This window comes from Dermacentor andersoni, chromosome 8, assembly GCF_023375885.2.
Source record: "Dermacentor andersoni chromosome 8, qqDerAnde1_hic_scaffold, whole genome shotgun sequence".
In the NCBI taxonomy this organism is placed as follows: domain Eukaryota; kingdom Metazoa; phylum Arthropoda; class Arachnida; order Ixodida; family Ixodidae; genus Dermacentor; species Dermacentor andersoni.
In genome coordinates, this window is record NC_092821.1 from 88,844,192 (window position 1) to 88,916,280 (window position 72,089).

General features: G+C 48.1%; 1 protein-coding gene across 1 annotated transcript; it reads right to left on the minus strand.

The window, feature by feature from the left end:
* Positions 1-13,272: 13,272 nt before the first annotated feature.
* On the minus strand, positions 13,273-14,784 carry LOC126528905 (tigger transposable element-derived protein 4-like). The gene has a single exon (XM_050176491.1). It carries the CDS (start codon positions 14,782-14,784, stop codon positions 13,273-13,275), a length of 1,512 nt encoding a protein of 503 aa, XP_050032448.1.
* Positions 14,785-72,089: the final 57,305 nt, after the last annotated feature.

A 72,089-nucleotide genomic window follows, 5' to 3' on the forward strand; every position in this document is an offset into this window, starting at 1 on the left:
ATGGCAACAGTTGTGGAGAAAAAAAATTTTACTTCACAATATTATATGGCACCTTCCCGGTATTTCTGAGAAATAAACAGCGCAAGTTTGTACATGCGGGCAATTGACGCAACGCGTAAGGACACAAAGACTCACTAAAGCACCGCAGCGTCAAGGCGACAACACGCAAGTGACTTAGCTGCAAAACAGTTCTTCAGCCACGATGCGATGCACAGTATGATAGAATGACATTGCTATCCCGCACGCTATGAACAATGGCGTCTAAAATGGCCTCTGTGTACTATGTAGACAAACATAAGTGATTCCCGCAAGGTGCCATGTAATATCACATCGCGGCTGTCGTAGGTCGTCAACATCACGGCCAATTATCGTCAATGAACGCAAACAGCAAAGAAAGCTTCGCTAACATTGATTCCGACAGTGCGTGGTATCTGCATAAAATTGTATTGCTGGCGTTGCGAACTTGGGGCCCTATGACGTAAAACTATTCCAATATGTTTTTATTGCAATCTCCGGACGTCAAATTTTTGTAACCGCCGTAGCAAACATCGAGCGGTGACCCGCGTGGTTGTCTGAAGAGAGCATCAAACGCTCTCCTCGTTCATAGGAGGTTACTTTTGTTTCCTTGAAAAACGAATAACATTGCCAACGCCGATCGGCGTGTCTTATCTAATTGGCTCACAAAAGGCGAGGAGCAAGCTCAAGTGGAGAGGGATTTGATGGGGCCGAGCCACTGCAATAAAAAGCGATAACCGGTCAAGAGAGTAGCGTTGGCGTGTGCGCTTGGTCCGCTTCCCTTACTTGAGGTGGCTGGTCGAAAATCGCGGCGGCATGCCACAGAAGCTTAGGAATGACGCTGAAATGGATCCTGAGCAAAAGACAGCAGAACGAGGTCGTAAACGTGCCGAAAGTGCTCGAAAAAAAGGTTACACAACCACGCACAAAGTTTTATTATACGCAATTAAACCCATGCTTTACGGCAGGTGCGAGTCGCCAGTGCCTAAGAAATCGGCGGCAGCCATCTTATGTTCCTTTCAGGACGGAAAAGCATGCGGCTATTCAGAAGTTCAGTTTGGTCAGCATATTATTGCATCATGAACGCGTACACGTCGCTTTGACGTGGTGAGCTTTTGCGGTTTTGTGACGTCGCGTGACAGGCAGGTGAAGTGGCTGTAGCCGGAAAACTTTTGACCAAAAGCCGAGGGCTAATGGCGAAAAGGGGTCGAATGATAGATAGATAGTACTTTTATTCGTATCAATTCTCATACACAAAAATCAGGCCTACCAAAGCCTCACCAAGGGCTTGAGTGGCAGCGCCTGGCAGACAGCGAACAATAGCAAAACAAAGGAAGAATAGAGATATTGCAACAAACTCGACAAGCAAAAAAAAAAAAAATTTAACAACTCAGAGAGACAGATATGGAGACATAACTATTACAACATCAAAAGGGATGACAGCAATATGAAATTAAGATAGTAACACTCGATTAAATAATTATGGGGTAGGAAGCAACGCAGAGACATACCGCAAAATTTTTTTCAGGGTGTATTTTGTTCTCATGCGGAATACACTAGGTGGCATACTATTGAAACAGGCAGGTACATAGTATTGACGTGTGCGCTTTCCGTACCGGGTTGAGGAGCGAGGAATGCAGTTACGATATTTTGGTCTTAAATCACGTGCAGGAACATATGGAATGGTGAACTGACTGCACCAAAAATGTTTAAGCACAATAGTTTCTGTTAATAAAGCGTTAAAATTTGGAAACTTTAAGCTTCTGAAAATATCAATGTTATTACCGATGGGCAGGTCGTAGGCAATATTCTTTAAAAGTAAACGCAGAATGAGAAATAACTATTTTTCTTTTGTTCGGTGAAGTCATGCATAATCAGTGTGTACACGTCATATCAGATGGCGAGCTATCCCGGTTTTCGTGACGTCGCGTGACGGACAGGCGAAGTGGAGGTGGTCCAAAAAAGTTTTTGACCAATCGCGGAGGGCTGATTGCAGAATTGGAATAGAAAAGTTTGGAATCATTTTACGTTATATCCCTCTTCGTCTCCACTATTGAATAGAAATGCAGAATGTTCAATTTACCCAACGCTTAATGTTCGCTGTCTATTGATTGCAACCACGGCACAGGAATGGCAAAAAATAAGTCGCGTCTACAAACGTGTACTCCGTGACTGAAGTGGTTATTGTAAATCCGGCAAAATTTAGTGACCCGGGCTGAGGTCTCACATGAGGGGCCTTCGAGGCGTTGCCTCGTCGCTGCCTCTCGGGCTCGCTGGACTGCCGGTAGAAATGCGCCTGGATTGTCCAAATAATTTCTGCCGCAATAAAAAAGGCAAGGTGCGTCCGGCAGCGAAGTTATAGACAGATCAACACAAGGCCATAAGAGCTAGTTGGCATTGCCACGATATGTACCACCACCGTTAATTTCAAACAAGGGTGCGTGCGTCTCAGATTTCGTTCTATAATATCTCAGTTCCTTGCGGCCATAGCAACGACTGTATCAACGTGAGCATTCTATGAACAATCTGCTGCGAATGTCGCACCTAAGAATTTATACTGGGATATTTTCTTCGCTGTATTATGGCTGATGACCTACTCAGAGTATAACTTGGGCTTTTTACGTGTAAAAGTAATATGAAGGCCTCTTTTAGTATTGGAGTTCATTCTCCATCTTGAACACAATTCAAGAACACCTGCTAAGTCGCTTCGTAACAAGGCAATGTCCTCTTCTTTTATAATTTTCCTATACAAAACCCCATCATGGGTAAGTACACGTGTAACAGTCGTCTAATTGGAAATCCCTAAGGCTCTGCTGCGGAAAAGTTAACATTTTGAAGGTGCCATTTAACATTGAACGTATTTTAAGTGCTCCCGATAAAACAATCTCTGATGCAATAGCTTAATTGCTCTTTCTGGTTGCCCTCTATCGTTCACTTTAAGGTGAATGTCGTTATGAGGATATTTTTTCAGTGCGAGGACACCAAACTCTAAGGGGACAATTTTTCATGTTTCAGTATTATAAAAATCATGTAGGGAATGATAACAACGGCCAGCGTGTGCTCGATTGTGTCCAAATTAATATATTATACAAAAATTTTTATCGCGCAATTGCGGATTTGAAGATGTCCACCAAGAGCGGCAGGTAACCTCTGAGTGACGCAAATTGTGGGCACCGTACATCAGGCAGTTCAAGCAAAACAACAAAGCGCTGAATTCCAGATACGAACTCGCAGGTCATTGGCTCGGATTCCCAGACGCGCCCAAGTTCATCGACGCCGGGGCTTCGTGGAAAACGCGCATTCGCGTCTCTCCGACGTCTTTCGGCAGACGCCAGTGCAGCTGCTGTGAGAGCGAGTCGCCACCCGGGTCTTTCACCTCACACTTTTTGCTCGTAGACATGGCGTTTTCATGGTGCCTAGCGGGAGGAGTTGCGAGAAGGCCGCTACGTTGCGTTTATAGATTTTAATATTGAAATAAATAACTTTTTCGTCCTCTGCTGTCTGTAATATTTCGGGAAAGTGTTCCTCGTAAGCACGCAAGGCCTATGCTGTAGTCAATTCAGCATCTGAATTTGGTATCAGCCCTACCTTAAGTGATTCCGACGATTGTGAATTCATTCTAGGACTGAAACGTTCTTTAACCTACATTCAGCAACAGTTCCAGTTAAAGTGTGGTTACAAGAGAAGATGTCGCAATTTCGCCTGAAAGGCGAAGCACCGATTGCGATAGAAAATTAATGGATAGCTGTACGAAATAAGAGTAGTAGCTTTAGCGTCCGCATAAACATGTAAAACATTCGATTACCAACTAAATTAACAATGATAGAATGTGTGAGCATGAATGAATGACGGCGTAGGTAGATATAGACACACAAAGATAGCGCTGTGTTTGTGTGTCTGCTTCTTTCTACGTCCTTCTTCAGTAGCGCTTACACATTCTATCATGGATTAAAACCACCAAGCTCGTCAACGTGTTTTTAACTAAATTAGCAAGCATGGTGTCACGTGTGCACAGGTTAACATCAACACATCTCACTCGATGAGCGCGGAAATTCAATGTGAAAATGCTGGAGTGAGGAATCGTGGCAGCAGCAAACAAATTGACCTTCGCGCATCTTCTTTTTCTTCTTTATTGATACTTCTAGCAGTATAGGGCCATAATAGGAGGGGAAAAAGAATTAAATAAGACAAGCAATGCCAACATATCTGATTTATGCAGAGCGAGGAGTACGTATGACAAACATCTGAGTATAAAGTACAAAAAGATTGGAACCTATACACATGGAAATAAGTAAAGCACGAACATCAATAATGTCCCTTGAGGCATGTAATGATAAGAACAACATACACAGATAATAATAAGAAAATCATAAATATGTCAGATGATTAACGCACCACCCTCTAAGTATAAATAAAAACATCTAAATTACTCAGAAAATTATTAAAAGAAGCAGACTGAACTTCTTTTATCGTTCTAGGAAAGTAGCTATATTTAAATGTATCATTGCGGGTTAGTGGAGGGGGAATATACGCGTCGTGACGGTGTCGAGAAGATATAGATGTCATTCGGACTGTGCTCGGGGCCCACAACGGTCCAACGCGTAATGGACACGGTGTTAGCAGAGTTAAAGTCGCTGACCTGCCTCGTCTACTTGCATGACGTCGCCGTTCTTCCTGAGAGTTTCGACTAGCACTTGACAATCAAGGAAATCAAGAGAATCAAGTCAATCAAGACAATGAAGTCTTCCCGAATCACTTTGAAACCGAAAAAGTGCCACTTTGTTTAGGAAGAGCTGCTGTTTCTGGCACACGTCATGAGCAAGTGTGGAGTACGCCCCGTCCTGCAGAAGGCAGCCGCCATCGTAAAGTTCCCACAGCCCGTCGCCAAGAAGGCAGTGCGTAGATTCCTTGGCATGTGCGCTTACCACATTAACATTGTCAAGGACATTTCACGCATCGCCGCGCCGCTTACACATCTGGCAAAACGTAACGTCGAGTTCAAGTGGGAAACGCCGCAGGCCGATACATTTCAAAAATTCAAACGGCGCATGCAGTGGCCGCCCATACTTGCGCACTTCGAAGAAGACGCCGATACGGAAATCCACATTGACGCCAGTAGCCTAGGCCTCGGCGTCATCCTAGTCTAGAGGAATGATGGACTTGAATGGGTGATAGCTTGCGCTAGCCGGTCAGTGTCAAAAGGCGAAGGCAGTTATTCTAGAACTGAAAAGAAATGCCTTACCATCATATCAGCTACTGCAACAAAATTTCGCGCTTATCTAAATGGCCGACCGTTGAAAGTGTTATATCATCACGCTTTGTGTTGGCTAGTGACCTTAAAGGATGCTTCTGGACGCCTAGCACGGTGGAGCGTCAGACTGCAAGAATATGACATTTACTAGTCCTGACGAAAAAAGTCTGATGCCCACTGTCTGTCTCGTGCTCCAGTGGACCCGCCGCCAAAAGATGCCTAAGACGACGAAACCTTTTTAGTAACAATATAAGTACAGACGACATTGTACCAAAGATATTTAGGTGCCTATTGTCTTCCTTCTTGTGAATTGACGTCCTGGTAAAAAAGAACTTTTCCCTAGCCCGTGCATACTACCTCCTAATTTTGCCTGCAGCACTCCGGTCCGAAGTCCTGCACGCCCTGGAAGACGATGAGACTACCGAGCACCTCTGGTTTTCCCGTGCGCTTGCAATATTAGAAGAGAGGTATTACTGGCCCCGCCTGACCGCCGGGGTAGCTCGGTACGTGAAGACGTCCCGTGACTGCCAACCACGCAAGACGCTGCAACGAGGCTAGCGGGACTACTACAGCCGATCGAGCCACCTCGCCCACCGTTTAAGCAGATCAGGAGGGACTTGTTGGGACCATTTCCAATGTCAAAATCTGGAAACAAGTGGATCGCGGTGGCAACGGACTACCTCACCGCTTCGCTGAAACGAAAGCTCTGCCGTGATGTAGCGCACCCAAAGTGGCGAAATTCTTCGTTGAGAACATCCTGCTGTGACATGGTGCCGCAGAAGTCCTCATCACAGACAGAGGAACGACCTTTACAGTAAAGCAACCTGACGACGACTCGCGTCGACGCCTATCTCCAGCGCGTCGAAGAAGCCCGAGAGCTGGCCGGCCTGTGCATCAAGAACCAGCAGAGGTCCGACAACCGATACTACAATCTTCGACGATACTACGTGGCATACCAGCTCGGCGACTATGTTTGGGTTTGGACCCCGGTACGCCGACGAGGAGTCAGTGAGAAACTATGGCGGTGCTGGTTCTGGCCCTACAAGATCATCCGACGTATTGCTGAACTGGATTTTGAGGTCGTGCCAGACAGCATTTAGCCATCACAGCGGCGCAGCACACGATCTAAAGTGACCACGAGGTGCGTCTTAAGCCCTTTTAGGCACGGTAACAAACTTCGTTACTTTGTTGTTTCTTTGCTACGGGTGTTTTTGTTTTCGCTTTCGTTTGCTTGCTGCATCGGGGCGATGCTTTTTACGAAGGAGGTATTGACACGTGCACTTATTTGTCTTGCCGGGTGACCCCGTTTCATCGCCTGACGAATGTTATCGCACGGCACAGTACGCACCTGCATGTATTGGAAATTTCTAGAATGTTATCGATGGTTCTATTCACCGTCTGTTGTCCCCGAACCTTGTGTAACCTAATTTCATGTATGCGCATCGCGAATGGCGTAGAACTTTCTGGAACACGCGCGGGCTCCATCAATTGCTCTGGAACGTTCGATTACTGATGAATAAAAGCTGACGCGTTTGACAAGCAGATTAGATTTTCGAGGATCGCCGACTGCGTCCGTTGCTATCGCCATTTCTTGAGTTCAGCCTGTATGTGAGGGCACAGGTTCGCCCAACAAAACGCTAGTATCGTCATTCCCAGTTATGCTGCTTTCTTCACCGTCACTACCACGTGACAGTATCATGCAACTGGCCCTGGTTGGATGGACGGATGTATGGATGGATGTTATGAGCGCCCCCTTTGGAACGGGGTGGTGGGCTGCACCACCAAGCTCTTGCTATTATACTGCCTAATGTCCTACCTAGCGTAAACAATAAAAAAAAAAAACCAACTCCCACAAACAAATTTTCTGATCCGCTGATGCGAACTGTGCTTTTGTACCTCTCCGTTTTTTGCCGTTTCCCAACTTTTCCTCCACTAATCCTTCAATCGCCTCTTACTAATCCCTATTGCGGACATGCTTACTTTTCCACTGCTCTCGCTGAACAAAAGGGCTTCAAGGAGGCCAGTGGTGCCTAAATCGACTGCTGGGTAGACGTCTTCACATTTTAATAAAACATGCTCCATAGTTACTCTAGCTTTACCGCAGCAAGCACATGCTTCTTCTTCCTTCTTATATATCGCTTTATAGGTGCCTGTTCTAAGGCATCCCGATCTCGCTTCGAAAAGTAATGCGCTTTCCTTTGAGTTATCATAAACAATTTTTTTCCTGATTTCGCTTTTTTTCTCGTAAGTGGTTACTCATGACCGGTTTCTTTTCCATTGGCGCCACCCATGAAATTATTTGAGCCTCTCTAACTTTCCGTTTGGCGTTGTTTGTTGCTGTGTTGCCCACTCTACAGGTCGCATACTTGCTGGTAAGGTTCCTAGTTCTCTTCCTCCACTGTGAATCAATGTTTTTCCTGTACAGATCCCTCAACACTCTACAAGCCCATTCACTTTCTTCCATATTCCTCAGTCGTTCTTCATACTCAATTTTACTGCGAGCTTCCCTCACTTGAAAACTAGTCCAGCCCATATCACCCTGCACAGCTTCATTTATAGCGTACCCGTGAGCGCCCGATGCGAGGCGACTCACTGACCTATGGTTCCCATCGAGTCCTGATTGTACCCCTGATTTAAAGCAAACAACCGCATTTCCAAAAGAAAGTCCTGAAACCATTACACCTTTCCAAATACCTCGGAGCACCTCGTACCTATTGTATCCCATAGCACTCTGTGCTTCGCTATGGCTGCATGTCTCTTCGCCTTCACTGTTATTGTTTTTTCCTGTGTTTCCATATATCTATTGCCTTCGTTTATCCATATACCAAGGTATTTATATTCTGTTACCCGAGGTATTTCCTGGCCCTGTATCGCCACTGTCTGTTGACTGTTTTCAATGAATACCATAACCCCTGATTTTCTAACACTAAATTTCAAGCCGGAACTGTTGTCTTCCTGTCCACAGGTCCTGGCCAGACGTTGCAAATCACTTTGCTTGTTAGCAAGCAACACAATGTCGCCCGCGTAAAATAAACCTGGAAGCTGCTCCTCTACTACTGTATCCGCCTGTTTGTATGAGATAAAAGCCGATATTACTTCCTTCTGGCACCCTCTCCATCCTCACCATGTACATCATAAACAGCAGTGGGGATAAAGTCCAGGATAAAGTCCCATTTTGATATGAACTTTCTCCTCGCTCTTCATCGCTTGCCATTCAACGCAAACGGTATTTTCTAGGTAAATCTCTTTGAAAAGCTGTAGGCAATCGTCACCTAAGCATTCCCCTTCCAGAATATCCCCCAAAATGTAGCGGTCTACGTTGTCATAGGCTCCTGTAATGTCTAAAAAGGTCACAAATAACGGTCTGTTTTCTACTTTTGATATTTCAATACACTGAGTATCTCGCCTTGCAATGCGAGATTCGCGCCCACTAGCGTCTATACTTGCGCCCTCTGCTTTGCACTTGCATATTGCTGCACTTGGTGGGACGCCATGTGCAGTAATAGGCACATGACGGTGAATATCACTTCTCGGGTTGCGATGCTGCTTTGAATTACGTTGGCAACACCACTTGAGGCCAGGTTAGCCGGGTCACGTTCGCGTGGTATATCTGTGTAGCCTTTCGAAAATTTGGTTTGTTTTTTGGACCTAGATTGCTTAAGTGCAGGTAACCGGGAAAAAGATTGTCGAACTCTCCTTTTGTCGTCTAAGTTGCGTGTCAGGCCACTGAGTTTCCTGTTGAAGATATACGCTATTGTCACGTAGCAGTGAGGGTGAATAATACAGGTGCAAATTTGCGAATTACGAATCTAACTGTTATTACACGAACTTGTGCCCTCAAAAGCAAGTTATACTCAAAGCGCAGTGATATGGGCGAATGCTGTCAGGGATCGTCAAACCCTGATCAGCGGGTCGATGATGATGATGATAGCAACTTTATTGTACCGCCGGATAAGGAGGCCCCTACTCCCCGTCCCCGGCACACAGGCCTTGGGGACGGGGGCCGGAACCTCCGCGATTAGAAGCAAGCAAAGAGGTCTTGACTCTTCGCGGCTTCTTCCGCCAGGCGGATGGCGTGTTGCTGTGGAGTAGGGTCCTCGCTCCGCAGCAGGGCTTCCCAGGCCTCTCTACAATTTATATTTGCTTTAGCCCCTGGTGAGCTAGCGCATTCCCAGATTATGTGATCGAGGGTCCCTGCACCTCGGCTTTCATACATGTTCCATCGAGGGTTCCAGAGTAAGAGCTGGTACCCCCGTGCCTAGCAGGAAGCATTATACAATTCGCGTGAAGCATACATGCAATCAAATTACACAAAGTTCGCTGATAGCAGACAGCGGATACAACCATCGATAACATTCTAGAAACATCCGATACATGTGGCTGCGTCCTTCGCTGGGCGAGAAGATTTTTAGACGGTGAAACGTGGTCACCTGACACAGAAGTACATGTGTCAATACCCACCTCCTAAAGAGTATCATCCCGATGATACGAATACGAAAGCGAAAACAAAACTAGGCATAATAAAAAAAAAACCCAGAAAATAACAACATCACCCGAAAAAGTTTTTAATCTCGTCAGAGGGCGTAGAATAGGAAGGCTCAAGGCGCACCATATAGATCACTTGAGGTTGCGCATGGCGCCTCTACGATTGCGAAATGCTGTCTGGCGCCGCCAATGCGGCGGATGACCTCATAGCGTCCCAAATAGCGGCGTAACAGTCTCTCGCTATATCTTCGTCGGCGTGGGGTGCCCAGATCCAAGCACGCTCGCCGGGCTGGTACTCGACGTTGCGTCGTCGAAGATTGTAGTGTCAGCTGTCGGTCCTCTGCTGCTTCTTTATGCGCAGACGGGCAAGCTGTCGAGCTTCTTGGGCGAGCTGGCGATAGAAGGTGACATCGATATTCTCTTCGTCATGCGTGACTTGCGGAAGCATGGCATCGAGTGCCGTGGTCGAATTCCTGCCATAAACCAGCTTGAACAGCGTGATTGGCGTTGTGTCTTCACCCGCCTTGTTATAAGCGAAGATTACGTACCACAGGACGGCATCCGACGTCTTGTGTTCGAAGTCGGCATGCATTGCACGCAAAACGCCGAGAGTCTCACTCAGCTGGTCTGTCAGACCATAAGTCGGCGGGTGGCACGCAGTTGTCCTCATGTGGCTTGTGTGGCTGTATTGTGTGGCTGTATGAGGCTGTATTGCATAATGGTTCGGGTGAGCTCTGCAGTGAAGGCCGTTGATCTATCTGTGATGAGGACGTCTGAGGTGCCATGCCGCAGCAGGATGTTCTCGGCAAAAAATTTGGCTACTTCCGCTGCACTACCTGTTTCAGCGCTTTCGTTTCGGCGTAATGGGTAAGGTAGTCGGTCACCACGACGATCATCTTGTTTCCAGATGTTGACGTCGGAAAGGGCCCAATACATCCGTCTCAGCACGGTCGGCAAAGGGTTTCAATCGGCTGTACTAAACCCGCCAGCCTTGTCGGTGGTATCTTGCGTCACTGGCCACCTCCACATGTCCACGTAATGGGAGATGTCGGGCGTCAGGTGCGGGCAACATTACTTCTTTTATATTCTTGCGAGTGTACGGGAAAACCCAAGGTGCCCGGCTGTCTTATCATCGTGCATGGCGTGCAGCATGTCTGACCGGAACGCTGCGGGCTCAACGAGAAGTTAGTTCGCTTGAGAAGGCCAGAAGGCCTTCTTCACCAGGACGTCGGCGCGTAGAAAAACGAAGACAATCCGCACCTAATACCCAGGGGACGACGTCGACTTTGCCCAGCAAGTACTCAACAAGTCCTCTGAGCTCCAGGTTGGCTCGCTGCTGCTCGGCAAACTCGTCTGCACTAGTACGCCTAAAACACGTCATCGTCTTGGCCATCTTGGTGTGGCGGGTTCAAGTGAGCGCGAGACAGGCCGTCGGCATCGGACTGTTTTCTTCCAGACTTGTGTGTTGGATAGATATCACACTCTTACAGTCTGATGATCCAGCGTGCCAGACGTCCTGAAGGGCCTTTTAATTCGCTTGCCGACACAACTTGTGATTGTCGCTGCCGACTTTCAACGGCCTGTCTTATAAGTAAGGTCAGTAAGGTACCTGGAACTATGATGCAGAAAGTGGCCGAACAATCGAAGTGGAAAGCGCCTGGATCACAAGAAACAAGAAAGCCAAGAAGGACACCTCGAATTCAAAGACGCCGGCAAAAAAAACCAACCGATGAGCAAACGCCCAATGCAGCACCTTCACAGCAACAACGCAGACCCAGGATGCCGCCAATGCCACTTGACGACTTTAAGATCGTCTACCACCCGCAAGCAGGTCTCGACCTCGCCAAATGGAGTACTGTCGCAGTCATGCACGCCATCGGTAGAGCGAGTGGACTATCGCAGCAGCACTTTAATGATAAAGTACGCGCACAAGTACAGAGAATCGAAAATTTAATCATCGCAAGCATGGCCGACAAGGAAGACGCCAAGATGCTGGTCAGCATCAACAGAATACAGCTCGGAGGCACTTACCACAACGTCAAAGGCAACAACGAACCCCTGACGACGTCTCCCGAGGCGTCATCAATGGCCTCATACAAGGAACAAGCACCGCAGAACTTATGGCAGGAATCCGAGCACCAGCACGATACACCGTCCTTCACGCCCGAATGATGGGTCAGTCGACCGCGGCAGCCGTATTCTTCGAAGGACCGCACGTTCCCAACTACATCATCTTCCAGAGCGTAGACTTCCGCTGCAGACCATATCGCAAGCCAGTGCAGTACTGCCGCACCTGTGGCGACACGGGACACCGCCAAGACGTCTGTCCAAAACCCATCCCAGATTTCTGCTACAAGTGCGGCAAGACTGCACAACACAAGACCATTACTGCAAAACGACCTGCAAGCTCTGCGGAGAAGCGCACGAAACTGCAAGTACAGAGTGCAAGAAGAGACAGAAGCCAAGCCCTCCACCCTACAATATACGGCAACAGCGCCTTAACAGACTACAAGAAAGAGACAACTGCTGGAGCTCAAGCAGTGAAGAGTTCGCGGAGCTGGGCACCTCGGCCACCAGCTTGAACAGTGTCTGCGGGCAGCTTTCCCAGGCGCAGCAGCTCCAAGCCAATACAGCGAAGGGCTTCGCGCTCAAGTTCCCGCTCTCGCATCAGCCGAAGCGGCAGTCGTACGGGTCCTAGAAAACAAAGAGCAGAACCAGCGGAGCAAACTGCAGAATCAGCACAGCCAGTTGCAAAGCCAGCAAAACCTCATAGACAAGCTACTCCGCAATCAACAGAAACAGCAAGACCACACCGACAAACTGCTTCAAAAATGCAAAGAACGACGAGCACTCACAGACAAGCTGCATCAAAAATGCCAGGAGCTCGAAAACATAAACAGAAAGTCGGGAATGACGTCGACCAAGGCCGACGTTGAAACCATAGTAGATTCAAGGTGCCTGATATTTCAAAAAGGCGTTATGAAGAACATTCACGCCACAATGGAATAAAATCTCCAGTCAGCAGTCGATAAAACAGCCGCTACCTTCGAAAACAAGATCGCCACGTTAAACGCCAAAATCGAGGGGATCGCGCCACAGCTCCACAATATCATCGCGCATATAAAGAACAACTACATCACCAAGGCACAGCTCGACAATTCGCGCCCCACGACTCGGAAGAAGGCACGGGTGAACAGCTACAGCCACTCTTGCTCGGTCTCGCTCACTCGCGATCGCCGCCGCGAATTCGAATCCATCGACGATGGCGACCCCTAACCACAAGGCAAAGAACCAGCATTCAACTATACGCATATGACAATGGAAGTGTCGATCAAACCGCCCTCGACACGCCAACCTACAAGAATCCAACAATCCCGAAAGTCGACACCATGCGAATACAGTCGATTCCCGTTAATACGAAGTTCACGGGGACCGCAAAAAACTTTGAATTAAACGAACTTCCAATTAAGCACAAAACACAAAAAACAGCACTTTATTTGTGGCGAAATCGAGTATTTTCTCTAAGAAAAATAGTCGGTCATCTTGCTTTGCTTCTTCTTGCCGAATCGCGCTGCTGAAAGCAAGTTCTGCAGGCTGTAGATGTGGCGGAACGCTTCTTTCGCGTTACCCTCAGCGGCCAAGAAGCGCTCCGCGAGAGCAAGGCCCGCAGCTACATCGGCAGCCGTAGGTTGCGGCTCGCCTTCAACGTCATCGTCGCTTTCCTGGGTCGCTTCCTGGGGCCGAATAATCTCTACAATTTCGCTATCCGTCAGCGCACCGCACGTTTCGACCGCCTTGCCTACGGCGACGTAATCTTCAAAATTGACGTCCCCGAGAGCATCACCAAAATCAGTGCCGTCAAGCTCGCTTGTTGACGCTTCCTCCGCTGAAATTTCAGAGGCATCCTCAGAAGTAGCTGCCACAAAACCGCAAGCCCTGAAGCAGTTTGCGATTGTTTCTTGCTTCACACGATCCCATGCTCGCGCCATCATGTGGATGGCACTAAGCAGGCTCACCTCGTACTTTGTGTAGCTATCCATACACAAAATAATGCGCTCGAGGAGGTGCCGCCTGTACAGGACTTTAACATTCTTGATGATGCCTTGGTCCATTGGCTGCAAAACAGCCGTTGTGTTTGCAGGCAAAAATGTGAGGCGTATTGCACTCAAGGCTGGCACATTCACGTGAGCACTGCAGCGATCGACAAGGAACAACACCTTGCGGTTCGAAGCAGCAAACTTGCGGTCCAGTTTGCTTATCCAGCTCTTGAAGATTTCGGCCATCATCCATGCTTTTTTGTTCGCCTCATAGTCCACAGGCAGCGTCTTCACGCCTTTAAAACATCTCGTCTTCGCGGCTTTCCCGATCACAAGTAACCGACATCGTTCCGCGCCAGTCATGTTTGCAGCGATCAGCACCGACACTCTCTCCTTGCTGCGTTTGCCCCCAACCCAGTCGTCGTCCTTGAATGTCAGGGTCTTCTCTGGTAGAAGCCGATAGAAGAGTGCAGTCTCATCTGCATTGAAGATGTCTTCCGGTCTGTATTCGGCGAGATGTTCACGCAGCTTTCTGTCCTTCCACGTGGCGCATGTTTCCTGGTTAACGGACGCCTTTTCACCACACACGCTCTTGAAAACCAGGTCATGGCGATCTTTAAAGCGCGTCAGCCATCCATCTGACGAAACGAAGTCATCGATCTCCAACATTGCTGCAAGCGTTCGGGCTTTTGTCGCAACGATGTCTCCGCTGAGAGGAAGTTTGTTGCTCCTGGCCTCCCTAATCCAAACCAACAGAGCCTTCTCCAACTCTGGGTAAGCGCCGGTGCGCATTCGCTTCCGAGAAGTCTTGAACTTGTCGTTCTCAAATGCATCCATTATTGTGCGCTTGTTCTTGATGTAGTTTGAGAGCGTGTTCGGCTTGATCCCGTACTTCCGCGCTATGTCTTGTTTGGCGGCACCTGCCTTCTCAACTGCCTTCAAAACCTCGACTTTCGTTGCCAGGTCGAGCGTGCGATAAGAGCCACGGTTTGCCATGGCTATAAACTGCGCGACTAGGCACAGTCAATTCCGAATCACCCGTGGAACAACCTAGTCTACGAGCTAACCGCACAAATACGCTCGACCAACACACGCCTCGACATCCGCTGCGCACGCTGCAAGACTAATCTCGCACAATCTCGCCACTGCCAGTATGCAGCGCTGCGTGCACCTATGGCACCCGCGTTGCCTCCGCGATCAGCTCCGGCCATGCGCGGCAGCCGCGCGTGGCCTCCGGCGGGAGGCGTGGGGCAGCCACGGCAGCCGTAGCAATGAATAATCGCGCCGCTCCAAGAAGGATGGCGTTGCGGGCGGCTGCGGTGGCGATGACGCCAACGCGGAGCAGGGAACTGTTGCAAGACTTAAAAATTGCACATTCTACCAAAGAATGACGGTCACCTCGAGGATCCCGGCTGAAAATTAACTTCCAATTAAACAATATTACTGGATGATGACTTTGAATTATCGAGCGATTTCCTCTTTAGGATTACATGCAAAACTGACGGGACCAGCACTTCACTTCTAATTAACCCGAAATTCCAATTAAGCGGCTTCGAATTATTGGGAGTCGGCTGTACTTGGACTCCACATCCACAAAGACGGATCGGGAGCTGCAAGCCTACCGAGACTAGAACGCACCCTTTCGCAACTCACGCACCTTGTCAAGAGGATCTCAAGCCAAAGAAGCGGTCTCAAGGAGCAAGACATTCTAAGCATAATACAAGCACTGCTCACCAGCCGCATCACATACGGCACACCGTACTTGGCTTTAAAGAACGGTGAAATAGAAAAGCTCAACATCATAGTAAGGAAGGCAATCAAAGTCGCCCTGGGACTCCCCGCCATGGCCTCTACATCAAGGCTCCTTAAGATGGGCGTCCACAACACGTGGCAAGAGCTCGCCGAAGCGCACAAGAACAGCCAGCTAGAACAACTCAAGCTCGCGCCCACAGGGAGATCAGTACTGCGACACCTAAACTACAGCGAGACGTATGTCGCAGACACGAAGAAGAAAGAGCGAATACCACCTGACGTTCGAGAGTGCATTTGCATCGCACGTGTCCCGCGCAACATGCATCCCATATATCACAAGAGTAGAAGGCAGGCTAGAGCCAACGCCATCAAACGAGGTTTCAAGCATGACCCGAATGCCCGCTACACCGACGCGGCCAAGTATCCGTATCGAAACGCGCACGCTCTCAGCGTCGTAGACTCCCATGGCTCCGAGCTAGCATCGGCAACCATCAAGGCACGCAACTCGGAAACGGCTAAAGAAGCGGCAATCGCTCTCCCCACCCCTACATGCACAAACTCAGCGGTTATATTCACCGACTCTCAGGCCGCCTGCAGAAACTTCTTGAGGGGCCGCATCTCGGCCGATGCACTCAAGATAATAAAAAGAGGAAGCACTCCGCTCCCGTACACCTCCGTAACGTGGGTACCCGGACACGAGGGACTAGAGGGGAACGAAGTAGCCCACGCCGCTGCCCGCGAGCACGTCAGCCGAGCTCCCTCTCCCCACGCGCTCTCGGACCCGCGACAGAAGAGGCGGAGGCCGTACCCGCCAACTATTCGGCCGTATTGCAACATTACAGGCTCGAACGTCGAGTGTACCTTTCACCGCACCCTAAACTCGACAGAGAAGAAAGCCTGATCCTCAGACGCCTGCAAAGTAATACGTACACGCACGGAATGATAATGCATCGCCTCTACCCGACGCTTTACGGCTACCTCTGCCCACTCTGCAACGTACCCGACAGTCTGGCACACTTGCTCCTGGAATGCCCGTGGCAGGAAGGCAGCGAAATGCAACCAGAGACGCACGCAAAACGAACACTAGAAGCAAACGACCTATTCGAAACGTGGGAGGCCAAGCTAACCCTCGGGGACCTGTAAGACCAACGAAAACTCGTCGCCAGGGCCAAGAGGGCAGTCGAAGTCAGAGGGTTCCTGGACTAAGCAGCCTTCCCACCTTAGGGTGATACCCGTCCTCGCTCGGGACACTGTTTCGTTTAATAAACGTTTCTTTCTCTCTCTGTGAATATGCTGGTGGTACAAATAGTGCACGTAATAGTTCTTCGAGATGATTGCCACGTGTTGATGACGATTATAATTCGCTGCTATGCGAAAAGGAACAAAGAGCCATCGGTCAAGAAGCATGCGCTCACGTTGATAATTTCCATACGATGCCGCATGGCCAAAACAGTCGGATAAAAAGAGTTGTTATGTGAATAATAACTGTGAATATTTCCTTAGAATGGCACATAAGCGAAGCGGGCGTTCGGCCAAGAAGTCCCCGGTACATTTAAAATAAAGATGAATGAATGAGGGAATGCAGGTCTGTATATAAGATTTGTAACATATTGTGCTATGGGTGAATTAAAGCACATAAGTGCGCCAGTTGGCTTTAGGCCAAGGAGGAAGAATTGAAATGTTTAAATTTTTACCATTTATTCTAACGCTTCATGCACGCTTCGCTTGACATAGATTCAAACATGTGCGTAGGATCTGCATATTCTTTCCTTTCTTATTGCATTCTTTGGCATAAATTAAACTGTTGCACACTCACAACCAATTGCTAACACACTGTCGAAGGACGTCCACCATTTTCAAGCAGGTTTATGTGTCTCATCTCAAGAGAAATTTATTAATGTACCAGGCACCAGCAGTGCCTCGAGATTGGGTGGTGCATACGATGTTGCTCTTTTCTAGCGAATAATATTAGTGCAGAGCAAGCCATAACTCCTGCAGACTTAACCGGCTCTACGCAAATAAATTTATCTTTCTGTCCACCGAGGACGTCACTGCATTCCAAAGAATTATCGCACAGCAATGTATTGAATTTGAAGGGCTTGTCAGATTCACTGAACGCGTACACATGTTCTGACGTATAAGATTGATCACTTCATTTAGCTGGGCTGTTAAATAGTTTAGAGCATTTATAAAACTTGAACAGAAGCAACTGGGAACACTGCTTCACGCACTCAGGGGGCGAGTTCCTGCAGAAGCCGTAAGTAGGACGTTCTTTTGAGGACTTTATATTGCGATAGCCGGATTAGCGCTTTTGCTGCATTCTACATTTATTATTGTGTCCTTACCTCGTCTGGGTTGGAGCAAGCATTGCTGCTCACAGACGATCCCGCTGTACTTGACAATGCAAGTAAATGGCTGACAAGGCACTATCCGTAATTAACTTTCTCGAATATGTTTGGAGCGGTTGTTGCCGTGACGTTTGACGCACCTTGGCTTCTTTTCTGGGTCCATGGTATCCCTCGCCAGGACTAAGCTGCCGTGATTCACGTCTGCAAATGTTATTTCCTAAACTAACATTACCAACTAGAAAGAACTGCGCGCACGAAAAACAAATTCAATACTACTAAACGAACTTGTCCACCCTCGCTACAATCCTCACTATCCACTGGACGAATAACCTCGGCCCTGGAAGGCCACTCGCCTCGCGCGCACACTTGCCGCGATTGAGCCCAGCAATCTCCCCGCTTATTGTTATCGGTATTGATTCGTAAAACGTTTGTCACGCTTGCTGTGATACGTGCGAATCGTCATGAGACCAGTTTGCCGTCGCATTAATGGCAGCTTCGTAAGGTGGCGGCTAATGCATATTATGCGTTGATATCAAATGTAGACGGCACGTTGGCGATCCCGACAAGTTATAAAACGATTTGATTAGGTGCATGATGTAGATCTGGAGCATGTCTGTTTGCTTGCATGGGCTAAATATTATGAGCAACGAAAGACAGGAAGCCTTGGGCCACAGTAGACAACCATATGTCTCCCCGAAGCTGGGTTTATTGCTAATTTCAAATTGTAGGATGCTTTTGATATAGAGAAGCTCCTCAACACGAAGTGATGGTTGGAGATTATTTTTAGGCTTCAGTGCCGTTTGGTGAATTCGATACATGCTTTTCACAGGCCATGGTATACACCTACGTTATTTTGTCAAACATACGCATTCGCTCCCATTTTCATGAATCCGTTAATGACATAGCTCCATGTTTCTGAACCATTAAGTTGAAAACGTCTGCCAATCTAAAAGATAACCAGTTCGTCGCACGGGCGTTATAGCCAAATAATGCCTTGAGATTGTTTGCTAACTGTGGTGCAGCTTGCATGGCTTCCCTTAAGCATGCTGGAAGACGGGACTCAACGCTGACAATCCGATCCCTACGGTGATATCCGCGGATGTGTATTCTCAGAACAGATGGGGAGAAAAAGGCACTTAAAAACAGACTTTAGAGACGGTGCTCTGTAACAAGGAATACAATATTGAATTTTTATTTTGAAGGCACCTAGACTACAATATTTGATTTTTGTTTCAACGATAACTTTCGGTATATATTGATAAATATATTCCCTGCACAATTTTCAGCGACTTTTCTTGTTTGATAAAATTTGAGCTGATCGTAGGTTTTTGTCTTCGATGAGTATCTGGTCCACCAGTTTTTGCCCTTGAACATCGTGCTTCGCTTCGAATAGTTGAGCAATAAAACTTATGAGAAGTCTATACCAAGTTTTCAACGTTAAGCGACATTTTGACTATGCAGACATTAAGAAGTTCCAGCGCATATAGAATGAGGGCAAATTTCTAAAGAAATATGATTAAAGGTTTCGACAAATACCTTGAAAAATATTTCGGCTGAAGCCATCTCAGAATGACTGCCGACATAAATGCGATTGGCAATAAAGCAATGTAGCGACACATCGTATTCCCAGCATCAAACACGCCAAGTATGGGAGAGAGAGAGGGTAGTTCGAATCTCGGTATGTCGCCTAAGTTCCTATAAGGCCTCTGCAATTCCAGTGTAATTTACGCTATGATGTCGATATGTTGTGAAAAAAAAAACTTATTTCTAGGTGAAAAGTTCGTCAGCTAAAGGACGCTTACTGTTGTGTGTTTCACGTAGGCTTCTCGATGGCGAGAAATGGGCTTCGGCCTCCATTTCCTCATCTGCAGGGCGGTACCACTGGATGTCTGGACAGTCCGCTCAATGAAAGAGGCTCCCCCATCCCTTGAGTATCCAACAAACAGGCTTCCATATTGACACGTGTACTTATCGTTATCGGGCGACCACGTTTCGCCGCTTAACAACTGTAATCGCACAGCGACGGACGTGCCTGCATGTATCCGACGTTTCTGGAAAGTTATCGATGCTTCTATCCGTTGTCTGTTGTCGCCGAACCTTAAGTTATCTGATTTCATCACCTGACGCGAATGGTGTAGAACTTTGTGGAAGGCACGCGGGTCCGAACGATTAGTCTGGAACATTCGACGACTGCTCTATAAAAGCCGACGCGCTTGACCCGCTGATCAGATTTTCGACGATCGCCGACTGTGTTCGCCGCTTTCGTTGTGCTATAAGTGTAGTCTGTTTTGTGGGCACAGGTTCGCCCAATAGAATCTAGTTTTGCCTTTCACAGTATTGCCACTGTGTTCTTAACGTCACCACCACGTGACATCTGGTGGAGGTGCTTGCGCGTTCATGTACCGAACGCCCCCGCAAAGCCGCGATCCAAGCCCGAAGCCCGAGGACCAAACCAACATCGCCCAAGACCAGCGTGCTAGCCGCAGACTTCAAGGACTGCCCCCAGAGCACGGACTTCTACCTGAGTCGACAAAGAAGATCGTGGTCAAAACAACCCCAATGGCTGCCCCAACGTCCCCCGTTATCCTACAACAACCTCGGGACCCACCAACCTTCCATGGAGCAGCGACTGAAGACCCGGAATCATGGCTGGAGACCTACGAACGCATCGCGACGTTCAACAACTGGGACTCCGACGACAAACTGCGATATGTCTTCTTCGCTTTGGAAGACGCGGCCAGGACGTGGTTCGAGAACCGAGAAGGCACCTTAACGACCTGGGAACTCTTCCGAAGCGGGTTCCTGCAGACATTCGCAAGCGTCGTACGCCGAGAACGAGCCCAAGCGCTATTAGAAACCCGGGTGCAGCTACCTAATGAGACGACCGCGATCTACACGGAAGAAATGAGCCGTCTCTTCCGCCACGCCGACCCTGAAATGCCCGAGGAGAAGAAAGTCCGCCTGCTGATGCGTGGTGTGAAGGAGGAACTTTTTTCCGGAATGGTACGAAACCCACCGAAGACCGTCGACGAGTTTCTTCGCGAGGCCACCAGCATCGAGAAGACACTCGAGATGCGAAATCGGCAATTCGACCGCCGCACGAACTCTACAAACTACGCCGGAGTTCACTCACTGGCCACCGACGACCTACTCGAGACTATCCGCGCTGTCGTGCGGGAGGAGCTACAAAAGCTGTTCCCGTCGTCGCAGCCTCAAGTGGCCTCGATCGCTGACATCGTCAAAGATGAGGTTCAGCGGTCGCTTGGGGTTCCGGAGGTGCAACCTCAATTACCGCATCCCCAGCCAGAAGCGATGACCTACGCCGCCGTCGCACGCCGTCAAGGTCCTCCTCCGCGACCACGACAGGGCCCTGTAACCCCGCAATTCCGTCGACCACCCCCGCCGCCAGCACGCCCACCCGTCGCCCAGCGCAGCTACCCGAGGAAGACAGACGTATGGCGCGCTCCTGACCACCGCCCGCTGTGCTACCACTGCGGAGAAGCGGGTCACGTCTACCGACGATGTCCATACCGGGAGATGGGACTGCGAGGTTTCGCCGTCACCGCTCCGCGCCCGCAGCAAGGTGAACGCCCTCGCGATATCGCTGATTACCTCGCGGCTACTCAGTGGAGCTCTCGACGACCGTCGCGTTCGCCATCACCAGGCCGCTACCTGTCGCCGCAGCGCCGACCATTCACTGGCCCAGCCCGGGGCCGGTCAGCGAGCCCATATCCGGAAAACTAAAAGCAGCAACCGATGGAGGTGCGGTTGCTGTCCGTCGAACTGACGAAGACCCTCCGCCGCCGACGAAGACACCGAAGAAACTACCTCGACGACATAACGACACGCCGCCGTCCCGACGAAGTCTGGAAAGAAAGAATGCGACGACGAAAGACGACCTGACGACGTCACATACCAGCCACAGGTCAACGCGACGCAGCCGTGATCCGACGCCAAGACCTAACTGCAACGCCAGACAAAGAACCACCGACCTCGAGGTGCTTCTGGACGGCCACGCAGTTACCGCCTTAGTGGATACAGGGGCTGATTACTCCGTATTGAGTGGACACATCGCCGCCCAGTTGAAGAAAGTTAAGACCGCATGGGAAGGCCCTCAAATTCGGACCGCTGGAGGACACCTCATCATGCCGACTGGAATCTGCACGGCAAGAATAACCATTCATGACCGGACTTATCCTGCCACCTTCGTTATCCTCCAACAGTGTTCACGAGACGTCATTCTCGGTATGGACTTCCTGGACCAACACGGCGCAATCATCGACCTGAAGTCGAAGTCAATAACGCTGTCGGAAGATAAAGCGATGCCGCCGGAGAGCCCTCGTAGTCACCACGCCTTGAGTGTGCTCGAAGATCAAGTGAGCATCCCGCCGCGCTCCAGCATTATTATTTCCGTCGGCACTGAAACACCCGCTGACGTAGAAGGCGTCATCGAAGGCGACCAACGTTTGCTGTTCGACCGTGAAATTTGCGTCGCAAGAGGAATCGCTCGACTGCACGGAGGAAACACGAAAGTGTTGCTGACAAACTTCAGCCAGGAGTTCAAGCACATCAACAAGGGCACGACGATCGCATACATCGAGGAAATTCAGGAAACCAGCAATGCCTTTGTCCTCTCGGATTCTGTTGCATCTAACCCGACGACCGTAGTTCCCGAGCCAGACTTCGACATAAATCCAAGTCTCCCCGTGATTAAGCAGCAACAGCTCAGAAGTCTGCTTCGACGATACAAAGACTGCTTTTCGACGTCATCGAGGATTCGACAAACACCAGTCGCAAAGCATCGCATAATAACCGAAGAGTGCGCTCGACCACTACGCCAGAGCCCTTACCGAGTTTCGCCGCGAGAACGTGAAGCTATTAGGCAACAAGTCGACGAAATGCTGCGCGACGACATCATCCAGCCGTCGAAAAGCCCGTGGGCCTCTCCTGTAGTCCTGGTAAAGAAAAAGGACGGAACCCTACGCTTCTGCGTCGATTATCGTCGACTGAACAAGATCACGAAGAAGGATGTGTACCCCCTTCCACGGATAGACGACGCATTGGATCGGCTCTGCAACACTAAATACTTCTCGTCGATGGACCTCAAGTCTGGCTACTGGCAAATAGAAGTCGACGAGAGAGATCGCGAAAAGACTGCCTTCATCACGCCAGACGGCCTCTACGAGTTCAAGGTCATGCCATTCGGACTGTGCTCGGCGCCTGCAACGTTTCAGCGCGTCATGGACACGGTGTTAGCCGGACTGAAGTGGCAGACGTGCCTTGTTTACCTGGATGACGTCGTTGTCTCCGCCGGAAATTTCGACGATCACCTTAGGCGGCTTGCGACAGTGTTAGAAGCCATCAAGTCATCAGGGCTCACTCTGAAGCCGGAAAAGTGCCGTTTCGCTTACGATGAACTTTTGTTCCTAGGCCACGTGATCAGCCAATCAGGAGTACGCCCCGACCCACAGAAGACAGCTGCCATCGCAAAGTTCCCGCAGCCAACCGACAAGAAGGCAGTGCGCAGATTCCTTGGCATGTGTGCCTACTATAGGCGCTTTGTCAAGGACTTTTCACGCATCGCTGAGCCGCTGACAAAGCTAACTAAATGTGACGTCGAGTTCAAGTGGGAAACGCCGCAGGCCGACGCATTTCAAGAACTCAAACGACGCATGCAGTCGCCGCCCGTACTTGCGCACTTCGACGAGCACGCCGATACCGAAATACACACTGACGCCAGTAGCCTAGGCCTCGGTGCCGTCCTAGTCCAGAGAAAAGATGGACATGAACACGTGATAGCTTACGCTAGCCGGTCGTTGTCAAAAGCGGAAGGCAATTATTCTACAACCGAAAAGGAATGCCTCGCCATCGTTTGGGCTACGGCGAAATTTCGCCCTTACCTCTATGGCAGGCCATTCAAAGTGGTCAGCGACCATCACGCGTTGTGTTGGCTAGCTAACTTAAAGGACCCTTCAGGACGGCTGGCGCGGTGGAGCCTCAGACTACAAGAATACGACATCACTGTAACATACAAGTCCGGAAGAAAACACTCAGATGCCGATTGCCTATCACGCGCCCCCATTGACCCACCACCGCAAGATGACGAGGATGACGACGCCTTCCTTGGCATAATAAGCGCGGAAGACTTCGCCGAACAACAACGAGGGGACCCGGAGCTAAAAGCCCTAGTCGAGTATTTGGAAGGGCACACCGACGTTGTCCCTAGGGCATTTAAGCGTGGATTATCTTCGTTCACGCTTCAAAACAACCTACTCGTGAAGAAGAACTTCTCGCCAGTCCGCGCCAGCTACCTTCTTGTTGTACCGTCAGCGTTGCGTCCAGAGATACTGCGCGCCCTACACGACGATCCAACCGCTGGGCACCTCGGTTTCTCCCGGACGCTGTCGAGAATACAGGAAAGGTATTACTGGCCGCGTCTGACCGCCGACGTCGCCCGTTACGTCAAGACATGCCGAGATTGTCAACGACGCAAGACACCACCGACAAGGCCAGCAGGATTACTACAGCCGATCGAACCTCCTCGCCGACCATTCCAGCAGATTGGGATGGATTTGTTGGGGCCGTTTCCGATGTCAACATCCGGGAAAAAGTGGATCGTCGTGGCGACGGACTATCTCACCCGCTTTGCTGAAACTAAAGCTCTACCAAAAGGCAGCGCAGCCGAAGTGGCGAAATTTTTCGTCGAAAACATCCTGCTGCGACATGGTGCCCCAGAAGTCCTCATCACCGACAGAGGAACGGCTTTTACAGCAGAGCTCACCCAAGCCATTCTGCAGTACAGCCAGACAAGCCACAGGAGGACAACTGCCTACCATCCGCAGACGAATGGTCTCACGGAGCGCCTGAACAAGAGCCTCGCCGACATGCTAGCAATGTACGTCGACGTCGAACACAAGACGTGGGACGCGGTCCTGCCGTACGTAACCTTTGCGTACAACACGGCGGTGCAAGAAACACAGATCACGCCGTTCAAGCTGGTCTACGGCAGGAACCCGACGACGACGCTTGACGCCATGCTGCCGCACGTAACTGACGAAGAGAATGTTGACGTCGCTAGGTATCTCCAGCGCGCCGAAGAAGCCCGACAGCTCGCCCGCCTGCGAATCAAGAGCCAGCAGAGGACCGACAGCCGACACTACAACCTCCGACGACGCTTCGTCGAGTACCAGCCTGGCGACCGTGTTTGGGTCTGGACACCGATACGCCGACGAGGACTCAGTGAGAAACTACTCCGACGCTATTTCGGACCCTACAAGGTTATCCGACGTATTGGCGCTCTGGACTATGAGGTCGTGCCAGACGGCATTTCGCATTCACAGCGGCGCCGCGCACGATCTGAAGTGGTCCACGTGGTGCGCCTTAAACCCTTTTACGGACGCTGACGCACTTCGTCATTTTTGTTCTTTTCTTTGCTACGAGTGCTTTTGTTTATTAACTTCGTTTGTTTGTTTGCTGCATCGGGTCGATGCTTTTTAAGAGGGGGGTATTGACACGTGTACTTATCATTATCGGGCGACCACGTTTCGCCGCTTAACAACTGTAATCGCACAGCGACGGACGTGCCTGCATGTATCCGACGTTTCTGGAAAGTTATCGATGCTTCTATCCGTTGTCTGTTGTCGCCGAACCTTAAGTTATCTGATTTCATCACCTGACGCGAATGGTGTAGAACTTTGTGGAAGGCACGCGGGTCCGAACGATTAGTCTGAAAGATTCGACGACTGCTCTATAAAAGCCGACGCGCTTGACCCGCTGATCAGATTTTCGACGATCGCCGACTGTGTTCGCCGCTTTCGTTGTGCTATAAGTGTAGTCTGTTTTGTGGGCACAGGTTCGCCCAATAGAATCTAGTTTTGTCTTTCACAGTATTGCCACTGTGTTCTTAACGTCACCACCACGTGACAATATATACAGCACCACCAGGGCGCTGTGTAAAGCCGATGTTCTGCGAGACTGATGGCTTCTCTACCAAAGGGTCGCTCCTCGCCCGCGTGATTGAAACCTGCTCAGCCTTTATATAGCGCTGGCTGCTACCAGCGCTGGTCGGCGATTGTGGGCCTCACTCGAAAGAGGCACTCTTCGATTATCCCGTGTTGTTTTTTGAAGGGCGGACTGCGGCTAACAGGTGCTGGTACCTTTGACGTGTCATGTATAAAAGCCGACGCGCTTGACCCACAGATCTGAGTTTGTACAATTGCCGACTCTCATATCCGGTCCATGAGGTGGACCTATGCGCCGAACGGCACCAGTGGCGCTAACATAGCGGGGTACGGCTGTAGGTCAGTCGGTGAGTCACGATTTTGGATGTTACTTCAAGGAACACACGAGACGAAGAGAGGGAGAACACGAAGCGGCTGTGACAACTGATGCTTTAAGGAAACGAAAGCCGAGCTTATATAGATCAGACTCACGTGCGCACTCGGAAAATGAATTAAAAATTCGATAGAACCATAGAACGAACATCAAGAAGGGTGCGGTGCACATGCCCAACTCGACGCTGAAGACTACAAAAGCACCAAGCATGTGTGTATCGCATGAAAAGAAACACAAGTTCTTTCCGAGGAACAGCAACTCACATTGAGTTAACGCAATCATCATCCTTAAAGCGTCGCATTGCTACTGCCTCTACAATGTCTATCTACAGGTGAACATTTTTTCTGCCGATAATCTCAGTCCTTGATGACAAAGGAGAGGAGCCCTAGCAACTATTTCAATGAATAGCCAAGTAGGACCCTCCAACAGCCCCCAGAGAACTCCCATGCTAATGCAAGCAAATGTTACTGCACCTACTGGTTTGTCGGATATAGTATCTGCCACACAGAACTAGAATTTTATAAATGAGACGTATCGTGAAAGGCATTATTTCGGTAGAATGTTACAAAACCAAAACGAGTGATCGGCTAGGAAGTGGCCGGTACTTTTAAATAAATAAGAATAAGTAAGGAAATGTAGGTCAACATATAGGACTTCGCACATTGCGTACTACGGTTGAGTGAAAGCAGACGAACACGCCAAGTTCCTTTAGGCGAAAGACTAAGGATCAATATGTTTCAATTTAATGCATTTATTTAAAAGCTGCATGGAGGTTTCGCGCAACATAGATTCTGCCTTCCCCCCTACACTGTATGCTTTGGAACCGCATATTCCTTTCTTTCTTTGTTGCATTATTTGACATTGGTTACTGCGTTGCCCACTGACATCCAACTCCCAATACACGGTCGATGGAAGTTTACCATTCTCAAGGAAGTTGACGTGTCTTATCTTAAAACAAATTTATTAATGTACCATGCGCCACATGTGCCTCCATATGGGGTGGTGATCATTCAAGACTCAGTTCATCCAATGTTCCTCATTCCTAATTTGGAATAACAGGACGGAGCAAACTACAGCTCAGGCTGAGTTGTCGGGCTTTCTGCAAACAATTTTTGTTCTCGCTTCCTCCCGAGCACGTCATTGTGTTGAAATTGAAAAGCTAGCCAGATGCAGCATATGCGTACTCTTTTTGTGCTAACGTTTAAGGTTGATCAGTGTATTTAGCTGCGCTACTAAACAGTTCTAGAGCATGTTTAAAAGCTTGAAGAGAATCAACTCAGAACACCGCTTCACACTCTCAGTAGAGGATTTCCTACAGAAACCGTGGTTCAATTGAGAGCGTCAGATTTTGATAGAGTAATTGGCTCTTTCGCTGCATTCTCCTTTTATTACTGTGCCGCGACCTCGTCTGAGGTGGAACAAATATTGCTACTCGCGCACAATCCAGCGGTACTCGACAATGTAAGCAACTTACTGGAATAGTACTATCCGCTGGAAGCTTATGCGGAGATGTTCGGAGGGGTTGTTCGGACGTTTGAAGCGCCTTGGTTTCTTTGCTTCGTTATAGATCCCTTCACAATGCAGAAGTTGCAGTGATTGACGTGTCCAAATCCATTTACTAAGCAAACCTTTCAAATTGGAAATAACCGCGCGCACGAATAACGGTTTCAATACCACTAAACTAACACGTCCATTCTTGTTACAATCGCCACTGTACACTAGCCGAATATCCTTGGCCCTGGTGGCACATACGCCTCACGCGCATTCGCTGGCCTCGATGGAGTCCAGCAATATCCCCGCTGATTGTTCCCAGAGTTGACTTGTAAAACTTTTGCCACGCTTGCTCAGATAAATGCAAACAATCATGTGACCAGTTTCCCATCGCCACCAACGCAACTGCTTCGATTGGCCGCTGCTGCTTTTTCAGCTTTGAAATCAAATATGGATGGCACTTCGGCGATCTCGACACATTGTAGAACGCGTTCATAAGGTGCACCGCGTATATCTGAAGAACTTCCCTTTTGCTTGCATTGCTTAGATATTATAGGTAATGAAAAATCGGAAGTCTTGCGCGACAGTACAGAACCGTATGCCTCTCCGAAACGGTTGTCTACGGTACCGAACTTAAAATATATGATGTCTTTGGTGTACAGAAGCAGCTGAACACGAAGTGACGGTTGGTGATATTTTCAGGCTTCGGTACTGCGTGGTGAAGGCAATACATAGTTTTCAGTGGCCATGGCATCTATATTTCATTCATACAAAACATATACAGTCGCTGCCATTTTCATGAATTCGTTACCGACACAGCTACATGTCCCTGAAGCATTAATTTGAGAATGCCTGCGAAATGTAAAAGAAAACCATGTCGTCTCGTGGAACTTATCGCCAAATAATTACTTTCGCTTGTCTGCTTTGACTTATGACCCATCTTGTACGGTTTACATTTAGCATGCTGGAAGCCAGAACATAGCGCAGATAGCCCGACCACTACGGTGATATCCGTCGATCTATATTCTTCGAACACATAATCAGATAAGGGCACTTGAAAACGCAGACAAACCACGCCATTCTACAAGAAGGGCTAGTGATTTCGATTGCTATTTTCAAGAAATCTGGAGCACTTTATTAAGTTTTCGCTTCTATGAAAGTGATGATATGTATCGGTGAATATACTTACCTGCACAAATTTCCAAAAGGCCTTTCTCGTTTCATAAAATTTGTGTTGATTGTAAGATTTTTTCTTCGGTGAGTATATAGTTCACCAATTTTCGCTATGCAACACCGTTGTTCCCCCCAGTAAGCTGAGCAACAAAGCTTTTGAGTAGCAGTCTTTACAAAGTTCACAACGGCAAGCGATGACTTAGCTAGGCAGACATTAAAAGATTGTATGGGATATTCGAGTGCAAATACAATTAGACCGAAATGACCTAGTGATATTGTGACAGAGTTGCGCAAATGCATGGAAAATATTTAGGCTGAGGCTATCGGAAGATGGCTGTCGACATTAGTGTGATAAGGAATAAAGCAATGTAGCGAGACACCATATTCAGCATGTGCAGCATCATATGCAGCACAATATGGAGCATCGACTGCAGCTGAGCTCCTCTGTTGAACTTCCCTGAATACGCTGTTGAACTTCCCTGAATACATATGCCAGCTACACATTTGGACTAGGTGGCGACACCGTCCTGGATATGTGCGGCAAACTACATTCCGACGAGGGTTTCAAGGTGGCTGCAGATAATTTTTTCAGCTCTTTGGACCTCGTTGAAGAACTTACTGGCCGTGGTATCCAGTATGTCGCCACTTTGCGCCAAAATTGGCTAAAGGATTGTTCACTCAAGTCTGAGAAAGCCCTAAAGCCACATGGGCAAGGTTCCTACGATCATCCTGTCGACAATGGGGCACGCCTTCCGGTTGTACGCTGGTTTGACAGGAAAGCGGTAACATTAGTTTCAAACTTTGTGTCCGTGGAGCCTGTTGAGAAGGTAAAGAGATATGACCGCAAGGCCAAAGTTCACATAGATGTACCGCGCCCAGCTATTGTTGCAGTGTACAACAGTTTCATGGGCGGTATAGACCAGCACAATTATTAGGTGCCTCTATACAAATTCAATATCAGATCCAGGTGGTGGTAGATGTACATTTTGTACCACAGCTTGCATATGTGCGTGGTGAACGCTTGGAACATCCATAGGCGCCAATGTGTCCAGGTAAAAACAAAAGACATGAAGTTACGAGTATTCATTGCAGAGCTGTCAGATTCTTTGATGCTCTGATGAAAAACAAGAAAAGGATGACCGTCTAGTCTCCCTTCACCAGTCCCAAAGAAAAGAAAAGGGGCGAAAAAGCGACCTCAAAGTGAATTACGGGAAGATGGTGTTGGCCACTTTCCTCTGGTCACCAACAAGAGATTGCGATGCAGAAACTGTTCACCAAGTATGAGCACGTTCAGTTCTGTTATTTGTTTCAAATGTGAGGTGACACTTTGCCTGAACAAAGACAGAAATTGTTTTTATGACTACCACAAGCAATGAACATCCGGTTTGCACAACCTTCCTGAACTAACCAAGAAGCACGTTGTATCAGATATGATACGAACTGCAGTTGCGTAATGCTTACATATTTTTGTAGTATTTTTGAATTAATCGACTCATGTGCATCGCAGAAGTAAATAAACAAGTTATCTCATTTTTCTTCCTGTGTTACTGTGTGCAGGCTTTCCAGGGTTAACCCTGGAAAGCCTGCACACAGAAACACACAAAAAAGATGAGATAACTCATTTCTTACTGACCCTGTGGTGCAACAATGCTACGAATAACAAAGTAAGATTTAATTCAGAGATTTTGCGAGCATTCCGAGGAATTAAAGATAAGGATCAGTGATTATGAGGGGAACTTGGTTCCGGCGTTAAGTGTCCCTACTGTCAACCACACCAGTATTCGCGTTTGTGGGGAATATGAGCCTTAAAACATATCACAAGCGTGTTTTGATGCCATCTGTCAAATTGAACACCTCGGCATGCCCATGTTTCAAAATCTGCATTACAATAATAAAGTCGGATTGCTTAATGCGTGCAAACTGGGACATTTACGTTTACCTTACTCACTTCACATCGATTTGGGTTACATAGCATGTGGGTATCCTTTAACCATTTCTAGAAAAAAATAAGCGGTTGGTTAGGTGACTTGTACTTGTAAGAACATCACTATGGTAAGAAATGATATATCGTCAAGCCGAGAACACGTAGGAATAGAAATAAATTAAGGATGTAATTAAAGCGAGTGCATTTGGCCCTAAACGGAGTGGTGTGTGAGCCATTATGTCGTAGCCAGCCACTGCCGTTCCGTCACCAAGTACCGCCTAACCTAACTGCAGCACACTCGGCCAGATGGTGCGGAATGCCCAGTGGTTGTAAGTTAAGGAAAGATCGCAGGCCGGCTAGCTTTGGTTGCCCATGGTAAGATCACAAATGAGGTGGTGCAGGTAGACGTGCGTTCGGCCTCTTTTGAAGTGAGAAAAGAACAGAGCAGAATCATTTTTGAAGCAAAACACAAGAACTTGGGTAAAAATAAAAGGCTGGCTCAAAATGAACAAATATCTGTTGCTCAAAAGATTGTAGCTCGAGAAGGAATGGAAGAAGTGGTCAAGATACGTTCGCTACCCAGTGCAGGGTAATTGAAAGTGTAAGTAGACAACCAGGAGGCATAAAAAGGAAAGAGAGAGAAACAAAGACAGTGAATTGGATGCAAAGATTAGAAAAAAGAAGATAATGTATATTTAGAACAAAAATTTACAAGAAAGAAATTGGAAAGTATAGTCCGTACAGTAACAAAAAAAGTAATGTCTTCATATTTGAGGCTCGAGCCACTACCCTAGGGACACAATAATACCGGAGCAAATGTTAGCCACAGAAAAAGGCGTGCGTGTACTGGAGCGGAAGAAAGGCGTCAGGCAGGGAGATACGATGTCTCCAATGCTATTCACAGTGTGTTCACAGGATGTATTCAGAGACCTGGATTGAGAAGAATTGGGGATAAGAGTTAATGGAGAATACCTTAGTAACTTGCGATTCGCTGATGATATTGCCTTGCTTGGTAACTCAGGGGACCAATTGCAATGCATGCTCACTGACCTGGACAGGCAAAGCAGAATGGTGGGTCTAAAAATTTATCTGCAGAAAACTAAAGTAATGTTTAACAGACTCCGAAGAGAACAGCAGTTTACGATAGGTAGCGAGGCACTCGAAGTGGCACTGGAAGTGGTAGTGAGGCACTGGAAGTCTACTTAGGGCAGGTAGTTACCCCGGATCCGTATCATGAGACTGAAATATTCAGAAGAATGAGAATTGGCTGGGGTGCGCTTGGCAAGCATTCTCAGATAATGAACAGCAGTTTGCCATTATCCCTCAAGAGAAAAGTGTATAACAGCTGTGTCTTACCAGTACTCGCGTACGGGGCAGAAACCTGGAGGCTTACGAAAAGGGTTCTACTTAAATTGAGGACGACGCAACGATCTATGGAAAGAAGAATGATGGGTGTAACGTTAAGGGATAAGAAAAGAGCAGATTGGGTGACGGAAAAAAACGCGATTTACTCACGTCTTAGTTGAAATCAAGAAAAAGAAATGGGCATGAGCAGGACGTGTAATGAGTAGGGAAGATAACCAATGGTCATTAAGGGTTACGGACTGGATTCCAAGGGAAGGGAAGCACAGCAGGGGGCGGGAGAAAGTTAGGTGGGCGGATGAGATTAGGAAGTTCGCCGGAACTACATGGCCGCAATTCGTACATGTTCGGGGTGGTCGGAGAAGTATGGGAGAAGCCTTTGCCCTGCTGTGGGCGTAACCAGGCTAATGATGATGATGATAATGATGATGATGTACTGGAGCGGAAGTTCAGAGGCAACTCATCGCATCCAGATGCAATGGAAAGGTATTCACCTAGGCAGGCCGACAGGTAAATGTTACCTTCTTTAAGCGCAAGACCTGAAAGCGGATGGTAGCATTATTCGGTGAACAGTCGACAAAAGCAAGTAGAAAAAAGCTGGGGAGAATTTGAGAGGACCGTGTTGGTTACGTGCCTAATTAACGTTACAAGGCAGATATAAAACGTTTGAAGAAGCAAAAGTGTATTGACAGTTAGAAAAAATGGTAGGCTCATAAATATCCACAGACTACTTGATTTGCTCAAGGAAGGTAGGTGACTATTTGTCGCCGCTCAATTTCGTAGGGGATACAAAAAAGTCAGCAGCATCATCCCCAGTATGGTGCACTAATGCACGCCCACTGCTCGCCCACTAGGGGTCACGCCATAGAACAGTTGGGTAGGAGGAGCAACACTTATTCGCGCTGTCGCAATTGAGCGCGCGCGGACGTGAAAGCAGCTCCGTGACTGAGTTTTAAAAGGCCCCTCACCAAGTCTGTCCATCTTGAGCTGGCACGCGCATAGAGTACATTGCACGATAACGATCGTGTCTGCAAACTATCACATCCCTACGCGCCGCGGAAAAACCTGTAATTTCAAACCGACCGCAGTCTTTCCTTCTCGCGGCCTCCGCGCTCCAAGCCGGAAGTTGACGTACACCTGCAAGTGCGCCTCGGACACGTGTTTGCACTGTGACGTCGATCGTGGTGACACGTGACTTCGAGAATTATTCAAGGCAACATCTTTTATTTGTTTAATATGTTGCTTGAATAGATGAATTGAAAGCTTAGAGAAATAATAAAACCACAAACCGAATGTCTACATGTTCTCGTTTTACTTTTTACCGCAGCAAGAAATACGTACTTCCGTTTCGTACGCTTGTTCCCACGTCATGCAATCACGCGCGCAGACACGGAAACTGTGTCCTTTTCTACCGTGTTCTAACGCGAGATCATGCTTTGCGATCTGCTTGTGATCCGCTGTGAACGGTTCGTGATCCCCTTCTGATCCGCTCTGTGACCCGCTCCAAATCCTGTGCTACCCGAAACTAGACAATCACAACAGCTCGCTCGCGACGCCGTCAGCGGAAGTGCACCGTGCCGCAAAAAGCGAGCAGAAAAAAATGAAGGCGGGGTCCGTGACGTACCCGTCGCGCGATCCTCGATGTCCGGTATGGAAGAACGCAGGGAAGGAACTTCGCTTGCGGAGGCTAGACAGGGCGAGTGGAGCGCGTGTCTAGCTTGGCAGTGGAGCCCGCCTCCTGAAATCATGGGTTTGCCGCACTGAAATATTTCTGTCTCGGTTATTAATGAGCCCATTTGAATAATTTTTGCGGTAGAACGTTCCCTAGAGGACACATAACAATTCCTAGCTTATGAGAAAAAATTGCGATGGGGCCTTGTGAGGGACCCTTTAAATGGCTCGTAACTGACACATGTCACCGGGTGGCAAGATAGCTACCGAGCTAACCCAAGCGCGCCAAGGTAGCGTGCGCTCCACGGCTCAATTAGTCCGCCGATGCAGGTGAAGCTCGTCTGGCCAAAGTACGCGACAGCTACGAAAAGACGGCCGAACATCGCGAGCGCCGTTTTGCGAAAATAAACCGTTACTATTGGACCCGCCAGGAGGGAAAGGACATCGAGCAGCGTTTGTAGCCCTCAAGCGGAACAGAGTCCTTGAACACACATGCGGTGATGCCGAAACTTCTCAAGAATACAGCGAACGTCTTCTGCGATGGAAGTAGACCAAGAAGGCCCGACTAAGGTCGGGACCCGATTAAGGACAACGTAATTGCACGCAACATGCGATACGATTACGATAGGAAACAAGTAAAAAATAACCAGGAAATAAAGACACAATAGAGCCATGTAGCCAATTGTTTTCATCGGATCATTTGGACAGCGATGTAGGTGCATCTTGCCTTCTTTAGCCCCGACACCTGCTTGGTCATTTTGTTTTTTTTTTACAGTGCATAAATGACCTGCATTGCAGTGCATTTACACTTCTATCCAAATAAGGACAGTATGGCGCGGGCCCAACAATTTGCCGTGAGGATTACACACTCGAGCTTCGACTTACAGTCATCCTGACTGATGCTTTCATATCTTATAGTATTCCTGAAGTTCCCGAAGAATTTTCTGCATGTAATCAAATGCCGGAGTCTCGTGATTGATCTCTACAGTAATTTGTTGAGGTAAATTCAAAAATCACTGCACTGCGCGTAATTTTATCTTTGTTTTAATCGATTATGCTAAATATTTTAGTAATTTTCAATATTGCTTCTCATAAAATAAAATTTCAACAGAGGCTGTAAGCCTGGAATCAATATATTTGATTTATTGGTTCCATACAGACACTTCTATGTATCACAACATGTATGTAATACGCCTGGAATATATAAATAGAACGGAGATAACAAAAGAATGTATTATTGCAATAACACCGCCGAAAAAAAAATGTATGCCCTGTATTTCTTTCAGTGTAGCTTTTCATTTATTGAAAACTGCTCAGTAAGAGGTAGACTTGCAAAACATCTTTTTGGAAGCTGCTGATTACCGTACATGTGTTACGCCTATTTTTGTCTGCAAATGCTAAGATGTACATACATTTTTCACATGCAGGTGCCCGAATAGGCGAGAACTATGCGAAAACAGGGAGTATTTCCTGCCAGCTTATGCACCATGGCCGAGCTGCTGTATAGAGTGCAGACCAATGACCTATGCCGTATCTCAGGCTGTGTCTTGAAATGCATTACTTAACCACGCTTACAATAGAAAACCGGAAAATGACGTCTGGTTAATTACTCGTTTTGCTCTCTCTGAAAATTTTTTTACTAAACCACATTTTCTTGCAGTATGCAAGGGAGACGAAGGGATAAACTTTAGGACTAAGTAATAAAGGAGTTTTTTGGCATTGAATTTAATGGTGGTTCAGTTTTATTGTTCCTTTCTATATTGAAATCAAAAATGAGATTTTAATAAATAAATGCAAGGGCCTCAATTTTCTTATATATGAAATACAAGCCAAAATTTCCAACGCGACACTTCTTGCAGTACATGATTTGATACCATGGTTATTAGAATAACTTCCGAGGGCGAAAATAAAGTCTATATAGTGGTCTGAGACACGGTCATTGATCGACTCTTGGGTGGTGGTACAATACAGCACGGTAAAATGAAACAGATCTCCTTGACGTAGGAAAAAAATTAGTATCTTTCCATTGAAATATTGGGGTCCTACTGTCGGTTATCTTTATCATATTTGGTATATAGACACGTGTACTTGTTTATCTTTATCGGGTGACAACATGCCACCGCCTAACAAATGTTATCGCACTGCGCAGGACGCGCCTGCATGTATAGGAAGTTTCTGGGATGTTATCGATGGTTCCATCCTCTGTTTGTCACCGAAGCTGGTGCAGCATGATTACATGTATGCTCGACGCGAATGGTGTAGAACTTTGTGGAAGACACGCGGATCCCAGCAATTACTCTGGAACATTCGACCACTGATGTTTAAAAGCCTACGAGCTTGACCACTGATCAGATTTTCCACTGTTGGAGACTGTGTTCGCCGCTATTGTGCTTTAACTGTAGCCTGTTTTTGCGGGCGCAGGTACGCCCAATGAAAGTTAGTTTTGTCTTTCACAGGATTGCTACGGTGTTCTTTAAGTGATCTGGAGGAAATGTATTTAGTTATGTACCGGAAGCCTCCACAAAGCCGTGACCCAAGGCCGCATGCGGAAGACAAAACCATTGTCGCCAAGAACCAGCGAGGTAGCCGCAGGCTTTAATGACTGCTACCGGAGCACGGGCTTTTACCTGAAACGACCAGGAACATCATCGTCAAGTCAACCCCAATGGGAGCCCCAGCGTTACCCATCGTGCTGCAGCACCCCAGGCAGCCTCCGACGTTCCGCGGTTCAACATTCGAGGACCTGGAAACCAGGCTTGAGACGTATGGGAGGGTCGCTGCATTTAACAGCTGGAACAGCAACGGTAAACTTCGACATGTGTTTTTTGCATTGGAAGACGCCGCCAGGACGTGGTTCGAGAACCGAGAAGCCGCCTTAACGACGTGGGCCTGTTCCCAAGCGGCTTCCTGCAGGCATTCACAAGCGTCGTACGCCGAGAACGAGCCTAAGCACTACTGGAAACCCGAGTGCAGCTGCATAAGGAGACCACCGCGATCTTCACGGAGAAAATGAGCCGCGTATTCCGCCACGCAGACCCGGAAATGTCCGAGGAGAAGAAAATCCGCCTACTCTTGCGTGGTGTTAAAGAGAAACCTTTCGCCGGAATGGCTCGAAGCCCACCGAAGAACGTCGACAAGTTGTTTCGCGAGGCCACCAACATCAAGAAGGCACTGGAAATGTGGAACCGGCAATTCAACCGCCGTATGACCTCAACAAATTACGCCGGAGTTCAGTCACTGGCCATCAGTGACCTACGCGAGACTATCCGAGCGGTCGTGCGGGAGGAGCTACAGAAGCTGTTCCCTCCATCCCAGCCTGGCTTCGATTGCCCACGTCGTACGTGAGGAGCTCCAACAAGAACTCGGAGTAACCCCTGAATAACCACAGCCTCAGCCGCAAGCGATGACGTACGCCGCTGTCGCCCGTCGTCACCTTCCCTCGCAGCGCCCACGGCAGTGCCCACTGAAGACACAGTTTCGTCGTTCACAACCACCTCCGCCGCCAGCACGTCAACCCATCGCCCCACGCAGCATTCCAAGGAACACGACGTTTGGCGCGCCCCCGACCACCGTCCGCTTTGCTTTCACTGCGGAGAAGTCGGGCACATCTACCGCCGATGCCCATAACGGAAGATGGGACTCCGAGGGTTTGCCGCTAACTCGCCACGCCCATAGCTTCGCGAATGACCTCACGGTATCGCCGACTACGTCCACGCTACGCAGTGGATCCCACGACGACCATCTCATTCGCCGTCACCAGGCCGCTTACTGTCGCTGAAACGACCACAATACACTGGCCCAGCCAGAGACCGGTGGTTAAGCCCATATCTGGAAAACTAAACACAGCAACCGATGGAGGTGTGGTTGCTGTTCGTCGAACTGACGAAGATCCTCAGCCGCCGACAGAGACACCGGAAAGACGATCTCGACGATATATCAACGAGATGCCGCCATGCCGACGAAGCCATAAAGTCAAGAATACACCGACGAAAGACGGCTTGACGATGCGACATTCCAACTTCATTTCAAAACGACGTAGCCACGATCCGACGCCAAGACCTAACTGCAACGCAAGACAAAAAAAAAAAACAACAACAAAAAACACCGATCTCGACGTGCTTCTCGACGGCCACGCAGTCACCGCCTGAATGGACACAGGGGCCGATTACTCAGTCATGAGTGGACACATCGTCGCCCAGTGGAGGAAAGTTAAGGCTGCATGGGAAGGCCCTCAACTTCGAACTGCTGGAGGACACCTCATTACGCCGACTGGAATCTTCATGGCAAGAGTTACTGTTCATGACCGGACTTACCGTGCCACCTTCGTTATCTTCCCACCGTGCTTACGAGACCTCACTCTCGGCATAGGTTTCTTCAACCAACACGGCGCAGTCATCGACCTGAAGTCGAAATCCATTACGCTGTCGGAAGATAAAGCGACACCGCCGGAGAGCTCTCTCATTATTTCCGTCCGCAGCAAAACACCCGCTGACGCAGAAGGCGTCATCAAAGGTGACCAACGTCTACTACTTGACCATGAAATTTGTGTCGCAAGAGGGATCGCTGGACTCTACGGAGGGAAAACAAAGGTGTTGCCGATAAACTTCAGACAGGTGTTCAAGGACGTCAACAAAGGCATGACTATCGCGCACATCGAGGAAATGAAGGAACCCAGCAATGCGATTGTACTGTCGGATTCTGCTGAATCTACCCTGACGACCATAGTTCTCGAACCAGACTGACATAAATCCAACCCTCCCCACTAGTAAGCACCAACAGCTCAGAAGTCTGCTCCGACGATACCAAGAGCGTTTGTGGACGTCATCGTGGATTCGACAAACACCAGTCGCAAAGCATCGCATAATAGCTGAAGAGAGCGCTCGGCCACTCTGCCAGAGCCCTTACCGGGTTTAGACGCTAGAACGTGACGCTATTAGGCAACAAGTTGACGAAATGCTGAGCGACGACAACATCCAGCCACCGAAAAGCCCTTGCTCATCTCCTGTAGACTTGGTGAAGAAAAAGGACGGAACCCTATGTTTCTTCGTCAATTATCCACGACTGAACAAGGTCACAAAGAAGGACGTATACCCCCTTCCACGGATAGAAGACGCATCAGATCGGCTCTGCAACGTTAAATGCTTCCCATCGATGGAACTCAAAACTGGCTACTGACAAATAGAAGTCGACGAGAGAGATCGCGAAAAGACCGCCTTCATCACGCCAGACGGCCTCTAGGAGTTTAAGTTCATGCCATTCGGAATGTGCTCGGCGCCTGCAACGTTTCAGCGCGTCAAAGACAGGGTGTTAGCAGGATTGAAGTGGCAGACGTGTCTTATTTACTTGGATGACGTCGTTGTCTTCGCCGGAAATTTCGACTATCATCTTAGGCGGCTTGCGACAGTATTAGAGCACATCAGGGGATCAGGGACAACTCTGAAGCCGTAAAAGTGCCGCTTCGCTTATGATGAGCTGTTTTTCCTAGGCCCCGTCATCAGCAAATCTGGAGGCCACCCCAACCCGCAGAGGACAGCTGCCATCGTAAAGTTCCCGTAGCCCATCGACAAGAAGGCAGTGCGTAGATTCCTTTGCATGTGTGCCTACTATAGGCGCTTTATCAATGAATTTTTACTTATCGCGGAGCCGTTAACACATCTAACCAAATCTGATGTCGAGTTGAAGTGGGAAACGCCGCAGGCCGACGCATTTCTAGAACTCTAACAACGCATGCCGTCGCCGCCGGTACTGACACACTTCGACGAGGACGCCGATACAGAAATCCACACTGACGCCAGTAGCCTAATCCCCGGTGCCGTTCTAGTCCAGAGGAAAGACGGACTTGAATGGGCGATATCTTATGCTAGCCGGTCGTTGTCAAAAGTGGAAGGCAATTATTCTACGACTGAAAAGGAATGCCTCGCCATTATTTGGGCTACAGCGAAATTCCGGCCTTACCTATATGGCAGGCCATTCAAAGTCGTCAGCGCCCATCACGCATTGTGTTGGCTGGCTAACTTAAATGACCCTTCAGGACGGCTGGCGCGGTGGAACCTCAGACTGCCAGAATATGACGTCACGGTAATCTACAAGTCCGGACGAAAACACTTTGACGCCGACTGCCTATCATGCACCCTTATCGATCCCGCCGCATGACGACGAGGACGACGACGTCTTCCCTGGAGTAATTAGCGCGGAAGATTGACTAAACAGCAACGAGCAGATCCGGAGCTAGAAGGCCTCGTTGGGTATTTGGAAGGGAACACCGACGTTGTCCCTAGGGAATTTAGGCGCTGTTTGTCTTCCATCACGCTACAAATCAACCTGGTCGTGAAGAACTTCTCACCAGTCCGCGCTAACTACCTTCTTGTTCCCTCAACACTGCGTCCAGAAGTACTGCACGCCCTACATGACAATCTAACCGCTGGACACATCGGATTCTCCCGGAGGCTGTTGAGGATGCAGGAAAGGTATTACTGGCCGCGTCTGACCGCCGACGTCACCGTTACGTCAAAACATGCCGAGACTGTCAGTGACGCAAGACACCACAGACAAGGCCAGCAGGATTACTACAGCCGAGCGAACCTCCTTGCCGACCATTTCAGCAGATCGGGATGGATTTGTTGGGACCCTTTCCGACGTCAACAACCGGAAATAAGTGGATCGTTGTGGCGATGGACTACCTCACCCGCTTCGCTCAAACGAAAGCTCTGCCGAAAGGCAGCCCAGCCGAAGTGGCGAAATCTTTCGTCGAGAACATCATGTTGCGACATGGTGCCCGAGAAGTCCTCATCACCGACAGAGGAACGGCCTTTACAGCAGAGCTCACCCAAGCCATTCTGAAACACAGCCAGAAAAGCCACAGGAGGACAACTGCCTACCACCCGCAGAAGAATAGGCTCACGGAACGCCTAACAAGGCTCTTGTCGACATGCTAGCAATGTACGTAGACGTCGAGCAGAAGACATTGGACGCGGTACTGCCGTACGTAACCTTCGCTTATAACACAGCAGCGCAAGAAACAGCACAGATCGCGCCGTTCAAGTTGGTTTGTGGCAGGAACCCGACGACGACTCTGGACGCCATTCAGCCGCACGTCAGCGACGACAAGAAACTGGACGTCGCTACCTATCTCCAGTGCGCTGAAGAAGCCCGACAGCTGGCCCGCTTACGGATCAAGAACCCGCTGCATACCGACAGCCGACACTACAACATCCGGCGACGCTACGTCGAGGACCAGCTCGTTGAGCGTGTTTGGGTTGGGACCCCAATACATCGATGAGGACTCAGTGAGAAACTTTTGCGATGCTATTCCGGACCCTACAAGACCATCCGGTGTGTTGGCGAACTGGACTATGAGGTCGTGCCAGACGACATTTCGCATTCACAAGGGTGCCGCGCACTGTCTGAAGTGGTTCACATGGTGTGTCTTATGCCGTTTTACGCTTGCTGACGAACTTCCTTAGTTTGTTGCTTCTTTTCTACACGTATTTTTGTTTATTACTTTCGCTTGTTTGCTGCATCGGGTCGATGCTTTTTAAAAGGTGGGCATTGACGCGTGTACTTCTTTATGTTGACCGGGTGACCACGTGTCACCGCCTAACAAATGTTTTCACACTGAGCAGGACGTGCTTGAATGTAAATGTAGTTTCTGAAATGTTATAGATGGTTCAATCCACTGTCTGTCAACGAGTCTTGTGCAACATTGCTGGGAAGAAGTTTGGGCGTGTTGGTGGCATACATACGAACTGGGATACATAGCGCAAGAATGACACAGGGACAAGCTCGCCCGTGTTCTTGCTTGTCCCTGTGTCATTCTTGCGCTATGTATCCCAGTTTGTTTGTGCAACTTGATTGCATGTATGCGCGATGCGAATGGTGCAGAACTTTGAGGAAGACACGCGGGTCCTAGCGATTCCTCTGGAACATTCGACCTCTGTTGTATAAAGCCGACGCGCTTGACCCACTGATCAGATTTTCAACGATCACTGACTGTGTTCGCCGCTATCGTTGTGCTTTAAGTGTAGCGTGTTTTTGTGGCCGCAGGTTCACCCAATAAAATTAATTTTGTCTTTAACCTTATTGCTACTGTGTTCTTTAACGTCACTGCCACGTGACAATATCCAGCCATCCGGAGGTAAAGTTGTCTCTTAGTTCCTGTGTCATGTTTTATGTTAATATGTGAGCGCCAGCTGTCTACACAGGCGGCGCCCACTGCATAGCAATTACCACAACATGGCTGCCTTCATCTCACTCCCTGCTGCCTAGGGTACAGATAACATACGAAGCAATTAATGCAACAAGTCCAGAGATGAAATCTAGAATTAGCCAAATACGACTGACAATGCCATTGTGCTGCTTAAAAGCATTCGACTGCAGTGTCTTTGGTCTTAGAAATAACCATTAGCTAGGCCATACTTGTGTTTGCTCACCCTGTCTTTCCTGGATAATCAGTGGCAGGGAGTGTGCAGAATATGTTCTAAAAAATGCGGTGTGCCTTGTTTGCAACCTGCAGTGTCACAGGAGGCGATGGAAATGTGCTAGTTGAAATTATTTGTTTTGGTCCCGCAGTAACATCAAACGATAAACATACGTCCAATTAACAAAAAGTTGCGGTTCATTCTGCTAAAAATAATCAGAAAATTGTTGCATAAACCATCGAAGTTGATTGCTAATCTGAGCGAATAGCTTACGCGGAATGAAGAAATTAAAGCTCGATGACAGTGTTTGTTGATGGCCTTGAAATTATTTCTGATAAGCCTTGGTAGACAGGATGACAGCGTGACGGTGACGTGCCGCGGCGCGATGCTGACTATGATGGCAATCAGGAGAGCAGGACGACTATGGCAGGATGACGAAGTCGGCATGACGACGATAAAATTAGGAGAGACGACGACAGCGTGATGACGGCAGAGTGACGACAATGGAATGACACTAGCGTGACGATGATTATGCATGAACTTTCTTAGCCCTTAGTTTACTTCACGTAGGCCAGATGCTCCTCTGGATATTTGCTCTAAAGTCATGAAGATCCAGCAAACTGTGGAAGTTGGTCTAAAGGAAACTGTGGTAAGCTGGCAAAAATGAACAGCGCATTCGGACAAGAAATGCACGAGGGATTTCAACGATGAAGGCACCTCGAAACCGTCCTCCCAGGCGGCGCGGAAACGCAGCACAGTACCACCACCAACCACAGGATCTAAATCATAAGACGATACAAAGCTCTAGCGCGCCCGAAGGGGTGTTTCAAAAGAGAGAGAAAGAGAGAGAGAGAAACCTTTATTCAAGAACTCCGGTCTGGGTTCACCCGCTTTGTTCTAGTCTGTCAAGCCGAGCGTCGCGATGAGCTCGATGATGGCTCGTACGTAGTCGAAGGAGGAGTCCTCCAGCCACTCATTAAGGGTCGCAGGTCTGCGGGTGCATGATAGTTTGGCAAGGCTAGCCTGAATAGCGGGATGGCTCCCCGGAGAATGACACCGAACGTGAGCATTGTTCGGGAAGCCGCCACATGACATGCAAGCAGGTTTACCACGCAAACCTTGCATGTAGTGTTGGAAGTGTCGGGACAAGAGAGCCTGCGCACGCCTCCATAGTACCGCCTCTCTTCGCTTCGTGTGTGTGTCTACTCAAAGTGCTAGTTTACGTTCCACGATGCGAGTGAATACCACTGCATTAGACAGCTCGCGCGCGAAAGTAAGTGTTCTAATTGTGCGACTAGGCGCGCAGCTTGCGGTACCGCCTACGAAGTCAAAGAGAGGTATTCGCGTTAAAAACACCAGTTGTAAGACTTACGCTAAGAACAGTTTATGAATGTAAAGTGATAGTGAGGTTTAGCGTTGCACTTCGGCTTCTCAGACGCTGTTCAAAGAATACGAAGAAGCGAAATGTCGGCGCCACGTTGCACGCGAGGCAAATGCTACTGCGCAGCAGAAACAGCGTCCTGGCCGCTGTTAGGCAGCTCACGATGCTGAAGCGAGGAGGAGCGCCGTCACTGGCATTGCAGGCGTCGCACCGCTATCGTTCACAAAATCAGACAGAAAAAGAAACAAGAAGAGTTTACAGCTTGAAGTGTGTTGCATGTTCCACTAGGACCATTGTATGCAAAACGGCGCAGAATGCACATGGCTGTAAACTAGGATCGTGGGTGCTTGAGGTAACAACGATCATGCGACCAGTGGCAAGCAGAACGTTGGCCTGGTTTCGCTGCAGAGTCGATTGAGCGAAGCATGAGGCTGCGTCCAATTCGCTTCCTAGCTTTAGTAGTGAAACACATTGCGCAAGTCTCACCCATAAGAGTCTATACCGTGTCAACACGACGGTGCCAGTGGCGGCTGCAACGGCATCAGCACAAGTGCATCTCGAGGGTCTTTGTAGTTGCTATCGCGTTGAAAAGAGACCATTGGTTGACGTAGACACCATAACTGTATCGCTCGAGATCGAAACTTCAATTATTCTATAGGTCAGCAGCGTTGTATGCCGGACGTTTGCCTCTTAAGTACCTTTACCACATGATTGAAATTTTAGTAGATATTCAAGGATTAATTATGTATTCTTGAATAAATACCATTCATTTTTTACATTGCGCTGTACGAAAGAAAAGAAAATGGTAAAAAATAGAATTTGACTAACAAACTGTTGTGATCCACGATTTAATGCAATTTATCCCATTTTCATAGAACGGAAGGCTCGCGTTCTGTTCAGACGCTAAATAGCGCTCTGGTGGCGAGCGAATTGTTGTGAAACAGCTGTACCGCGAGAAGACAATATTTATTTCACGCTACGCTGTTTACCATGGTACTGAAGAAGAAAAACAGAAAGCAAGCAGTAGAGGGGCGCTATCATTGATGGAGGACACGAGCGCAGATCCCGAGCGGTTGGCGTCGACACCATTAGATAGCTTCAGCTGGGCGATTTTACGGCCAGCGGGGCGGAGCGGGCGAGTGGATACACCAGCGGAGAGGCGCGCGAGAAAATAGTTTTAGCCAGGCGGATCGCCCGTCTTCTCGACCGGAGTAGAGTCACTTGCTGTGCTGCTCCACCTAGGGGTCACAATTCGAGTTAGAGTGAAAATAATATCAATTAAACCTGCTAATAATGCGCTGAAACTGTTTATTGAAGGTAGGTTCTGTGTTTTTAGTTAATTGTTTGGTAAGTGTTGCGTTTTAGATGTACAAAATAACAGTCTGTTAAACAGAATATGTTCGCCAGAGCTGGCCAAGTCAAGCCGAAACAAAAGAAGTGAGCTGTTTCCGCGCGCATACGCGAATTGTCGGCTGCTACTGCTGTTTGCATCATGCCGAAGAGCATACTACTGGAGCCGCTGCTGCTGTCGCAACTGACCTGGACCGACATTGGAGATGTGCTGTGCCTGGAGGTATTTGGAGTGACACGACGTGAGCCAATTTCAGTGCACGGACTTTTGAACATTGATGCTATGGATGATGGCGTCTTTAGGACGTATTTTCGTTTCGAGAAGGAGCATATAGGCAGACTTCAGCGTGCCTTGCGCATACCCGATAATGTCGTAACTGCGCAAAGGGTTGCGGTTCCCGGAGATGAAGCCCTCTGCATTACCCTACGACTGCTGGCGTATCCCAACCGGCGGTGTGATCTTGAGGATCTTTTCGGGCGGCACAGTTCAACGTTGTCATCACTGACGAACGAAGTTCTGCGCCACATCGGCGAGCGGTTTTTTTCATTTGCTCGACGATGTAAATAACCATTCTTGGCTCAATCTCGACACGCTGGAGAAATTCTCGCAGGTAAGTTGCAATTATAGCAGAATCAATGTCAAGCTTGTCAAAATTTGCAATTACAAATTTACACTCAAAATTCACTTAAAATTTTCAGGCCGTTCACGCAAAAGGTGCCCCGCTGACAAACTGTTGGGGGTTCGTCGACGTCTTCCTCAGCTGTGAAACATCTCCGGGCTTTCTTAACTTGTAAACGGGCCTGAGCTGTGGTCGCCGTCGACAACGCAGCAGCGCCGGCGCTTGTGTTGACGGCTGCCATCTTGAATACCCATACACGCCCGCGCGCTTTTACACACGCTCGCGCGCTGCCTATCGCTCCGCTGGAGAGGGCTTGCCAGCGGGCGTAAGCTGCGCTCCGTAAAAACGCTGGCCAGCCCAGCGACGTGCGCATGCGCAGTGGCGTCTGCGCTCCTGCGCTCCGCTCCGCTGGCCGTAAAAACGCTCAAGCTAAAACTCTCTATTGTTCCCTTGGGACTGCGTTGGTTTTAAAGCGATAGCTTTACTGGCCGCGAACTTGCGATTTCGCCGTGGCGGTGCTCCGAGGAAGCACATGACGTCACAACGCGCGCCTCGCCGCAGATATTTCTCTCTCGCTCGCTCCCTGGTCACTACTGCGCATGCGCCACTAGTAGCACCGAGGCACAGGTGTTCCGCCGCTGCGCAGCGCCGCGCCTTTCCAGCGCCGCCATTTGGTATGGCGTCACACCGCCTTCCTCGTCGTTGCGCTCGCCTCCGCTCGCTTCAGCAGTTGCGTCGCATGCCTGATAACATGTCGGAGGATTGAAAAGGAGAGCTCGCGTGCGCCGCAACCACAGTTTAGGCGGCAGTATGGACGGCGACAATTGTGATAAGCAGGAGGAGGCCTGGGATCGACATCGGAAAGAAATGAAGAGGTACCGAATCGCCCAGGAAACAGACGAACAGCGCGCCGAACGACTGGCTAAAAGCCGCAACATAGGTAGACAACCAGACTAACCTCGACTTGTAATCGAGATTAACCAAGGCTAACCATGCTATGCATTAGGTTTTTCGCTGTCGCTTACCGTCGGTAAATCCCCTTATCAAAGTGGTGGAGGAGCGGGGTACAAGCAAGGAGTTAGACGGGTGTACGACGGCGCAGCTCGTGCCTCAGAAGCTGCGGAAGTCAGTTTTCCGCCTCAAGAGTGCCTGACCGGTGACGCAAAGGCGGAAGAGAATGGCGGCGCTGTGAAGATGACCGACGAGAATCGAAAGGCTCGGCATCGGAAGTCGACTGATGATCGCGGGAGAATGCTGCAGGTTGTTGTTGCGGCTGCATGCGATAAGGAGCTCGGAAGGGGTAACTCGGATATGTCGTTGCACCGGTGGTCGCCGCGAAACGCCAGAGACAGAAGCGGGCAACACGGCCCGCGAGCGTAGCAGATCGGTGGGTAGTCTTCAGTGCGCCTGGGATTTGCGCACTGCGGCTGTGCCCCGACAGGCGTTACCATTGCTTCCGTCCTGTTCATCTTCATTACAATTATAAACCTGCCGTCAGAATAGTGAGAAATATCGATTTTTACACGTAATCCCTAAACATATGGGAGAAATGTTCCCATTCAGTAGGCTGGATCAATGTATAATTGCTGAATGCAATAAATGTATTCACGCTAAGGAATGTCATTGCGTGCTTATGATAACTGTAAATATATGTTTATCACATATAGTGGAGCCCCGTATTTACTGAAACGTATATTGAAACTATCTCTCTAGCGAAAGCTCACACCACGTGTCATTTGTGCACAATTTATAAATGCATTTGTACTGGTGTAGCTAGGTGCACAAGCTTCACTTGAAGAAGACGGATCCAGACGTGAACCCTGCTTTAATGTGCTGCGTTGTCGGCGCTCTGGCTTCACAACTTGCGCTCGCGGCGACCATGGGGACGGCGCTGGCGCCCCCCCCCCCCCCATCAACACAGATTTGCGCTCTTTCGGCTAGCCGGAAACACTGGCCCGACTGGAGCGAGTCCCGACTTCGATATCTCCGGCTGAGGCTGTAAAACAGGTCTGACCTCAGCTTTACCATGGACGCCGACAACGGGTGGGGGGGGGGGGGAGTAACCGGGGCCCAAGCCCCTCCCCTCTCCCCGAGGCGATGCCGAAGCGCCCCCCCCCCCCCTCCCACGCAGCTAAAGGGTCATTACCAGAGCTTTCCCAGCCACATCATTTGAGGTTTCTTTTGTCCTTCCTCGACCTTCCGCCCACACGATGTGGGGTTATAAATATTCGTCCAAAAGAGGAAACCAATTGGTTAAAGCTATAGAGGATCACGACATGGAGGTGGTTAACGAACCGGGCGTACCAACCAGGACAGGCACTAGCACGGTCAGAGACACCACACCTGATCTGACGCTAGTTCGAGGGAACCTCGACGTAACTTGGCGTAACACGGGGGAAAATCTTGGCTCGGATCACGATATAATTTGTGTAACCCTCGGGGGGACTGACATCAAGGCGAAACTAGGTCAAGCCAACATTACAGACTGGGACCGGTTACGTAGAAGCGCAGACAGTGAAGGCGAGGACGAAAACCAAGACACCAAGACGTATGAGGCGTGGGCCAAAAAGCAACGCGAACTTGTAAAGAAATTTACGCAGAAGATTACTACGACCACGCAAATTCCCTTCGTAGACAGCAGGCTTAGTCACATGTGGGCGGCCAGGCACGGTCTTACTCGAAGGTGGAAGAGGCAAAGACATAACAAGAAGCTTCGCAGACGTGTACACGCGCTCAACAAGCAAGTGACCGAGTATGCGGAACAACTATGCAGGGAAAACTGGATGAAGATGTGTGATGACCTGCAAGGCACACTGTCTACGAAGAAGACTTGGAAGCTGTTGCGACACCTCATAGATCCGTTAAAAAGCAAGAGCGCGTGCGCTCGAGACCTCACAAGAACGATCAACAGTTACGACGGGGACGGGGAGAAGCTCATTCGTGAACTCACAAGTAAATACCTCAAGACCGAGAAGAGCGGTAACCCGACTCACGAGTATGAAGGCGATAGCAACGTCGAGATGGACGAAGCCTTCACCGAACTGGAGCTGGTCGCGGCGATCGATGAAAGTAATCAAGGCAGCGCACCGGGAATTGACGGCGTTACATACAAGATGCTAAAAAATATGCGCGACAAAAGCCGAGCTGAACTACTAAACCTCGTCAACGCGTCCTGGGAGAAGGGTTCGTTACCAAAAGAATGGAAAGAAGCCGAGGTGCATTTCATTCCCAAGCCGGGGAAACCACCCCACGTCGACAATCTACGCCCCATCTCCCTCACGTCATGTGTAGGGAAGGTGGTCGAGCGTATGGTGTTCAAGAGACTACAGAGACATTTGGATGTCACTGATCAGATGCCACCGACCATGTACGGATTCCGGAGGCACCTGAGCACACAAGACGTCTTGGTGCAAATACACGAGCTGGTTATCAAGCAAGCGAAGACCCCTACGCCAAGAGCTATCCTGGCACTCGATCTCAAGGGGGCCTTCGATAACGTCACACACGAAAGTATTCTCCGTAACCTACACCAAACGGGATGCGGAAAGCGAACATTCAAATATGTACAAGATTTCTTAAGCAATAGAACGGCAACCATCAAAATTGGAGAGGAGAAGTCGACACCGATAGCCCTGGGAGACAGAGGCACCCCGCAAGGATCGGTTCTTTCGCCGCTTCTCTTCAACCTGGCACTCCTCCCTCTCCCGACTTTGCTTCAAGACATAGAGGGCATAGATCACGCTCTCTATGCAGACGATATCACTGTGTGGACGTCGAGGGCAGGGTCGGAGAGTTGGATGGAGGAGACCCTTCAGACAGTGGCAAAGACCGTGCACGAGTTCGCTAAATCGTGCGGCCTCAGTTGCTCGCCACAGAAGTCCGAGTTACTCGTCATCAAGCCAAGAAGAAAGAAAGGAGACCAAGAGAACGTACGCATCACCATCGACGGGACGACCATAACACCAACCACGCAAGCACGTATCCTGGGTGTCATCTTCCAGAACAATGGCAAGGCGGGGGCGTCGATCAACAAAATCAAAGTTTCAACGGAACAAATTTCGAATATGATCAGAAGAGTCACAAACAGACAAAGGGGATTGAAGGAGGATGATGTACTGACGCTCGTCCAGGCCTTCTTGACGTCGCGCATCGTTTACGCGGCGCCGTACCTCAAATTACTGAAAAAAGACAGGGACCACTTGAACGTCATTATACGAAAAGCAACCAAGATGGCGCTGGGCATTCCGAAGCATTCTTCGACCGACAAGCTTCTCGGCATGGCCAAGCACAACGTCGTCGAAGAGTTAATAGAAGCTCATCTGTCTAATCAAAGAGTTCGGCTCAGTCAGACGCCGGCGGGACGTCGCGTTCTTGCCAAGTTGGGCTGGCAAGAGGCAGAGCGGAAGGAAACGGGGCCGTTACCCAGGTTGTGGGCGCATAAAATCCACAGTAAGCCGCTGCCTAGAAACATGAGGTCGGGTCGTAACGACGGCCGTAGAGCGGCTCGTATAGCGGCCTTGACGGAGACTTTGGGTCAAATAGTAGAAGAGGAAGAGGGAGTCACTCTCTTCACAGACGCTTCGTTACCCAAGTTTTCATCAAAAGCAACGCTGGCAGTTACGACGCGGGATGTGCTCGTAACCTGCGCCTCCATCAAGACGTCTTTTCCAGAGGTGGCAGAAGAGGCCGCGATAGCGCTAGCACTCGCGCAGCCCAAGGTGGGAAGAATTGTCACCGACTCGCAAAAGGCGTATAACAACTACAGGAAGGGGTGGGTGTCTCTTGCGGCACTAGATATTCTCCAACGTAAACGCGACGTACCTGAAAGGAAAGTTGAGTTAATATGGACACCGGCTCACTCTGGGCTGGAGGGCAACGAACTTGCCCACCAGTTCGCCCGAGAGATGGAACACCGGGTTGAGGAAGGTGAGCCACAGTCCATATTTAGTTACAGAGACATTACGAACCATTATAAGACGGAGAGGCGCCGTTACCCCGATCCTCACAAATCGCTTAGCAGAGAACAGCAAGCGATCTACAGGCAAATACAGGCAGGATCATTCCCGCACCCTTACCTTCAAAACAAGATGTACCCGGAAAGGTACGACAAGGATTGTAACTTCTGTAAAACTCAGTTAGGCACGCTCCAACACGTCATTGGAGTATGCGATTTCATCAAGGCGATCCCCCCACCTCTTAACTGCCCCGCTACCTTACCCCACCCCTCATCCACCCTTACCGAGCGATGGGAGACCTTGCTAACCAGCACCGCCCTGGAAGACCAGCTCGTCCTGATCTCCAGGGGCCAGGCGTCTAGGGAAGCATATGGGTCCCGTGAAGAGGGAACCACTTCCATCGACGGCGTCTAAGAAGATGTCGAGCTCGGCTCAATGAAGTTGTTTCTCTCTCTCTCTCTCTCGACCTTTGAACTAGAAATTTTACTGGGACTAATAGCTTACTGCATCATTGTTGGCGCGGACGTGCACGGCTAATTATTCATACTTTCACTTTATTTCCCCATATCCTGACAACAGTAGGAGCACTACTTTTATTACTACACTATTACTACACTATTAGAAGCACTAGCGGCTGCTGCCTCATCCGCATTTTCTCACTACATCATTGTTTTAAATTTCCAATCTAAGGACCATGCACGTACACAATATATTTAAAAATACACAGGGAAAAGTTTATTATTTTTGAAAGAGATGGTCGTAGCTAATTAAGATTATTTCTAAAGGTATGGATAGCCTATGCCTAGAGAATTAATACGGTGCTGTAACGCTCATCACGCTTAAAATTGCTTTGCGTGCGTTTTTGAACGAGGAACCCACAGACTGCAGTGACCCCTTCAGCAATATTTTATCAATGGTGTGCGAAATGCATGAGAATGTTGTCTATCTAAGTACTGCTTCCTTTTCTAGTAAGCAATGCTAATGACTCATGAAAAAAAGACATTTCTAATAATTTACAACATTTGTTAGGGATGAAAGATATATATATATATATATATATATATATATATATATATATATATATATATATATATATATATATATATATATATATATATATATATATATACAGGGTGTCCCAAGGAACTACATGCCGCAAGATTCTAAAAAATACCAATGCTTTACTCGAGGAAAAGCTAGTGCATATTGCTTACAGTACATCGGAGTAGCTGTCACTAATTTCTTCGTTACTGAGATTTATTGAGATAATTGTAATTAATTATCTAACTCGAGACGTAATATCCTAATTATCAAAGTGTCAATGTGGCACTTGAAGGCACAGCCAAGGGAGATCTAACTGTGGTATTTTCATCGACATACTAATTGCGCACAAATTTTTTTCGACTAATAAATAAATCCTGCGAAATATGGAGAATAGCACGTCACGGCGCTCCCACCAGCATCATAAAGCAGCGCCCTTGAACAGGTTCTCTCTGAGTTATCCAGAATGAAATAAGGGAATTCAGAAAGACATCGTGATCGAGCGCCCCGGCTGTAGTAAAACCTCGCGTTTGGTGTTAGTTGGAAACAAACCATGATAGCTCTTAGCGTAGATAAAGTCCATCCAAGCATTTGTTTTGCCACAAGATCTATCAGCACAAAAGCAAATTGGCAACGTCAGTGCAAACGTGCGTCCTGTTTTGTCTCAGTCTCCATGTGTTTCTCTAATGAGCAGAAGGTAAAACTGATCTTTGCCACGGGATCTGCCAATGGCAATAAGAGGAAGACCGCAAATGTATGTATCAGGCATGGAAGAGTGGCGGTAGGCCACTCTTCGGACATCCACAAAATTTCGGACATCCACAAAATTGAATCTGTTCAGAAAAAGGCGGTTCGTTTCATATACCGCCGTTATGATAGAATGTTTTCACCGTCATCTCATCTGAATATGCTTGGTTTAACCCCTCTTTCCCACCGTCGTCACATTAATTCTCTGAAACTTCTACACTCTCTATTTTACTCTCCACATTATGCTTCCCCTAACACATATCTGACCCGTGCAAAGCCCCTAATCACGAGAAGCAGCAATGACTTAAACTTATCCGTCTTTTTTGCTCGCACCAACACTTTTAAATACAGTTTTTTTCCTCGGACAATTGAACTCTGGAATGACCTGCCTGGTTCCATCCGTTCTTTACCACATAGAGAATTTGGGGATGCCATTGAATGCTCCCCTTAGTCATGTTACTCACGCATGCTTCTTTGTATAGTGATTTTCTTTCTCGCATTTGTATTCACCCACTCCTGCAATAGCCCTTCTGGGCTGCAGTATTTGTAAATAAATAAATAAATAAATACGCATCTATAATTATAATCATAAGAAATTATGAAAACCTGAGACAAACAGGCGCCTTCAAGAAACAGCGGGGTAGGACTCCATCTTTGGGTCCTAGCCAAACGCCCAGCGCCCCCCTACCCCCCGCCGCAAATATGAAAACTCTGCACCTATGAGCTTTGTCATCGTTTCCGGTCGGCTTAATTACAGCCAGGGGTGATTCTTCAGGAGGCGGCGATGTGGCAACCCCTTGGACCCTGGTCTGCAGTTTACGTGTGATTGGGCCATTCGCCCGCCTGAACCTGAAATGGTTCGGACAAATTGTGTAGACGCGTAGGGTACAGCTGAAGTTTATTCGCACCACAATTTGTGCGAAGCGTCTCATATTAAGACAGCTACGGGCGATTACAAGTTACCCTCCTCCACAGCCATGCATTTGCTCCTCAACTCGTTCGCCGAGTGATCGGGGCTAAGCTCCGCCTTCACTGGCTCTGTGTCATAATGGCACGTCGTGTCGCCTACTTACGGTTCTCTTAGAGCGAGCGCGCGAAGCCTCTCCAACCTCTTCGCCAGCTGCTTGGCAGTCGATGCCAAGCGAGAGCTATCGAAGCAGCGTGCGTCACGAGCATTCTGTCGCAGCGCCGAACCTGTCCGGTATTCCGCTCACCAAAGGCAAGTTGAGCGTTTAGACGAATGAATGGAGGCATAAACTCAATCTCATGAAGAAACCTTAGCGTAGACGTACGTGAGCGGCCTGATTGATCGGCAGGGTCCAGCCACCTGCTGGCGCAGAGCTTAACCAGCCAAACAAAGAACCAATATTGTTCTAACCAAGTGTAAAACATTTAAACATAGACAAAAACAACGAGTTAACGATTACGTTCGTGCGAAAAATTTACGCCGGCAGCAAAGAAGAATACACTTCGTTACTTCTACTGTGTTTCGTTGAGCTCTGTGCCACCAGGTGGCTGCACCGTGCAGAGCATTCACGTTGGAGCTTCCGCTCATCCCGTGAAACGGTACAGTCGAGCAGCCAGGCCCAGCGCCCTTGCGCTTGCGTTTACCCGAATACGGGACTCGTGAAACCCTAGTGTGGTAGTAATCCTCCGAAACGCGCAAATCCTGGCGCCGATAGGATATCGACAGTCCGATGCGCTGCATCCACTCCGCTCGTCTGGTGCCTTGTCGAGGGACACGATGTCGCAGCTTGACATATTGCCAGTCGCTACGTTTGCAACCCACAATGAAACAAAGCCGAAAAATTGTGCTCGCGAAAAGACTGAGCCTGACTCGGACCGCGGAGCTCTCGTCAACATGGAGCACGTTGTAACACAAGCAGACGATACTCGAGGTGTGCTGGAAGTGCTTAAGCGTAGTGAGAAATGGTTCTTGTGCACTCTCCTTTTGTTACTGCCTTTTTTATAAAAACAAGTTAACTAACGTTACAAAGCGCTTTGAAGGCTACCGAAGATTTTGTTTCAAACACGGGCCTTGAACTCTCCCCCAGTAAATCAGAGCTCCTGTTATACCGCCAGTCCAGACAGGGGGTCAGAAAGCTTGCGCCTCTGGAAACTCTGCCGATAGAAATTCGAGCTAAAAATGGGCATCCCATACCGAGGATGGACTCGGTCAAAATTCTAAGTCTCCTCATTGATGCCAAGGGCTGTAACTCGACGGCCCTCAACAGGCTCACTCGACAGGCTAGTAATGTCCTAAGACTTGTAGCCCGCGTCTCAAATCGAAGAGGCCGTCTCAAAGAGGACAATTTGCTCAGAGCTTATCAGGCATTCTTCCTCAGTCATGTCATCTATATCGCGCCGTACCTTAAATGGGGTAAAGCGGAAAAGGCCAAGCTCGACTCCCTAATCAGAACCGGCCTCAAGCGCGTGCTCGGCCTTCCGCAGTCCACAAGCACTGAGAAGCTGCTGGAGCTAGGACTCCATAACATCATCGATGAGCTAATAGAAGCTCACACAGCGGCTCACATAATTAGACTTCCATCCACTAAGCCAGGGATAAAGATTTTAGAAGAAGCGGGAATCCAACCCAGACATGAACCGGCGACCAAAGTTAGCTTGACCCGGAAAACCAGAAGTCGCATCATGGTTGACCCCGTACCGAGAAACATCCACCCAGTGCATAACGTAGGTAGACGATTCGCGACAGCCAAGTCCATCCTTAAAAAGATCAATCAGCAGAAACTAGATGCCCTCTTTGTCGATGCTGTCAGATATAAGGATGCTACACATCCGCCACCAAGGTTTGTGAGTTGTGGCACTGGTTAGAGATCCCAGGGTTAGTTCTAGTAGTAACACATAAATACCCCAGGAAGTGGATGGGAAGACGGTGTTGCTGTAGCTCAATTGGTAGAGCATCGCACGCGTAATGCGAAGACGCGAGATTGTTCCCTAGCTGCGGCAAGCTGTTTTCGTCCACTTTCAATTAGATTAATTTATAATTTATTTCGATTAGTAAGTATAAGTAATTTCCCCTGTGTTGGCTTCTTGTGATATGTTTAATAAAAATCAGGCCCCTCGGTTAACCCCTTTTCTTTTTATTCACCAGCAGTCTGTGCAATAATTACTGGGACACATTGTATTGGCAAACGGTATCAGTGCTGACCCTGAAAAGGTCAATGCGCTGTGTCAGCTAGCAGAACCAACAGACGTAGGATGTAGAAGTGAGGCCCTTCTTGGGAATGGCCCATCACATGTTCAATTTCTCCCAGGGCTCTTGCAGCTCCCAAAACAATTACATGATCTGCTTCACAGTGATGCTGAATCCATGAAAAAATTACTGACGACGACACTGGTGCTCACCCAGTACAACAGTCACAGTCTTCTCCCTGTGTCTGCATATGTATCATCGTACAGTCTTGGGGCGGTCCTACAAGAGACAGAAGGTCGTAGGCTTGACTGTGCCTTGAGGCCCCTTCTGACATAGAGACATAATATACCCGTATGGAGAAAGAAGAATTGGCAGTTACATTGGCCTGCAAGGATTTCCGCTGCTACCTTGTAGGTCTGCAGTTTCATGTTGAAAGAGACCTCAAACCGCTAGTGCCGCTGCTGTCATCAAGCTACCTGTGTGAGCTCAGTCAGCATCTGCAACGGTTCAGAATGAGATTGCTGGAGTTTAATTACCCCATTTCCCATGTTTCTGTCAAGGAAATACACCCCACTGACGTGCCCTCAAGGAAACTGCAGAAAGAAACAAACAATAGCAGCCCAAGGAGCCTCACCAAGGCAATCATAGGGGACGAAATTCTTACGATGGAACTTCTGCCTGCCTTCCAAGACTTGCTAGAGAGGATAAAGGCCACGTAAATGAATGATCCTGTTTTAGTAAGGGTCAGGGACCATTGTACAACGTCGTGGCCCAAACAAGTCACTTCTCCCAGAAGCGCAGAGCTGTGCAGAATTGATCCACGAACTGACACTGGCGGATGGCACTATACTCAAAGGCAGTCACATTGTCATCCCACCGAATATGCAAAGTGATGTGCTGGAGCGCTTGCAATCTGGTCATCAGGGTGTTGGAATACGTAGGGCTTGAACCACTCAGTCAGTCTGGTGGCCAGGTATTAACCAACATATCCAGAGTTGTGTCAAGATGTCCTGTCTGTCATTAGCACTATAAACCAGACACTGAGCCTGTAGCATAGCCATGGCGCGCTCGCCGTAACTCCACACCAGTGAAGCATCAGCCTAGTCAGCAGAGCAAAATGAACGTTTATTCAAAGGTGTAGAGCGTATATATAAGTAGCGGAGTAGCAGGAACATAGGAATGAGCACGTGTTACTAGTGATAGTCCGAACTCTGCAGGATCGCAAGATGACGCGACCAAAGGTGCACGCAATTCTAAAACACACGTTAAGTTGCAACATTTCTTCCTCATCAGAAATGAAAGTGTTGCACTGGCTTGTGTCCTCGCGTTGAGCGTCCCAGAGCTTGTTGTGTGACACCTATATTCAACGTGGCCACCGGAATATCTGGTGTCACAAAATCTGTAGAACCGGCGCCATTTGGAATGTGCGGAGCAGTTATGCCATCATCCGGGTTCATGGTTTCTGGATGCTGTAGTTGTTTTGCTTGCTCTGGCTCACTGTGATGTGTGGTGGCTGCAGTTACTGTCGGTTTATCCCCTGGTGCTTCTTGTCGCGGGCGGACTTGGTCTACGTGCCGCTGGATGACTCCGTCCGATGTTTCCACGGTCACCATTCTCACTCCAGACGTCTTCTTCACATAGCCGGTCGTCCACTTGGTCCCCACACCATAATTGCGAGCATACACATCAATTCCAGGTAGCGGCAGCCAGTCATCTTGGTTTTCTTTTGGTCCTGGAAGTGCTGGAGGAAAGCATGTGTCCAAGCGTGAGCGTATTTGATAGCCCAAAAGCCGCTCTGCTGGGGATACACCCGATTTTCGCGGAGTCCTCCAGTAGTTAAAAAGCAACCGTACTATGTTCTTTCCCAGTTTTCCTTTCCTCATTTTTGAAGGCCATCTTTTAAAGGTCGCAGTGCCCTTTCCGCCACACCATTAGACTGGGGACGGTATGGAGTGCATCGAAGGTGCACAATGTTGCTGTTTGCCAAGAACAGCGCGAAGTCTTGACTGGAAAACTGGCTCCCGTTAGAAACGATCATGCACGGTATTCCAAGCCTGCTGAAAATGTCACAAAGCCAGTTAATGGTAGTCTGCGTTGGGGCATGGGACAAAGGTATTGCTTCGAGCCATTTGGTGTGTGCGTGAACTACTACGAGGATCATTTTTCCCCAGATCGGACCCCCGTAGTCAATGCGAATACGGGACCACCATTCGCCTGTTCCAGGCCAGTTAACGACGGGGGCCGCGGTTGGCATCGGCAGATTTTGCACACAGTTCTGACACTGAGCAGACACCTCTTCAATATTTCTGTCGAGGCTTGGCCACCAGAACATAGAACGTGCGACAGATTTCATTGCCGGTGAACCCTGGTGCGTTTCATGTGGAAGGTGCAGCACTCGCTCCCTAGCTTCGCTCGGTATTATGACCCCATTAGCCCAATAGACCAGTTCATCTGCTACGGAGAGTTTGAGCTTATGGTCAAAAAAAGGTCAGTACTGCCCGGGCCATTCTGTTTGCGTTTCTGGGCCATCCATGTAATACGTACCCCTTGACCTCCACCAGGACAGGCTCAAAAAACGTAATTGCCTTCAGCTCACGCGTTGTTATGGCGCCATTATTCAGCTAGTTTAGCAACAGCACATATTCAGGCGGTTCATCGTCGTCGTCAGATTCCGGAGATCGCCGCGGAAGTCGGCTCAGGGCGTCAGCATTCAGCATCTGTCGTCCTGGTGCGCACTGTAGCCGGTAGCGGTAGGCGCCCAGGTGGAGTTCCCAACGTTGTATCCGGGCGGCGGCCATTGTGGGCGTCTGCTTGTCCGATCTCAGCAGGCCCAACAACGGCTGGTGGTCAGTCACCAAGGTAAATTCCCGACCTAGAAGGTAGTCACGGAATTTCGTGACACCGAATACCAGTGCCAGTGCCTCTCGATCGAGCTGCGAATAGTTGCGCTCCGCTTGCGTTATTAGAGACTTTTAGCGTGTCCGGTATTCGGGCAAGCGCGGGCGGTTTTCCGGTTTAGCGGGGGCGTCAACATGAGCGGCCAGATTGGTGGCGCCAGCTGGTGGCGCAAAGCTAAGCCACACAAACACAGAGCTAAATACTATATTCTGCTTAGCTGCTGGCGTAAATTTTCGACAGTGGCGTAATCGTGTTCACAATTACGCCGCTGCCAAAAATTTACACGAGTGGCGAAGCAGGATATGGTGAGTTACTGCAGTTTTAGCTATGCGTTTGTTTGGTTGAGCTCTACAACACCAGGCGGCTTCACCGCTCACGTTTACGCCCCGACCATCCGGTAATCCGCCCAAACCGCTCCCGTTTACCGGAATAGCGTACAAGCTAAAAGTCTCTATTGTTCGCGAGCGGAAACCGATGGGCATGTGAACGTTACCGGTCGTGTGAAACAAGACAGGTACCTCACGGAGACACGTCACATTCAATGAACAAGAACCTTGGCTGTTTTAAGGCTTTCCTTGGCAAGATCAAACGCGAGCTTTCGAGGCTGTTTCAATTGCCAACGTGCATTCTTTTCAAGCAGTTGATCCAATGGACCAAGTGTGGTTGACATGTTAGGCAGAAGCCTCGCGTAAAAAGTAATCGTACCCAAAAACGAACTTAGCTCGATGACATTACGGGGGCTCTGTGCCTGCATAATAGCGTCAAGGTTTTTCTTTGTTTGATGCAGCCTATCACAGTCGATGCGATGTTTTGTAGCGTCCAATTTGGCTTGTGTAGAGCTAACCTCAAATGACTGGCTATTTGGTAAACCACACCAATGGCACAATTCATGAACTGTGTTGCATGACTTTTGTCAAAAGCAGCTGTATTTTTACACTCAGGCGTGGGAGCAAAGCTTAGATGGCTTCTTCGGAACTATCAGCACAAATCGGGCCCCATATTTGTCATCAACCTTCTTCAGTGAGTGAAACTGCTGTGCTCATGAGGCAGTGCCTCTGGCTGCTTGAAACTGCGCGCTGTTGCCTTTTGCTGCTTTCAACTCCTGAAGTTTTCGCAGTAGGAATTCTGAGATTCCGATGAAAGTGAGGGAGGCCAGCTGCTATGAAACTCCCAACCTGAGCACAAAAGCTATTGCGCGTTCTGTGAATGCACATCTTTAGAGCCTATTCAAGGCACATTGGGGCAATAGTGGCTTTAACATGGGTGTAGGCTGGTTCATGCAGTAGCTAACCTTTTTTTCTCTTGGTTGGTAACTTCGGCAAACATGCTTTAGGGTGAACATCAAATATTTACCTCAGATATGCAGCATATTGTCAATGGGTTAATAAAGTTGAGTCTGACGAAGTCTTGTCCGGTTAGGAAGAGTCAAGGAAAAAACAGAACTGACAAAGACGAAGGTGAAAAATTATTCAAACACATATGGGAGCCTTGCTTACAATGGTATCGCCGTGCTTGTCTGATGCGTAAAGTTTAGTCCTTTTCCGTGGCCATTAAAACATTTCAAATGTAATCTACTGTATTGTTATGTGTCATATTAGAGTTAGGTTGTAAAAACACTTAAAACCATGGCCTTGTCAAATATATAGTGATGTAATGTCACAAAGCACAGGAGCTTTGTGATCATCACTTCTCGAAACCGCTACTGCAAACGCTTAAATTCCTAATGAAACGAAATATCACTTCGGCTAAATTGGTAACGAATGAGTAGTAAATACTGCTGTAGTGATCTTGGCAAAGCTGCGGGGCTGGTAACTCTCAATTTTCTTTTTGGCATTCTTTTAATGGTGTATTAGCAGACGACGCATGCACCTGGTGGTTAGTGGCTCTGACGAGAGCCCACATCGCCTCCAGGTTTTTTATCGCACTGCAGGCAGCTGCAGCTGGTCCCGTATCTGACGCACGCACTTCTACCATTAGAGATATGCCATGCCCCTAGCATAAGACGCCTATCTTCATTCTTATGCCTGTACGCGTCTTATGGTGGTGGCATGGCATATCTATAACGGTGGAAGTGCGTGCGAGATTCAGCCTTCGATTACTTTACATAAGGAAGAGAATAAATGCCTTAACAGTTATCTCTCACGTAGACCAGTGCATGTACCCGACTGACACATGGTGATACCATTCCAGAGCCTGTGCAGATGAGTTTTGTGTCTTCTTTCTTTTTTTGCCTCAGTGCTCCCTTCAGGTGATAGTCGGCGTTAGTGTTGTCCACTTCTCTACTCTTGTGTCCTGTCTGCACACCTCACCTCTTTTTCGCATAATGAATCCGTACCAACTAGCTCAGCTTTCTGTCGTTATAAAATTAGGCACCTAACGCAATGTGTGTGTGGATCGAGGGTAAATGCCATATAAAAATTACATGTTTTTGACGAGAGATGGTGATTATTTCCTGACACATGTCGATCGTTGTTTGCTAATGAGGAAAACCTCAACCACTTCTCTGTCACTGTCAGGGCTTTTTGCAACTAACCTCATGTGCTGGGACAGGGAAACACCCACCGCTCATACGTGCAGCCATGTGGCTACTGTAGTTATTCTTCACGCAAATGCTGGGTTCACCCACTCCCTCATTAAAACATTGATAATGATAACGGTTACTAAACTCGTTTCCATCGAGGAGCAAAATCAGCTTGTAGTTGGTGCTAGTCATGTTGATAGGTCTTTAGGCTTGTATTTTCATGCTATCATACTTCTAAGAATAAATAATCCTGTATACTATAAAGCTAGGACAGTTGGTTACTGGCATTAGGAAACATAGTTACTACACTATAAGGTGAAACACATGAAATGCACAGGATGAGCACAGCACATGAACTTGTTTTACTACACGAGTGCGATTATGTGCATGCATGAAAGGCTCTCATTTGCAGCAATATTTGACTGTATGTCACATATAAGATATTTAACTCATTCTATTTTGCGTGTACCGTACATCTTTTTCAAGTAATCAATTTTTCTATTCGAGTATTCAATAGAAGGTGTGCTATTGCGTTTATCGGTTTGTGTGGGAAGGCCCTTATATATCAGTGTGCACTTTTAGCCTTACATTTTCTATATTTTCCATGTATTGACATTTTTTACAAGGTCCTGCAAATTTTTCAGACTTTGCTAACCTGCGCAGAATGCTCAGCCTGTCTTTGGGGCACCTTTGAGTGCCTTTAATGCCTTCAGGAGCAAGTGTTACGTTGGATAGACCAGGATTTGTGGTAATGGCAAGCTGCAGGAGCATTGTGCACAGATGTATGTTGTAACAGCAGCTGGATACCTCACAAAACATTGCAAAACATTCCAAACTGTGCCAAAATTCGACTGTACACATGCACTTTGCAAATATAAGGCAGGGAAGTGCAGATTTGAATACTAGGCCTTTTCCATCCAAGAAAGCAATAACAGCATTAACAAACCTTCTACAGAGGTCTTGAATAAAGAAGTTGGTTACTTGAACAATATGATGTATGACATGGGTGCATCATGAGTGACATAGATTATATGTTGTATATTGTGAAATGTATTGCAAATCTGTGGTTTTTATGTATGTGATCATTGTTTAGTGAGGTCACCTGGTGTCCCGCACCCATTCTCTGCATATCATTTTGGTATTTTGATTTGTCTTAGAACTGTAATTATGTTTCATAAAACATTTCATTGCTAAAATTAGACATTGACGCTGTTTGGTCTTTTGATCCACATTCTTGTTTTTGTCATTTCCCTAACCATGTACGCATTTTTCTGGAGCACTTGCAGTATTTCGCCATGCTCTTGCATTTACGAGCCAGATTTCTGTCTCCGAACAGCCAAAACCACTTGTAGCATGCAAATGTGATGCATCCGTAATTGAACTCCATAGCGAAGATATTGTGACATTTTTTTTCGGGGAATGAAGCAGTTCTGTACCTACAGAGTTTTGCAGCAATAAAGATGCAGAATGTTTGCATCTGTGTGATCTATATATCAGTTTTTCTTTGTATCCTCGTTTATCTGACTGTCTGTCGGCATGGTAACATTGCATATTATCTTTCTTACAATGTTTTACCTCCTATAATGTTTTTGTCCTCACATTTTCTGCAATATTCTTCACCGGAAGGACTAATAGCAGTTCACCTGATTTACCACTTTTACAGGCAACAAATTAACCATATTAGTAGTGTCATGCACATTGCTTAAAAGCTCCTAAACAATTTTGCACATCTTAATGTTCCTTGAATTCATGCAAGCAGGTGCTGGTACTACTGCTGGTGCTTTTGTATGATCAGTGTATACGAAATACATTATATTATCAAGAACACATTCTCTTTATTGATTTTTCTATTGTGTTGTCATGATTTCCATCGATTGTCAATGCTGCTAGGCATCCTAATACCCAATTAAAAAGCTTCTGCAGATATAAAGATTTGATTCAAAATTGCGGAAACTTTTATTAACTGCAGCTGTGGGTTCTTTTAATCATAAGCTCTTCGCTACGAAAAAGGGGTTCCTAAATTGATTATTTGCACATATAAAGCAACCTAGCTGGCTGAAAATACTTCTCAGAAATTGCTCTAAGGTTTGGTGTATTTAATCAAGTCAGAATAAGACAACACTATTTGCAGAGAAAAAACAATAATGGTCCATCTCATGTAATGAAACATTCTGGAAATCTTTGTAAATCATAGAAACACTTGTTTGTAGCTTTGGCAGAGCCGTGATGTTTCAATCTTATCCTACAAGACAACGATGCTCACACGATGTGACATTTTCACGAGGTATTCTGTGTGTGCAGTCTGCAACTTAAAAGGAAGAGGTCGAGACACTGACCAAAATGGTTTAATATAAGTAGTTATTTACATTTCCGCTGCTCCACGGGAGCCTTGTTCACAAGGCTTCTTCCTTTTAAGTATGCATCTTCCCAACCAGACGGGCTTCCGCCATACTCTCGAGTTCATCCAGTCTGCAACTGTGCAATGTGCAATCATTTTCCTAAAATCTGATGTCACCAAGATACACTTGGCGTGGTAGCACTGAAGGCATTGGCAGGAACGTTCTCAAGAATTTCATTAAAATACACGAAGAAAAATAGAGGACCAAGGATGGATCCTTGTGCAAGCCTGCATCTAAGAAATGGCGTGAGCAGCTGCGCCGTCAATGGGCACGAGTTGAGGTCTGCATGAAAGATAGACTTCTATCCAAGCTAGTAATGCGGTGGTTATTATATTGGCTTTAGCTTCAGTGACACTTCCGATGGTAAAGACGGTCGAATACCTTCCGAAAGTCTAGAAATATAATCTTAACCTGGCTGTGTCTGTAGAGGGCAGCTGCCATATCATGGACGGCGCCGATGAGCTAAGTTATGGACGTAATAAGTCTGCGGAAACCCACAAGGTGGAGAGAAGTAATTATTTAAAGGGAAATGAGACATCTACTAAATCGTAGCAATTGCTACAAAGGAAACTCATACGGGTTACTCGAAAGAAAAGCCTCGCAGTTGAAGAAAAATTCGTCCTGGTCCGGGACACGAATCCGGGGCCACAGTCTTTCCGGAGGATTTCCCTTTAATTAATTACTTCTCTCTACCTTAGTGGTTTCGGCAGAAGTATTACGTCAAACTCTTGCCTTTGCTTCAAGTTGCTGACAAATTCAACTTCGCCCTGCCATTTGCTTGCCGCCTGGCTAGCTCCGATGGCAAAACGGCTGCTCCTGAATGCTGGTGGGGCCGGGATCGAGTCCCGGACCAGGACGGATTTTTCTTCAACTGCGAGGTATTTCTTTCGAAGGAACCCCTATGTGTTTCCTTTGTAGCAACTGCTATGATTGGGCGCATGTCTCATTTTCCTTTAATTAGTTACTTCTCTCCACCTTGCGGGTTTCCGCAGAACTATTACGTCAAACTCTTGCTTTTGCTTGGAGTTGTTGACAAATTCGTCTTCGCCCTGCCATCTGCTAGCCGCCTCGTTAGCTCAGATGGTCCACCAATATCTCTAAGTGGCTTCGACTCGCACTAAAGCTTGTGGCTTGAAGTCTCACGTTCGCGATGGCAATTGGAATCAGTTTTCAAGACATGGCCGGTTCTCCCATATGTCCAATGGGTCTGACCGTCACCATAGATCGCGAGTTCAATTGCCTTAATTAATTTCATCTTAAGTCTCTGTGCATTATTTACCTTTTACTCATTTACCAACACAGTTGTCTGAACTCAAAAATTGGTGGTGCGTCCACTATTTATTGATAATTGTAATGTTATGAGGAATTGCTCTGATCTTTGAAGCCCGATTATTTACGGTATGGTTAGTAAAATTAGTATCATCAAAGGTGGCACATAGCCGTTCACACATACCCAGTGAGGCAAGTTAGCGTCACAGAGGTTCATTGAAGGGCGGCCCATACGGTCCACCGGTCGGCTCACCGGCCCAAGCGGTTGATCGACTTCTAATCTTTCCCTACATTGCCAAGATTGTAACTGCACGCCAGAGTTAAAGGAATGCGCGATATTGTACAGGTACAAGAATGAAGATACGCGTCTTATGGTAGAGGCATGGCATATCTATAATGGTAGAAGTGCGGGCGTGAGTCAGCCTTCGATTAGTTTACATATGGAAGAGATTAAGTGCCTTAACAGCTATCTCTCACGTAGACCGGCACATGAACCAGACTGACACGTGGTGATACCATTCCAGAGCCTGTGCAAATGAGTTTTGTGTCTTCTTTCTTTTTTTTTTTGCCTCAGTGGTCCCTTCAGTTGATAGTCGGCGTTAGGGTTGTCCACTGCTCTTCTCTTGTTTCCTGTCTGCACCCCGCCTCATCTTTTTGCACAATAATTCCTTACCATCTAGCTCAGCTTTCTGTCGTTCTAATCACAATATGGACGGTCGGAGGGCCCATAGGAGAGCAACAAGAGGCATTGTAGGAGGCAGTACATGCCGTAGCAATATACGCAAAGGCATGCAGACTACGTTGCGCGCACGAGAAGTCGGAGCTTCTCATAATAGAGTAGTGCTCACGAGGACGATCAACAACTGAGGAATCAACCATCCACCTGTGAATAGGTTCCAGAGAAATCCCCAAGGGAGATAGATTTTGTGTCCTCGGCTTACAATTACAAAAGGACGGGGGCAAAGGATACACCGTACAGAAGTTACAATAGACGACCACGCAGGTCTTCAGCATGATGCAACGAATTAGCAGCAGAAAGAGGGGTCGCAAGGAACAGTACCTGATCCAACCAGTGCAGGCTCTGGTTGTGAGCTGCATTGTATACTCTGCACCATATTTAAATTTCAGCAATATGGAAGTAGAGGTACTCGATCGGCTGATACGCAAGGCGTAGAAGAAGCGCTCGGACTGCCACCCGGAACGGCTACTTTTCGCCTGGATGATACAGGGGCGTACAACAAGACACAGGCAATCATAGAGGCCCACCTGGTAAACCGGAAAGAAAGTCTACAACGCTCAACAGCGGGACGCTGCGTCCTAAAACGTCTTGGATATTCCGGATGGCCAGCACACTGACAAAAATCACAACATGAGTACAGGAAACTATGCACTTCTCACTAATTCCCAGAAACATGAACCCAAACTTCCATATCGTACGGAGACATGTCCGAGCGCAGGCGCTCACGAGGAAGTATGAGAACCAACCGAATGTCTTGTACGTAGACGCGGCCAGCACCGAAAGAAGCACCGCATTTGTCACCAGCGTAGTCGACAATCACGGGACCAAAATAAATGCGTCGTCAGTTTCCAGAACGACTGCTGCAGAGGCAGAGGAACTAGCGATAGCGTTAGCCATCGCGATGAGACCACACTGGGAGTCCGTCATAGTTTTGACGGACTCTTAGACAGCACGCAGAAATTTTTCCAAGGCCAAGATTCTCAGGGCCGCACAACGCACACTGATTGAGGTTCACCAGCTCCCTCCATACCTACATATCGTGAGGACTCCGGGGCATGAGTCCTTACACGGCAATCAGCAGGTACACGCGTACGCCTGAGCGCATGCGTACCGGTAGCCGCGAGAGGTTCCCGCCGAGCAGTTCCACCCCGAGCCCATTCCATTAACCTACACGCACATCCTACACCACTATCGCCTTTCACGAAGAACACTACCGCCTCCTCATAATGCTCTGACGCGAGAGGAAGCCCTAATATGGCGAAAACTCTAAACAAACACAAATCCGCATTTGAGTCTCCACCACTCCATACACCCTGCGCTGTATTCCTATAAACGCCCACACTGTGATCAATGTGCAACATTTTACCACATGGTATGCGCTTGCTCAAGCACTCCACAGCTCACACCCCTAACACACCTCACCACATAGTAATGGTAGGCAGTGCTGTCCAGCTTTGACTCGACGGACCAGCCCAACCTAGTCAGCTGAGCGAGAAGGGCAGCTAAGGCTGCTGGACTCCTGGACTGAGGTGAACACCCACTGCACAGCGGAAAGCTACCTACGCTTGTGTGCTCCTTTCTATAAGTTGACTTTCTCTCTTTATGCAAGAACGATGGCGCATCGTGGATACATTGGTCTTGTTGTAACATTGAGGGCAGAACCTTTCCAAGAGAAACGTCAAGAACCACTCTCTGTCGGGGCAAGTCACATCGACGTTAAGGTTACTTACAATGACGATGGGACAGGGACCCACCGGGGTTGCTTAGTGGCTATGTTGTTGGGGTGCTAAGGACGAGGTCACGGGATTGAATCATGGATACTGCGGCCGCATTTCGATGAGGGGAAATGCGAAAACATCCCTGTACTAAGATTTAGGTGAATGTTAAAGAGCCCGAGGCAGTCAAAATTTCCGGAGTCCCCCACAACGGCGTAAGATCGTGGTTTTAGGACGTAAAACTTTATAATTTTTTACCTATTGCATTAGGGTACACCATGAGTATCCAACGAATTGTGCCCATCACAAAGTTTTCAAGATCCCTCTTTGAGGTCCCCCGTCTCTGCGGCGCGAGCATCGGCACATTCCACGGTAAGGCTCTCGCTCGTCGTCGGTAATGCATAGGGCTCAACGACCGCGCTGTCGTTGTTTGCGCAGATCGCAACGCACCAAACCACCATCCATCACTGGTTTTGACACATATGCCGTCAAACGCACCTGAGGTACATACGTCAATGCGGTTTTGATTTATGCTTTCGATTTTTTAGCTCTATAGAAGCCGCCATCGTTTTTGCCTACGCGCACCGCGAAATGCTGGAAACTAGCCTAAGAATGCTCCGCTGTCATAAGGTAGGTTGGTTAGGATAGCAACCAGCGATGAAAAGGCGTCCACTTTGTTAAGACCGCAAGTGAAACCGACATACTTCCTGAGTAGGCTGCGAGAGGGCGGGTTATTTCAGCGAAGTTCTGCCAAAAACGGTGGAAGTTGGAGAATATGCCGAGAAAGATGTCAGCATCCCTGCCCGATGGCGGATGGCTAGCCCGCGGTTTATGTCGGGGTCTGGCTGCACGGCTGCATCGTAAACAAGGTGGCTGAGCGCGCAAATTAGACGGGTCCTAAGCAAAATTTCGACGATTTAAGCTCAAGGCGAGCATGGCGAAAGAGATCAAACACGATGCACAGGCAAGTGAGGTGGTTTTCAACCGTAGGTAAAACAATAATATCGACCAGGCAACATATGGATCCCTTGAGGCCCCGCAGAAGAGGGTCCATCACACGCTCGATAGCAGCAGGAACATTACATAGGCCACAAGGAATCCTTAAATATTGATAGGGGCCATAAGGAGTCATGAATGCGGTCATATCTCATCTTGGTCGTCCACAGTGATTTTCTAGTACCCTGAATGCAAGTCCACTGAAGATGAATATCTGGCGCCGTCCAAGTAGTCGAGAGCGTCATAAAAACGCGGGAGAGGGGGCGCATTCTTCTTGGTCAACTGGTTGAGATGACGACGGCCTAAACGGAGTCTGGAGCCATTGTCCTTTTTGACAATTGGGACGGCCGTGTTTTGGGCCAGCTTTCCGATGCACCGACCCCTGGACACCTAGTGGTATCAGGAACTCATTATGGCATCTGCGAGCACTTCTTTAGGCCTGGTCTGTACCATTATGTTAGGCATTACGTTACGGCTTGTGACCTTTGCAAAGACCGGCCCTATTGCCTGCAGGCAGCGTTCAGCCCCTTCATACCCCTGAGGAAACCCCTGATGAATCATTTCACGGGTCGGACTGAATCTCTTCGGCGCTTTTCTTGTGTCAACCACTGGGAATGGATGGGTTGCAGTCACTACTGATGACGCAACACGGTATGCTGTGATACGAGTACTTACCACCAGCTCTGCTACTGATGTGGCTGATTTCTCTCTTTAGGATGTCGTCCCGTGCTATGGGACTCATCGTTGGTTAATCACGGACTGCGCCCGCGGCTTCCAGTCTAAAGTAGTCCCAAAGCATTCTTTATTCATTTCAGATCAATCTCAAGTTCACCACAACGCACCATCTTCAGAGCCTCTCTGAATGTCTGAACCCTACTCTGCGAGACATGCTTGCTATGTGTGTGTCTTAACACTTCAAGTGTGGCATGAACCTGCCTTTTGTGACCTTGCCTGCAGCTTCGCCCGTCACGACGCAGCAGGATACTTACCTTTTTACTCACTCTTTGCATACCATCCATCATTGCCAATATTCTTGATGCTCCTTCCCGCGCTGACATCGCCCTCCGAGTTGCCCGCACTCCCTTATCGGATTCGCAGGTTGATCAACAATTTCTTTACAAGCACCGCCACCAGAAGTCGCACTTGCCTCTGAGATCGCTCGCCTTGCTGGGGCAACGATCACGTCGCATTCACCTCAGCTGTATATTATCTCATGTTGGCCCTACCGCCACAATGAAAGTTCACTTACTGAACCTTTTTGATCGCTCCGCTAAATCCCAAGCCACTGTCTGCGACAATCACGACTGATAGTTCATGTCGCACGCTTTAAACCTATTATTGACGCGAGCCCTAATTGCATCGGGACGATGTTCCTGCCGCCACTGGATGATGTCACGAGCGGCGACCTGGTGAACGATGATGACGACGGTGATGTGGCTAGCTGGTAGGCACGCGCTAGCCCGATTGTTGCTTCATCGTTTCGCACATTGTCTTCTAAATATATCATATGTATATGGATTCTCCCCGTAAGAGTACAGACATCAAACCATGCCCAATTCGCCATCTGACATTAAGAAACCCGGTGACTGAACTTACGATATGCTTGTACTTCTTGGCTTGCATAGGCCCTGCGGAAGCGCGATGCAAGATACGCATGAAGAAAGCCCGAAATCTACAACATCCTTCTTTGGGGAATTTCCAACTGATGCAAGAAGTGTGTGGTGTTCACAAGTCGCTATAGAATTTCATGGAGATGTAGAATGCGTGCGTGCGCTCCCCTGATTTCTGGGTATTTTCTGTAACGTATGCTGGTCTGGGGTTTTTTTTTTGCTGTTTCCGTGTGTGGTTTTTTTCATGAAATAAAGAAAAAAAGCGAATGTCGCGTGTCAGTAGAGCATTCGACTGATCCGCCGGGGCGGCAGGCGAGGGTCGTGTCCCTTTACGGCATAGATACGAATTTTTTAAGTGAGGTGGAACCTACTTGTCCAGGACCAGATCAGCGGTGAACTTATCGACCAACGTGCCAACCGACAGATATACCGACCCAATTGAAACGATGGTATACTAGGCAAAAAAAGCTTCGCTTTAGATTGGTACATATGTCGCTAGAATTTTGGATAGTATTGCCGTAGTGTTTGAGTAGCCCATACTAAGCACGTGCTGGGGGGAGAGTTGGTTATGCATCATTACAACGAAGGCGCCGAATAAAACAACGGACGAAGGAAGGAGACACGAGACAACCACGGTGTTGTCTCGTGTCTCCTTCCTTCGTCCGTTTTTATTTGGCGCCTTCGTTGTAATAATTACCCCATACTGATAATTAAAAAAAATTAAATTATGGGGTTTTACGTGCCAAAACCAATTTCTCATTATGAGGCACGTCGTTGTGAAGGGCTTCAGAAATGTAGACCTCCTGGGGTTCATTAACGTGCACCTACATCTACGTACAGGGGTGTTGTCGCATTGCGGCCCGGCGGAAATGCGGCCGCCGAGGCCGGGATTCCAACCCGCTACCTCGTGTTCAGCAGCCCAATCCCATAGCCGCTGAGCAACCACGGCGGGTGCTGATAATTTATCAGTTCTTCTATATGTATGATAAGAAAATGGGATTTCAGGGAAAAAAATAAAATGCTCTTTACGCAGCGATAAATAATTTTTTTTTAATCTTAGTAAATTTAACTATAAACATACATATTCTAAAATAGCTGGCTACAATATATATTTTATTTCCACCAAAAATCATATGTTGATTGAGGTGTTCCAAAAATACTTGCTGAGGAAAGCTCTGAAGCACATATTCAGCCAGAATATTTTGACGAAGCTGCCATATCAGAGAATGTATTTGAAATACAGCTCAAGTTGCTCTTTTCAACATGTAACGGGTTACTTGGCCTAAGTTACACAAACTTGATAAAATGCATTCTAATCAACGCAATAAAACAATCCTGATGACAAATAACATTATCATGAAGGAAAAAAATTTTTTTTTTAAAGCCCAACAGTGACAGGCCTAACGAAAATATATATCACGGTTACACACACCTACCATGACTGTGGTAATCGCCTAATTTATTTTTACCGTGGTGTGCGTCATGTACTAAGATCGAGAATCTCTCAAGATTATTTTTCACGTTGTTCAAATCTGTTCAGTAATTGGCTTTTCACAGTCTGTAGTAGAAGCATTGTCCTATCGACGTGAAGGCTGGTGCGAACAGTTCAGGATCAAGTTCGCTTCAAATATTTATTTTAGAATTTATTGGACTCAAACTTTTCGCCGCTAATCAGCAAAATGTTTGAGCTGGCACTGTTCTGTAATGAAATTGTATCTAGTGTTTCCGTAGCCAACTGTGATTTTGTAGTTACAGTTGGCCAAGCTACCGCCTTTCTTTCCTGCGCGATATGTTATATAAAATGCTCGAAGAAAGTTAATTGAGAGACTTAAAATTTCAGTTTCCTGCTTGGTTTTGATTAAACTTAAGGACATGATCCCTAACGAATATTCAACAAGCACTTGTTGTCACTTGTGAGCCACTTCCGTTTTCGCAAAGACCAGTGCGTTAGTGTTCGAAACATACTGGATGACAATAACTTCACAACACTACATTTTACTACAAATTGTCTCATTCGGACTGATGGCTAGGCAACTTTTTCAATTTAGATTGCGCTGTAATCTTGCACGCCTTTAAAAGCTGCAAAGCTGAGGACTCATAAGAATGTGTTTTAAATTCTTCTATTGGTACTGTGACATTTCTACGGTGTGTCTACCTTGATGACGCACATATATTTGTTGAAACAGCATGATATATTTCTACGTAGGCTGGAGGAATAAAATTTTTGGTGTATGCAAAGTGATGTGCTGGAGCGCTTGCATACTGGTCATCAGGGTGTTGGAATACGTAGGGCTTGAACCACTCAGCCAGTCTGGTGGCCAGGTATTAACCAACTTATCCAGAGTTGTGTAAAGATGTCCTGTCTGTCATTAGCACTATAAAGCAGACACTAAGCCTGTAGCATAGCCATGGCGTGCTCGCAGTAACTGCAGAC

Bases quoted from the DNA above. Each gene is read 5' to 3' on its own strand.
- LOC126528905 (XM_050176491.1), bottom strand. From the start codon at position 14,784: ATGGCAAACCGTGGCTCTTATCGCACGCTCGACCTGGCAACGAAAGTC.